Source organism: Lampetra fluviatilis, chromosome 65, assembly GCF_964198595.1.
Source record: "Lampetra fluviatilis chromosome 65, kcLamFluv1.1, whole genome shotgun sequence".
Classification (NCBI taxonomy): domain Eukaryota; kingdom Metazoa; phylum Chordata; class Hyperoartia; order Petromyzontiformes; family Petromyzontidae; genus Lampetra; species Lampetra fluviatilis.
Genome location: NC_136339.1, coordinates 5772198 through 5844286, shown reverse-complemented (window position 1 = coordinate 5844286; position 72089 = coordinate 5772198). Strand labels below are relative to the sequence as shown.

The following is a 72089-nucleotide window of genomic DNA, read 5'->3' as shown; positions in this document are numbered from 1 at the left end:
GCGTCACGGTCGGGATCGAACCCATGACCTCATGTATACCAGGCGATGGAGTTAACATCTCATATCCACCATGGCACCCCATGTATAAACCATAAGGTCTTTCAGTGCGATGCTTGCCAGCAGCCTTTTAAAGAGGCGAGCGTTGGGACCGGTGTTCCGACTTTTTTAGTCTCCATCAGCTTCGTTGCCACGTGATCTTGGCACTATCCCTTTTCTGAATATTTATTTATTTATTATTGCTGCAATGTGCGGGCCCCAGGCATCGCGTTGTGATGCACGTACACACACACACCGTCAACCAGAAGCCAAACCGGTTGTGAAAAGCAGGTGGGGGTGGGTAGAAAGATGGGGAACGGGCTTGCTGCCCCAAACCATACAAGGGGGTCTCACCGAAGGGGTTAAGGGTAACTTTTTTAATAAGGGGGAAGCGATGATGAGGGGAGAGAGGGATATAACCAAAACAACAGCTGATATAAAGAAAAACATTAAGAGGCGACCTGAACGAGTATTGTTTCTTTCCACCTCTCCGAGTCCAGCTCCCGTTTAATCTGCAGTGGTTTGTGCCCCTTATCCTTGGTCCCTGTCTCCGGACCCCCTTCCAGCCTGCTGACTTATTCCAGGTGTTGTATAAGGGAGGAGTACTATCTCTTCTTTAAAATTTCTGGTGCCTTGTGCAAACTGTAATTCGCCACACGAGTGTGCCATGTGGCTGATGAGGAAGCACATGTTGCCTGGAGAGCCAACGGGTGCTGGAGGCAAGAACAGTGTAAAACAATTACAAATGGGTTGGCAATTTACTTGCTGTACTGCCACGTATTAGTTATCCAGGTTTGTGGCCGCACGTGCAAGATCATCTCTTTGACACTCTTGATAATGGAGGCTACTCTTCGGCAAAAGTCCGCCTCTCTGTGAACGGTGAGCCACTACATTTTATGTTTATACAATCAGAAGGTTGCAAGGTCAAATACTAGTAACGCCCACACGCTAATGCGCGCTCACTAACAGGCGCTCGGGATTGGGCACTCGCTGACGCTTGCTTGGTAAGGAATTCATATATCTTCTTGGTTCTTTCGGTAAAGTCACGTAGAAGGGAAGTAATAAAATAATAAAAATAAAACATAATAAAATAATTCTCACGACGCTTCTGCCACAACGCAAGCAGCCGTCCTCAGGTGGAGAACAGGTCAGTCAAGTAGACAGAATCTGACTCTGTCCATCAAGTAGGACGGACCTGTTCTCCACCTGAGGACGGCTGCTTGCGTTGTGGCCGAAACGTCGTGAGAATTATTTTATTATGTTTATTTTTATTATTTTATTACTTCCCTTCTACGTGACTTTACCGAAAGAACCAAGAAGATGAATCCCTGCAGTCACGAAAGCAGCTTTAAATCGACATTTAATCTCCTCTGTTCCTTCTGCGTGGGATCGAGCGTTGCCTGGCCCCTTGCACGCATCGCGGGGTTTTCTCCGGATTGCAGAGCGTGGGAAAATTGTCGGCGGCGCTGGCCAACCACCACTTGATACAGCAGTCGTGCTGTGACTGTTCCACCTGAAGACGGAAGCTTGTGTTGCCTCCGAAACGTCGTGATTTTTATTTTATTTTTCATTTTACTTTTATTAATTTTAATTTTTTTACCTACGTGACTTTACCGAAAAAACCTAAGAATATGAATCCTTGCAGTCACGAAAGCTTTAAATCGGAATTCATATATATTACCAGAGAGTGAAACTGCATCAACCCTCCTAATACCCACTCTTCCTATTATCCAGCCACAATCTGACCTGCTGATATTCCTATTTTCTACGTGACCATTCTTAAACCCCGAGTTAAATAATCAAAATAAAACAATACAATTATCACGACGTTTCGATTGCAAAATAAGCAATCATCGTCAGGTGTGAAAACCACAGCAAGAAAAAAATCGCCACTTTTTTCAAAAAAATTCTTGCCGTGGTTTTCACTCCTGATGATGATTGCTTGTGTTGCAATCGAAACGTCGTGAGAATTTTGTTTAATTTTTTTATTATTTCCCTTCCACGTGACTTTTCCGAAAGAACCAATAATATGAATCCCTGCCGTTACGAAAGCTTTAAATCGAAATTTAAATCCCCGAGTGGTTTCCGATTCATCCTATTCTCGTTTACCCACGCTTCTTCGCTCAAAAAAGAGGGAAATGTAAGAATAAATTCAATTTAATGGTATATTCTCAAAGCACCCCTGTGTCAGTGTGGATAAGGGTGTCATATAACAAACAAACAAACAAAAAATCAGTCTTCATACCCAGTGACCATTAAATCATGATCACATTTGCGAGTTCAAACCAAGCGTGGAAATTCCACGTGACTATAACGGTTACCAATCGTCCATCCTCAACAAGACCAAATCACGGTCGACTTGCCACATGTCAATCCAGTCACACATTCGCCAACCCATAACAACAACACCACCACTAGGCTCTGTCACGCGACCTTGCTCCCAGTAAACCCTCCCCCACGCCACGTGACGGGCCTCAAAGTGCACATTTCGGCCGCCGTGGTGAAGTCGCTGGCCACTTTTGCGATGAATGGTGGCCGTTGTTGTTCCATGCTTACCCCTTGGGAGTTGGGGGGGGTGCAGAAGGGAGCATCAAGAACAACAAGAGTACTGCAGAGACCCAGAGGCTTCAGTTGGCGTGTACAACGATTGCAATACAAAGAACCAAACCAAACCTAACTAAATTGGTTGTCGGGTGGTGTCGGAATTTATATTTATGCAATCCAACCCAAAAAAACTCTTATGGATAAGATTGGTTGCAAAAGCCTACTACGTGCTAAACTAACCAAACCAACTTTCAGGCAACAGGCAGTCACAAACAACACAAATACATGATCAGGTCTTCTTTATGTTGTTTGGAAATAGCAACATTGGGGAAACCAAACGACATGTCTCGGACCGCATCCGTGAACATAAAGCTGACCTGAAACACGGTAGGACAAACACCTCAGCCGTGGCAGAACACTGTTACAACTCAGTGGGCTCACATGACATTGACTTCTCCAAGACAGAGGTTCTCTGCAAGCCATCTGGCTATCATGAGAGATTCGTTCATGAGGCGATCCACATATACAAACACAGAGACAATTTTAACCGAGAAGATGGATTCTGGCTTAGCAATCACTGGAATGACGTAATAAACCATTTCGATACACATTAGGGTGGGTAGAATAATACATAGTGTTATATTAAAATGTATAAGGTATAGGGTGGTTTATAGCAATACAGTATGTAATTTAATGTTGGGTTTGTCTATGGAAGTATATAGTACGGTATAGACGCGTGTGATGTAAGAGAATAAAGTTTAGATGGAAGCATATTATATAATTTTTACAACGTAGAATTTTTTATGTATTACTTACTGTTAGTAACTCAGCTTATTGTAGAGTATAGTAAGTATACTGATGATGCTATGTAGTTTAGTTTGTTATGCAGTTTTTAATTTAGTTTTTTACGTGGTTGTTTAGTAACTGCAGCTACATACTATTAACATTCCTTTCCTTTGTTAATGCTACCCTCCCCCCCTTTGATGCTGCTAATCCTGCATAATGCACGGGCATAGTATTGATTTGGAACCCCCCCCCGCCCACCTCCTACGCATTTTCCATATGCTGAATTCCTCTTGATATGCAAATTATTTTGTCTAGGCGCTCTTCTTCCCACCTCCCCCCCTCTAACCCAGCTTAAATATACGCTCCAAGCTTGGTGGTGTTTCATTCTTCGCCTGAGGACGACTACTTGCGTTGTGGCCGAAACATCGTGAGAATTGTTTTATTATGTTTTATTTTTATTATTTTATTACTTCCCTTCTACGTGACTTTACCGAAAGAACCAAGAAGATGAATCCCTGCAGTCACGAAAGCTTTAAATCGAAATTGTTTCAAGGGTTGATGGGATTTTTTTTAAAATATATATGAACTCAAGAACGACATTTTTACGTATTAAAACTTTAGTCTATCCAGCCCGAAAGTGAATATTAAGGAGACCGTCTGTCCAATGGTATATGTTGTTGTCCATTTATTTGAAGTTCGCCACAGTCGTGGGGCAGGTCGCCATTAAATCGCCACTTGCGCTGTAACAGGACATAACGAATACCTGCATGTGTCGGATCGAGCAGTAGTCAATCAAGCTGTGGTGGAGAGTTTGGAATGGTGGAGAGTTTGGAATCTAATTGATCTGATTGATTAATTGCTTCTGAGAACAGGTGTCTTTTATACAGGTAACAAGCTGAGATTAGGAGCACTCCCTTTAAGAGTGTGTTCCTAATCTCAGCTCGTTACCTGTTGAAAAGACACCTGGGAGCCAGAAATCTTTCTGATTGAGAGGGGGTCAAGTACTTATTTCCCTCATTAAAATGCAAATCAATTGATAACATTTTTGACATGCGTTTTTCTGGATTTTTTTTTTGTTATTCTGTCTCTCACTGTTCAAATAAACCTACCATTAAAATTATAGACTGATCATTTCTTTGTCAGTGGGTAAACGTACAAAATCAGCAGGGGATCAAATACTTTTTTCCCTCACTGTATGTTTTCGAGCATGGATCGAGCTATGACATTTTGAATACTTGCATCGATGGGATTGAGCAGTAAGCAATCGAGCTGTGACATTTTGAATACATGCATCTGTAGCCGGTGTAGGCTCGCCTGTGATTAATCGCACGTATAATTGTGCACTTTGTAGCATATGGGAACCTACGAAGCTATTTTGCATAGCTACGGGTAGCCAGGTGCGGTATATTATTATTATTTTTTATAAATGCAGTGGTGATGAAGGATGTGGACCCTGAGCCACACGTGAACAGCAGAGTACGGGACATGTCCCCAATTTATATTTTAGTGGAATTAGTGCCTTGTAAGCTGCATGTTACATTAGCGACAATAATATATAGTTGTTAAATTGATAGTACTTGAATGTCAATCGACTGACAGGAACGCGGTGATGTTAATTGACTCTTGATTGAGTTGTTGGTGGTATTGAATATATGCACAATTAAGACTTGGATATTAAAGTTGATTTCAAAAACGGCGGATAATAACTAAATTATTATTTAAAATAGCTTATTTTTCACATTATTGCATTAAATTATGTTTTAAGGTGTTGTGTCCATGTTTTTTTTTCATGTGTTTACTATGTGAAATTGGTATAAATTAACCTACAAATAGACAAAAATAAATATCCTACTTTTAAAAGTTACGGTATTTACTGTACCCTACTTACCACTCCAATCTCGAAGACTCTGCATGCTGTGATGTACATGCAGCATTTTCATTGTTTAACTTGTTTGTATGCAGTGTATAATATACTGTATATAGTATTTGACACTGAAATCAAACGTAGATACTTTTTTTTTCATCACTCACATGGTACCGTTCGCCGGACTGGGTTACAGCCTTTGGAGCGGTTTTGCCGGATCGGCCAGGGATTGCCGGATAATTTTGAAAGCCGGATAATGTTGGAAGCCAGGTAAGGGGCCGTCCATAAATGACGTCACGCACCTAGGGTGGGGGGAGGGGGGTCAGAAATTAGTGACAATGTGTGACGAGAGGGGGGGGGGGGGTTTGAGAAATGTGACGTCATGTAAAAATGGGCAACTTTAAATTAATATTAATTGAATAGAACTGTTATAACAACACTAATTGATACATTTTCATTATTAACTCTTTGATTATTTAAATTTACTAAGGTCACCTTTCATTTTGCTTCTCCATGGGAGAATGGAGAAGCATACATTTTGTAAAAATGTTTAATGATTGTTAGTAAACATTTTGATTCTAATGATTCTACCAGGGCTTTTTCATTCTGTGAAATAAATGTGATTGTTATAATTGTACTCTCCATTTTGCTTCGTTCTACTACAAAGTTTAAAGTATTTTTTATAGTTATAATTATTTTTTATATTTTAGAATTATAAAATAATTTCTATATAATATTCTGAACATATACAGTTTTAGTTAGACGTTGAATATTTTCAAGTAAATTTATGCTAAATTTCAGCTTTACAACGCCTTTTTAATAAATGTTTTCTCCTACAACATCAGAATGCAGCGCCACATTAAATACGCACTACAATGACAATAGTTTAAAGTGATTTGAAGCATGTTTTATTTTCAAAATGGAAATATGGTTTAGGGGGGGGGCAGAGCTTTGTGACGTCATATTTGAGGGGGGGTCTGACTTTTTGTGACGCCGTGTGACGACGGGGGGGATCAAACATCGTCCAATATCGCGTGATGTCATTTATGGACGGCCCCTTAATCGCGCGTCGGATAATATAATCGGTGTTTAGCTGTATTTAAGTTAGTGCGTATCAGACATCTACATCGCCCTTGAAGAAAGTACAGGCGGACGCCGCTTAGCGCGTAAAACACCGAAAAACACCGAAAAACACCTGAATGTTTATAGCGGCTCTTTGTCCGTTTACGAGTGAGACCACGCAGGGCAGCAGTCCCGGCCGAGGCAACGTCACAAGGCCCCCCCCCGCCTGCCTCATCATTGGCTTAGCCAATGAGAGCGATGCACGCCATTCGGACCCCACTGCCCCGCAACTCCCCGCGATTCTGTTATCAAGATATTTGGTCACGATTATATATATTTTTTTCATTCAACGTTACCACGATGTTGCGGCAATCACTGTGGCAGCCTGTGAACACAGTCCTTCATAATAATGACGTTTATAATGGGGCAAGTCAACAAACGCATGTTGTTTCTAAATGTGGAGGAAAATTAACAGAGGGCCGAAGAAAAATCCACATGACCACGGGGAGAACATGCAAACTCCAAATATACAGGGTCGGGATCGAATCCAAGACCTCCTATACACCAGGCGAGTTTGTTAACATCTCATCACATTTAACCGTTGGAACCAAATGTTTACCTATATGCAACTCCTTTAAAACATCACCGAGTGTGGGGGAAAACTTTCGAACTTTGAGTCTGGCCTCATACAAGGAAGCAGCGGCTCTCTGTATCTTTCATTCCACTGCCCCAAATGACCCCAGGTATCTCACTTTGGGCCAATCCACGGCACGTACTTTCCAGGCTATTTATTCCACCTGGCCATTATCTACCTTAAAAGAGTGTTTACAACAAGTCGTGAATCGTCCACTGCAAATGCGTTTCGTGTGGCTTCGTACTGCAACGATTCACAACAGCGCTTTTCCGAGACTTGTAGATTGTTTAAGCTGAGGTTTAACAAAGGGAGCGAAAGTGTTTAAATACGAGTATGCAAACAGCCTAAATGCTCCCGAGTTGTTAGCCATGAAAGCCAGCTTATAATAAATTGCTTCAGTCTAATGTTTTTAATATAAGTAAAGTCAAGTCCAATTATAATTGCCTCGTTTCGAAAGGAATACGACTCTCAGAAGAAATGGGTGTTCGGAACCTTGAAATGTTCACGTTACTCTGTGGTAAGTTTCGTTTGCATTATTATCACACACACAAGCGCAAATCCGACACTTTTAGTTTACGGAGGTTTGTGGGAGGGAAAATAAAAAAAACTGAACAACGTAGTTGGTTTTTCACAGCCAGTGTTATGAATCATAACTGAATTTTCAATCACGAACCGTGGCGTGCAATTATTTTTAAGGGCAAAAACACAAAAAAGGCATAAGGCCGGAGTTCGGGTCAAACACCGAAGGCAAAGACCCCCCAGGTAGCCTTCAAAAGACTAGTGGGGCACGTGCTATTAGCGAGCAGCACCTATGAAGGCTGGCACAGCACACGAGGGGGTTTGATGGCCAGCATCACGCCCGGCCGCCTTTATCTCCCTTTTAGCGACGTTTAAACACCACACCAGAGGCTGTACTCATTTGATGCCGAGTCAACCGAGGGGAGGCCCACGAACGGTTCAGATAAAATCGTCACTGGTGCTGGCCGAGAGCAGGAATCGAACTTGGTTCGCCGGGTTTGCAGCGCAGCACGCTAACCGCTACTCTACAGCTTACCTAGCCACCATTGTCTCACTAAAAGCCAGTGTTTTATGATTATGACCTACACCACAAACACCACGGACCACCATCACAGACAGCAGGCTGTATCGTATTGTTTGTGTAAGCATTCTTACCCCGTGCCCCTACTGAACATTTGTGAAAAAGAGCATTATAGCTCATCGGATTCCTCCTGCAGTATAAATAAATATTCTGATTCTGAACCGGGGTTGCCGGGTTTGCAGCGAGTCAACCACTGCACCACCGCTCACCACACGCACACAGACCTAACCACCTTTGTCTCACCAAAATCCAGTGTTTTATGATTATGACCCACAACAACACCACCACCACACAGCAGACAATATCGATGCGTGCACCACTGCCTGGTGTACCCTAGCGTAATGTAGGATGCAGATTTCTGGGAGCTATAGGGAGGACGAGGGGTCAAGGTGGCGAGGGAGAGAGACTCGCTGGAGTTTGTACCAAGGAACCACATTGTTTGGGTAATTTGTTTACCCCTCTTGTACGTTGCACTGCTGTCGTGTTTTTGTATTGTTTGTTGGTGTAACTTTCTTACCCTGTACCCCGAATGGATATCGTCTAAAAAAAGAGCTTCATAGCTCATCGGATTCCTCCTGAAGTATAAATACAGATTCTGATTCTGAAAAGTATTCTGATACGGTGATCTTTGACGTCAAACCTCACAACCCTGTCAGGAGGATGAACCCTTTACTTCCACACCGATCTACTGCTTTCTCACAATGTGCTTAAGCGTGAGGACTGAAATGACCAGTAGCTAGGTTAGCAGTGAGTGTGTTTGTGCGCGTGTGTTGTGACTAGCAGAGGTCGTAGTATGGTGGGGAGCGGTAGGGTAGCGGTTAGCGCTACGCTGCACTACGAACCCGGCGTCCTGAGTTCGCAATCGCGCTCACGGCCAACATTGGTGACGAACATCTGAACCAGTCCTAGGCCTCCCCTAGGTCGACTCAGCCTCAAATGAGTAGCTGGCGCGGTGTGTAAAACACCGCCACTGCGGAGACAAAGGCGGTCGGGCGTGGTGCTGGCCACCCACCCCCTCGTGTACCGTTCCGGCCTTCATAGGTGCTGCTACTCACTAACAGCAATTGCCCCTACAGTCTGTGAAGGCTATACGGGGGATCTTTGTCTTTGTTGTAACGAGTGTGTGGCCTTCTTGTGTTGACACCAATGAACTAAATACTCAAGCACGTTCGGTGTAAATAAGACAAATACCAAAGAGGCTGCCTTTCCGACAGACCTGTTCTTCACCTGAGGACGGCTGCTTGCGTTGTGGCCGAAACGTCGTGAGAATTGTATTTTATTATGTTTTATTTTTATTATTTTATTATTTCCCTTCTACGTGACTTTACCGAAAGAACCAAGAAGATGAATCCCTGCAGTCACGAAAGCTTTAAATGGAAATAAGACAAATACCCTTACCATAGTCACGACAAAACCAGTGAGCAGCTCTGTGCTACCGTGGCTGCTCTGTGTTGCACAATGTTAGATGAACACGTGACACTTAGCACATGTATCAGCAATAGAAAAGAGCAGTCATCGTTTTAAATGTGCAATCCAAACTTTACGTGATTTTACAAGTACTGTTCGTGTAGTTGTCAGTAATCGCTCGACGTTTGACGAGGAGGGCACCTGTGAACAGATTGGGATGTGGCCTGCAGTGATGATGGGTTCACTAACAAGTGAGTGCTCATACACGTATTCAACATTGTATTATTAATTTAAAATTGACGCAAAAACTTGAGATGTTCATTCAAGGAAATGTTATAAACTGTTGGCTATGTTTAAACACAATCTCCATTATTGACTAAGCACTTGTGCCAGCGTGGAACAGAGACATGTCATCACGGTAAACGGATTCATAGAATTATACGTGTCCAGAAATTGAAGAGTTTTATCCACCTCCACTTCCACGGTGAACGGGATAGATGGGTTTTGTGAGTTGAGCTTATTTAGACATTTATGAAGTGTATCTTTACCATGTGGCCCCAGACAATCAACGTGTCATCCACATATCGAGTGTTCTTCAAGCTAGTGCTTTTGCTTCTAAGTCTTCGATGTACAGATTTGCAATCGCAGGAGACAAAGGAGAGCCAATTGCTGAACTCACCTTTCCACGAGAAAAAATGTGTTCTTTAGACAGTGCTCAGTTGGTCGTGGGATATCTTTGGGTAAACCTGTGTTCGTTACCATAATAAACAACACCTAGTTCGTGCTTGACTGACTGACTAACAACTCTCAACTAAAAATGTACAATTTAAAAACAAAACTATTATCAACATGACGAACATTGAACTAACCAACGATATGATATCAGTCCTATCTAACTTTAATATTGCCCCACGTACAATCCCTGTCGATTGAGATAATTGCTGAAGTGGAATCGACAGTTAGACATCTCCCACACAATCATGAGAACTTTGAATGTCTTAACGCTCCTCTGTGTTCTACCCCTGCAGGTCTGGTGACCTTGGGAACCTCCCAAGTGGAGGTGGATCGTTTTGTGAGTGGTTGCAGGGGGCAAGGGGTCACCCTGAGCTGCATCTACACGGGGTCACAGACGCCTAGGCATATAACCTGGTGGCAAGTAAACGAAGACTCTTTAATGAGAATCGCCATTGCCCTTCCAAGTGATTACAGAATTGACAATGACACCGACTTCTATGGGCGACTGAACTTCACGAACCTCACCTCTGCACTGACGGACGGATCCATCCGCATTGAAGACCTGCGACTGAAGGACGAGGGAAACTTCACCTGCGGCTTTGACACTCTTGATAACGAAACTCAAGCAACAATCAGCCTGACTGTGAACGGTGAGCCTTTCTTGTGTTCAATGTGATGACAGTAATTTATCGATCTTTTTTCACTATCAGGTCGTGAGTTTAAATACCAGTCGGAGGAGGTAAGTTCAGCCCACCATTATCATCTCTCCAAGATCATTAGAATGAAGTTAGAAATTGTTTCCTCACATCCATTCCAGAGAAATGTGGAATTTCCACCATCGTCTCATTGAAATTAATAGAGATGTTAATTTGGGGTTTGGAGGCTCAAATGAGCCTCGGTGTGTAACAACATACCACCGATGATATTGTTGGTGATTTCTGTTTTAGAATTGCAACTTGAACTTGCGTACTTATTTGTATGTAAGGGGCGCCACGGTGGCTAGGAGATGTTAACTTCCTCGCCTGGTATACAGGAGGTTGTGGGATCAATCCCGACTCTGACGTCTGTTGTATGTTTGCGGGTTTGCGGTGTCTCTCCCCGGAGTCGTGTGGATTATTTCTCTGGGTCCCTTGGTTGTTACCTCCACATTTAGAATAAACATGTGTATTAATCATTTTGCTGCTCTAAATGTCCACATTCGTTGAGCTATCATATGTGATAGTCAGGTCGCTTCTGAAATAAGAACAGCACACTGGACCTCACCTGGTAAAATTAAGAGTTTAGTTTTCGTTGATTTTTGTCGTGTAATTTGCCTATCTTTCCCGTACTTTGTTTTCCTATCATGTTTTTGCATTGTTTTTTGTGTTATAAATTTTTGACCCGATTCTACTGGACATCTGTGAAAAAGAGCTTTGTAGCTCATCAGATTCCTCCAGGATGAATACATATTCTGATTCTGAACTCGGGTCGCTGGGTTCACAGCGCAGCGCTGGCAACCACTACACCGCAATTCACCTAACCACCTTTGTCTCACTAAAAGCCAGTTTCATGATTATGACTCACAACACGCGCACACCAAAAAAGCTTTGATGTAAAACCTCGCACACTTTCAGGATAATGAACCCTTTACTTTCCCACTGATTCACTGCTTTCTCACAATGTGCTTAAGCATGAGGACTGAAATGACCAGTAGCTAGGTTAGCAGTGTGTGTTTGTGTGCGTTGTTACTAATGTGGGGAGCGGTAGTGTGGCGGTTAGTGCGCTGCGCTATAAACCCGCCCCCCCCCCCCGAGTTCGATGCCCGCTCACGGTCAACACCAGTAACGATTATCTGAACCTGTCCTGGGCCTCCCCTAGGTCGACTCAGCCTCAAATAAGTACCTGGTGCGGTGCGTGCACATTGCCACTTGGGAGACAAAGGCGGCCGGGCGTGGTGTTGGCCACCCACCCCTTCGTGCGCCGCGCTGGCCTTCATAGGTGCTTGCTAACAACACTTGCCCCAACAATGTGAAGGCTATACGGGGGGATCTTTGTCCTTGTTGTAACGAGTGTGGCCGTCTTGTGTTGGCCCCAATTGACTAAATACTCAAGCACCGTTCGGTGTAAATAAGACGAATACCCTTACCATAGTCACGACAGAACCAGTGAGCAGCTCTATGCTACCGTGGCTTCTCTGTGCTGCACAATGTACGGTAGTTCTCAATAATAGCTCGATATTTGATGATGAGGGCACCTGTGAACAGATTGGGTTGTAGCCAGCAGTAAGGATGGGCTCATTAATAAGCGAGTGCTAATACACGTATTTAATATTGTATTTTAGTTTTAAACTAACGCAAAACTTCAGATATTCAAACAATCTCCATCATTATCTCAGCATTTTTTCCAGGTTGGAACAAGTAGCGGCGTTCCATCACCGTTAAATTATTAATTCGCATAACGTTGCCATTTGTCTGTAGCCAACCGTGCTGGAATCGTGTCCCCGTACGGAAAGTGATGCCATTGACTAAATGTTGCCCATTGAGGCCATTCTTCAGGGGGTTAAGCAGGTGACGGTGCGAGGTGCCGCATCTGAGATCTACGGTGGATGATGCAGCAGCACATTGCACTGCAAGTGTGCAATGGACTCTTAAGTCCTGAGGCGCGTGTCTGGTCAGCACTGTCATGCTGGAAAGCTTCTGTCATGTGAATGTTTGGACGCTTTTAACAAATACAGACTTTCAGTTTATTTAAAATGTAAAAAACATACTATGGGAACCTCATTTGCCAGTAAAAATATGATAATTGGTTTTTTACCCTTCTATCTGGCAACAAAACTGACTCCTTTTTACAAGGAGTCATGTTTGCATAGACCGCAATACCTGCAGTCATTGCGGTCTATGCAAACATGACTCCTTGTAAAAAGGTGTCAGTTTTGTTGCCAGATAGAAGGGTAAAAAAACAATTATGTAAAAAACATGTTGTAACATTTTCATGAGAAATAAAGTTACTGAGTATAAAGCATTACTTGACGGATATCCCTCATATATCGTAAATGCGTTTGAAAACTTTGAGTATCTTAACGCTCCTCTGTGTTTTATCACTGCATGTCTGGTGACCTTAGAAACCTCCCAAGTGGAGGCGGATCGGTTTGTGACTAGGAACAAGGGGCAAGAGGTCACCCTGAGATGCGTCTACACGGGGTCACAGACGCCCTTGAATATAACCTGGCAGAAAGTAAACGTAGACTCCTCGGTGGAAATCGCCATGGCCTTTCTCAGTGGTTACAACATTTTCAATGACACCGACCTCTATGGGCGACTGAACTTCACGAATCTCGATTCTTCACTGACGGACGGATCGATCCGCATTGAAGACCTGCATTTGAGGGACGAGGGAAACTTCACCTGCAGTTTTTCCACTTTTGATGACGAAGCTCAAGCAACAATCAGCCTGACTGTAAACGGTGAGCCGTTTTCATGTTCAATTTGATGGCAGTAACTTGTCGATCTTTTATTCACTGCCAAGTCGTGAATTTAAATACCAGTTGGAGGTAAATTCAGCCCACCAACTGCGCTCATCCGAGGTGTTGCTGATATTTTTATATGAAGCATTATAGTTATGACGAGTGTATTATTCTTGATTTGAAGCTTTCGTGAATGCAGGAATCCATACTCTTTGGTTCTTTCGGTAAAGTCACGTAGGTAGAAAAATAATATATCACGACGTTTCGATCGCAACACAAGCAATAATCATCAGGTGGGACAACCACAGCAAGTTTTTTTCTTATAATCCCACCTGATGATTATTGCTTTTGTTGCGATCGAAACGTCGTGATCTATTATTTTTCTACCTACATGACTTTACCGAAAGAACCAAGGAGGATGAGTGTATTGTTGTATACACTATTACGAATACTTATTATGTAGGTTGGAGATGAATACAACATTATAACATGACTTCATGTTGTTATAATGGATATGCCCTTAGCAAATAGGAGATAGTGAATATTTGCCTATTCATATTTAAGAATTTACGTCTGAAATAAATGTTTTGGGAAACAACTTTGAATTAATGACATGAACTAATTGAAGAATTCAATAAAGAAGGCTACAGAGTTGGACTTACTTTAAAGACAGTAGACTCTCAATTATCCGTGTGCGTTTTATCCTATTTGCGGATTAACCGCACACCTGACATTTTGACATGAATTGATAACGCATGGAATTTTCCTTAAGCCCAAATTAAAAATAAAAAAAACAGTTATACATTGTTATTCTTGGAAATGTTCATTACAAGTCGCGTTCTTAAACCGAATCAATATGTTGCTCTGGTTAGTTTGAAATCCACGTGATTGTATCTGCAGTACAGTAGTTGCAATATCGATACAACAGTGGGCAGAGTTTGATTGATGCTGATTGGCTGTGTCTCTGCTGTCATCCACTCAATGAGCTGAGTTTGATTGATGCTGATTGGCTGTGGCTCTGCTGTCATCCAATCAGTGGGCTAAGTTTGATTGATGCTGATTGGCTGTGGCTCTGCTGTCATCCAATCAGTGGGCTGAGTTTGATTGATGCTGATTGGCTGTGGCTCTGCTGTCATCCAATCAGTGGGCTGAATTTTAATTGATGCTGATTGGCTGTGGCTCTGCTGTCATCCAATCAGTGGGCTGAGTTTGATTGATGCTGATTGGCTGTGGCTCTGCTGTCATCCACTCAGTGAGCTGAGTTTGATTGATGCTGATTGGCTGTGGCTCTGCTGTCATCCAATCAGTGGGCTAAGTTTGATTGATGCTGATTTGCTGTGAATCTGATATTATCCACTTTTTTTAGTGGACTCCTCGGCGAGGAAGCAATAAAATGTTTATCACTGAGCAAGCGCAGTCAGAAGCAGACGCTAATGAGTTTGCACTAATGATGATGATGCGATGGTCTTATAATAGCAATATGAATTTTGCACCATTATATAATGGCTAATATTTTATTAACGTAAATATAACAGATCATTATGGCGATTGTGCTCACGTGAGTAACCATGAGCCACAAATTCAAATTCTACATTCCTATGACGAAAATAACGAGGCCTCTCGTTATTTTCCCCTTCCCTTCCGTGCCCCAGTTCCCCCGAAGGTCTTCCTGGAGTTGAACCCATTACCGTTGGTCGAGGGCATGGGGCTGGTGACCGTGGCCACGTACATTGCTCTGGGAGGAAAGCCCGCAGCCTCCATCACCTGGAGTGGCCTCGATCAAGGCAGCTACAACGAGACCACAGAGACGGAGCCGGACGGCACGGTGACGGTGAGGAGCCGCTACTGGCTGGAGCCCACGCACGAGAGCCACGGGAGGACACTGACCTGCAGGGTGGAGCACCCGGCCCTGGAGCGTCCTGTGGAGCACTCCAACATGCTCGACGTTCACTGTGAGTGGGACACCGTGAAGGTTCAGGTTTGTTGTTGATCTCTATCCCGAATAAAGTAGCAGTGTGAGCCCCATAGCCTCATCGTGTCAATCGCTCAATTGCAGAAACAGGTTGTCTGTTAGACTTTTGGCGTTGTTCTCTCGTCTACTTACACTGGTGGTGTCTCTGGTGTTGGCCAATTCGTTTTAAAGACAATACATACATTATCAGAGCATGTTTGTTTGTATGTTTTAACACAAGTGTGTGCGGTTAATGCAGACTTGAATCCTCGCAAAAGCTATCTATTTGGTGTTTGAACATCTTAACAAACTCCTGTTCTATTTCAAGAAAGGATAAAGCCTATTCTTATTTTTCATAGGTTGTCATAAGGCTGCGGAGATATGTGGCGGGTAGTGTCTGAAAGTCCATTGTCCTGTACTTCAAATTGTTTTATTGAAACAATAAACGCAGGCCTAATACAGCACGTTGCGTAGCGGCAATAACCAGGTGATATTATCGTCATCTAAAAAGCAACCCCAACACGTCTGATCCATTTAAGAGAAGCCGGGGGGGGGGGGGTAATAAAGGATGGGGATAGGTGGGTTCAAATGGAGGGGGAGGTGGTTGGGATAGGAGAGGGGGGGGGTAAGACCAACTTATGGAGGGAGATTCCGAGCATGTGGGGGAGAGAGGGGGGGGGGATAACCCTAAAATAATAATAAAACATTCATGCACCCATTGTGAGAAAAGCACTTTCCCTCCTCCAATCCAAGCTCCTCTCTCACTAGGTCCTGGAGGGTTTTTATTCAATAAAATAATAGGGGTTTCCCTCCTTTTTTCTGGCAACAAAACTGAAACCTTTTTTACAAGGAATCATGTGTGGATTAACCACAATATACTTGTGGTCAAAATGCAAACAAAAAACACACTCTGATAACATATCGGTTTCAAGGACAAGAGTGTGTTTTTTTTGTTTGCACTTTGACCACAAGTATTGTGGTTAATGCACACATGATTCCTTGTAAAAAGGTTTCAGTTTTGTTGCCAGAAAAAAGGGGGAAAACCCTATTATTATATTTTGGTACTGGCAAAGGAGGTCTAATGATGGTTTCTATTCACCCCTCATTTTTTGGTCCATGTCTCCTGGCCCCCCTCATCATCTGGCTCGCTCACTTCAGGCTCTGTAACAAGGGGGGGGGGCATCTGGCTTAAAATTCGATCCTCATTTCCCTTGAGCTTGTGACTCGGCTCTGTGTTCCACGCTCGCATGCGCGAGGAGAGTATTACACCACTTTAGGGGCCGTCCATAAATGACGTCACGCAATTTTTGACCCCCCCCCCCTCGTCACAAAAGGTCAGACCGCCCCTCAAATATGACGTCAAAAACTCTGCCCCCCCCCCCCCCCATAAACCATATTTCCATTTTGAAAAAAAACATGCTTCAAATCGCTTTAAACTATTGTCATTGTAGTGCGTATTTAATGTGGCGCTGCACTCTGATGTTGTAGGAGTGTTGTTATAACAATTCTATATTTATTTAAAGTTGCGCATTTTGATGTGACGTCACATTTCTCAAACCCCCCCTCCCCTCGTCACACATTGTCATAAATGTCTGACCCCCCCCCCCCTCCCCCAGGTGCGTGAGGTCATTTATGGACGGCCCCTTAACACGTAGTAGTAGTAGGGCTTTCGCGACAAATATTATCCATGAGAGAGATGTTTGGGTTAGATCACGCTAGTATTAATGCATCATTAACCCCGCCACCACCCGACACAGCCAATTAGTAAGGTTTGTCACGTAAATAAAACGTGCCTATTCGTTACTAGTTCAGCATACTGGTGCGTTGGAGAGTGAACCCACAACATTTATAATTCGAGTACGACGTTTCGACGGTAAGGCCATGCTACTCCTATATGCTGTCCGCAATTAAGGTGTTATTTGACACATAGAGAGACCGTGAGCATTTAGCAGCACTTAAAGGAGCCCTCGACTGCACCTGTTGCCTCCCCCATTCGCAGACAAACCCAGAGTGAGCATCGCCGGCTACCATGGCGATTGGTACGTGGGGAAGGAAGGAGCCTCGTTGAGTTGCGAAGCGGACACGAACCCCAGCATCACGCACTACCTGTGGCGCAGGTAAGTGACCGCAATAAGAGTGTGACGAAGATGAGTTCCATAACAATTGCTCCGTAGATGGTTTGCACCAGTAACGGAGCCCGCACTGGGTTCCGCATTTGTATCGGGGTGTCTACCAAGCCTCCCGATTGAATATGGCTACATCAGATGCAGAGTCAGTACACCGCTGAGATCCTCAATCGAGATTTCAGATGCCCACGTTTCATTTTACTTTGGGTTGCTTACGAGTGGACACAAACACACATTTTTGTTCAAGCAAAGTACACCAGTAACTGGTCATAAACTAACACCAGCCGTCGGCTCAAGCGTCACAGTTGACGGAAGAGGGTTGTGTACGGGCGACTCATACGACGCACCGTGAATGCACTCCCGCGTGAGGCGAATGATACGTTAAGGCGAAAAACAATTTCACCGTAAATAATGTCGTCACGATAAAGTCTGGCGAGCTACGATATACTACGACTACTCGGCACACCGCGCAGTGAGGTGGCGGGGACAAATACACCCAGAGTACGTCGCCGCTTTGCTGCACAGTTCCGTGGATTGTATCGCTCAAAAAATTCATTAATTGTCGACCGCTCAGACACCGCGTTATAATGGGGCACGTTCCGCATTGTGCCAAAAGCGTTCCCTAATGGCAGAGCCGCGTTATAGTGTGAACACCGCCACGCGTCAAGCAAGGGCTTGTCCATATTAGTACGTGTTTAGCTATTAAGGGTAATAGAAAGTTAATCGTTACGCTAACCGTGCCCTCGGAGTAAAACCAATGTCGAACTTTAGACTCTGGGATCTATGGTGAAGGCTCCTGCCCCTCCGAGACCGCCCTGAGACTCTCGTTGCTGCTCTGGCTGCCTCGGTGGTACTTTGCCCCGTGGTTGGTTCTGGTCTCGAATTGTTTCCATCTCAGGCTCTGCCAGCCATGGAGTTGGCTCTCCCGCTCTCTCTCTCTCTCTCCCAAATCTCCAATGCTTCCTTTCCGTGTCCACCATCGCTTCTTCCGTAATCTACGAACGAATCTGCGTCAGTGACCTTAAAATGCAGTTGTTATTGTCGAGTAAAAGCAATCAACCTCGAGGCAAAAAATTGCTGCATCTAGGTTTAACAATATAGCTACTGATTTTTGGACTGTATCCAGTCATAAGCATCTACTCCATTATTTCTGCTAAATTCCCAGCCGTGATATAACATCATTAGAATGTACCTAATTCACTCTGTCAGTCACGATGAGATTCACTCTGCTTCTGAACAGACAATTGAGTGGATAACAAATAAAAAATTACATTTAATCTGCTGCTATTAATGCATACGAAAGAAGTCTTGCAGTCACACTTGTCTACATATATTAGCCCTTTCCCATTCTGATTCCATTCTGATGTATGTAATCGGAACGGTACGTCATCATACATGTACGTCATTGGAACGGAATCGGATGTACGATCATGTACATGTACGATTGCGTGCTTCTGATTTCGTTCCGATGACGTACATGTAGGTCATCGGAATGGAATTGGAAGTAAAAAGCCATGCGATCGTGTCGCTACAGTTTTCTGCGGAGAGTACCAATGTCTTTAAAAATAGCAGAAAAACTACTACGCCTCTCTAAATAAAATTAACGCTGAACCCGCTCGCGCATTCCGAGATTCAGCGATGAATGGGACACCCCACCCTGCAGCTTACAGATATCTGGGAATGGGGAAAAGGGTTCACAGCTCATTCGAATTTCTCTTTGCAGTTTCTGCAGCAATTGTAATCGCACGATGCTCACCGCGTGTCGTGCCCCCTGTGTTGTGGTGTGGTTGCTCTTAGGCAAGACGGCTCCCTGCCCAACGGGATAGTTGTGAGCGGCAACTCACTGTCCTTTGAGCGGCCGCTAGTGGAGTCGGACTCTGGGTCGTTCTCCTGCTGGGCCAATAACTCGGTGGGCTGGGGCGAGGCGGTGGTTATCATTACCATTCAGCCAGGTACAACCACCGCTGCTATAACAACAACTACAGCCACTACGCCTGTGGCAACCCCAACAATACCAGGTATTCGCACGAAACTGACTTTCCTTATGTAGAAATCTCTCACTGGCACCAAAAGGTATAATAGATGGTTCCTGTTTCAGCACCAAAGCAGTTAACTACGGTGATGTCCATAGTGCTGGAATGTTCTCACCCTGTACGTGTGGGGTTTATTCAGACATTTATTCGCTCTAATTAATAATACTAAAGCTATATAGTATTTACAGGGTCAACTTTTGACGTGAAATAATGGCTCACCTACTCAAGTTGATGACCTCCTAGTTTCAAACACTTTCTCACAATATGCTCAAACGTGAGGATTGCAAATGACCAGATAACGGTGCACGTGTGTGGTTCCTATGTTTTTTTCCAATTAGTTGGGACAATTATTCGCGCACCATTTGATGTGAACAAGACAACTGTGTATTTTATACACCGCAGCACTAGGCATAGACGATCAGTATTTGGACAGAAAATATAATGGGTAGGATTTTCTCCTGGCATGATCGTTCCGTTATCAGCTGCAAGAATTTTGCAGCCTGTTAGACAGTCCTTTGTAGAGGGCGCTGATCTATATCACCAAGAAACCCAGCAACATTGAATGGGTCACATCCTGCTGATAAAAGGGTTGCTGGAAAACGTTGATGAAAAAACTAAACTATTTAAGAACTATTTTTTATTTTACCAGATAAGGCCCACTGAGCTATATAGCTGTTTTTCAGAAGCGACCTAGCAATGACAAACGATAGCTCAGCGATGTGGCTTATTATCATGTGGGAATTATTAGCAGCAAAATACTCCAAACGCGTGATACTAAATGCGGAGGAAAAAACTGGAGGGCCCAAATCCACACGACCACGCAGAGAGAGAGACATGCGAATTCCAAATATACAGCAGGCGTTAGTGTCGGGATCGAACCTACAACCTCCTATACACCAGGAGATGTAGTTAACATCTCACCACATTTACCCGAAAGGACCTAAATGTTTTCTAATTATGCACAACTCACCATTGGAACCTCATTTGCTAGTAAAAATATGATAATTGGTTTTTTACCCTTCTATCTGGCAACAAAACTGACACTAGGCTCTAAGGAAAGCTGTCTCGGGTGTGGACCAATCAACTTCAAGGACAGTGCACATTATCAGAGTTATGTTTTTTGTTTGCATTATGACTGCAGGTATTATGGTCTATGCAAACATGACTCCTTGTAAAAAGGTGTCAGTTTTGTTGCCAGATAGAAGGGTAAAAAAACAATTATATGCCCAACTCCTTTAAAATATTACCGAGTGTGGGAGAAACTTACGGATGTTGAACTTTGAGTCTAGCCTTACACAAGGAAGCAAAGGGACCTCTCTGTATCATTCATTCCACTGTCCCAACTGACCCCAGTATCTCACTTTGGGAAAATCCACGACAGGTACTTTCCCAGGCTATATATTACACTTGGCCATTATCTACCTGAATCGTCCCACTGCGAGTGAAATCATGCCACTTCATACTTCAGCGATTCACAACAGCGCTGGCCTAGACTTGAGATATTTGTTTGAGGTTTATTAAGAGAGCCCAACCAGTGAAAGTTTTTTGTATTCATATTATTTATATATATACACGAGTAAACAGAGGCCAAATGTGTGGGTTTAACTTTTTTTTGTGGGCGTCTATACCAAATGCATTTATTCATCATGAAGGTGCACATTGGAGGTAGTGTAGACGGTTCACAAATGGTTATAATTCACAATCTCATCAGATCTGGTGAGTTAAGAAGAATTGACCGTGGTTAATACCAATAAAGGCTTTTTGTTTAGAGCAGTGGTTCTTAACCTGGGGTGCATCACGCACCCCCTGCGAGTGCTTGATGGCCTTTCTGGGGCTGCGAGACATAGCCAGATTTTTTTCAAAGGTAAATTATGGAAACACAAAGGAAGCACGGGCACTTAAGTACAACTGCTCTGTTTCATCAAACCCTATGTATTGATTAACATTGTAAAAAAAAATGTGATTGAGAACCAAAGAGGGCCAGGCTGCAGTAAAGGTTACGAACCACTGGTTTAGAGTATCTGGCTCGACGGCACCAGACCATTCACAGCTCCCAACTGGAAGTACATAGGTTGTAATCATGCTTGTCAGTCGACTTATACCTTGGGTGCTCTTCTGGGGGGAACGATCCTGTCATAGGAATGTGGAATTTGACACTGCCGTCTCACAACGACTGACATGTGAAATAAGAGCTGCACGTGGAAAAAAATAACGGGACTCTCTGTGAGAGTATACGTTTTATAATGCATCGTTATTACTGTAAAGGGATCTGTGGGGTTTCACACCAGCCATGTTGCTGTCTTACAGGTGGTGGTGGTGGTGATGGTGGCGTTGAGCCCTGGGTCATAGCTGTTGCCACCGTAGTGCCACTGATAGCATTGGTGGCAGCGGTGGGGGCCATTTACTACTTCTGCTTCCACAAGAACAGGAAACCTCTTAAGTGAGTTTCTGACAAGAAAACGCGTATACAGTAGTCCCTCGATATACAGTGGTCCTCGTTTAATGGGTTTTGCGGTTGAAGATTCGCCTCCCATAGGAGACCCCATGCTGATTAATGGTGCGTTTACGTTGTTGCACGTGGGGTGCCAATTTCGGCCAATCAGAGCGCTTGTAAGTGGGGGCTGAGCTGTGCCCTCAGCCAATCAGTGACACCGATATGAGCGTTTCAACCTCGACTGGCTATGTTTAAGATTTCTGTTTCGGCAGAAATGTAATTCCTATATTCGATTAACAATTATTTCAGTTAACAGTAATTTTCGTGGAATGGATTATAAACGTTACCATAGTAGATAAATACATATTTAATTAGAAATGTCACGGCAATTGGATTCAGTCCCGTCCGTCAAATCCGAACAAATCATTGGCGAAATCGTCTGAGAGAGCGACTCGAGTTACCTTAGTGGAATCTTGCTGAAGTTGGGTTCCCCATTAATTTATATTTGAACCCATTTCACATAACGACATTATCATACCTTGGTCCACGCCTATGGCTTCAGCCCCTATAGGGTGACATCACCCAATAGAGGCTTAGTGACGCCATGAAACTAATACGGCATATATATACAGGGCGCTTCAAACATTTTTGTTTTAAATTTGCAATAATGCCACAAGAAATGTGCCTCCGGGCTCTGGAAACCACCTGGAGAAGATTCCAGGCATGTGTTGACAATGATGGCGAACAAGTGGGAGACTCTTTGACTTTTTGAAGCTAATGGCATACATTTGTTAACATGTTACAGTGTATTATCCGTTCTTTTTCCATTGAAAACGATAGTCCCATATAAGTGTTAAAAAATGTAAGCACCCTGTATATATTCACATAACATTGCGATATTACGTGTTTCACAATCTCTGCAGGCGAAAGGATGATGGTGAAAATGATCAGCAAAGAGCTCCAGTTGAAATGGTAAGTGTTCTTATTTTTCATACACTGGTACTGCCAAAAAAGGTCCCATGATATAGCTGTTCACCCGAGCTATAAATGATGTGATAGTGGCTTGTCTTTGTACTGTTTGCCTTTTGGCGTTCTCTGGTCTGACACTGGTAAGACTAGGCCATAACGAAGGCTGTCTCTGGTATAGGCCAATCAGTTTCAAAGACAATGCTTGTATTATTATCAGAGCATATGTGTTTACATGTAGACCACAAGTACGTGTGGTTAATGATGACTTGATTCCTTGCAAAAGGTTTCGATTTGGTGTTTGAACATCTAAACGCAACTCCTGTTTCATTGCCAGAATGGGTAACACCTATTATTATTTTTTATACCACGTTCATCAACACTGCCTGTAAGTTTGCGGAATGCCCCTGAAATAAAAAAGAGCTTCTTAGCTCTACAGGCTTTACTTGATGGGAAATGAAATGGAAATTCTGATGAAAAGGCCTACAGGAGGCGCCACGGTGACTAGGAGATGTTAACTACCTCGCCTGGTTTACAGGAAGTTGTGGGTTCGATCTCGACCCTGACGCCTGTATATTTGGAGTTTTAATGTCTCTTCCTCCCCATGGTTGCGCGAATCTTTCCGTCCACATTAAGCATGACCATGCGTTTAGAGCATTTGGCTGCTATAAATTTCCACGTGATAAGCCACTTCATTGAGCTATCATTTGTGAGAGCCAGGTTGCTTCTGAAAAAGATCGATACAGCTCAGTGGGCCTTACCTGGTAAAATACAAAATAGTTTAGTTTCATAGTTTATAATTCAGAGCTGTCGAGTACAACTGCGAAAAGCTGCACTTGTTGTCATGCCAAGACATTTCTGGCGACAATCAAAATGATTCACCCAGTTGAAATGGGTGGCTTCTACTCTCCAGGTCAACTTTGCTGCTCATCCTCTGCTTTGAAGAACCACTTTTTATTCCACGGCCCTTCAACACCACACACACAACAACCGTCATTCTCCACTAAGTGGCGGTGTAATCACCACGGTGCTTGTGCCAGGCTATGTGCACTTTGAGGTCACGTGAAGTGTCGAATGCCCGCTAGCAGGTCATTGGATAGACCCAGGTGCCATGGGTTGACTGACTGAGATGACTGGCCGATGCATTACCTGTGCCCCCTACTGTGCCAACACACACAGTACAACCGACAAATACATTGAAAAACATTGAACGACAACAGTGGTGCTACATCACTTCCTGCCATATGATTTCTGTGACCCGATATTCCTGGAATGTCACTTCCTGGTGGAATTAGTGCAATTCCATGGGGTGCTAGATCGGTTATGGAATTGCAGTTATTGCCAATTGACTATCGGCAACACCAACACCTCCATCCCACTGTAGTTGAGCGAATTATTAGCCTACACGTAGGCTTTCACGACCGAATATTATTTGTAAGTAAATACAATTTTGGGTTACATCAGGAGACTTTAGTAAGAGCTGATAATGCAGGATGTATTCTCCAGAAGAAAAACCTCGTATACAATTGTCACAATGTTGCTTGAGGTTTTTCAAAGTTGCGGTTTGCTGCTAAACCAATATTTGCCAACGTGACGACTCGATTTGATTGGCGACCCGAGTTCTAGTCCCACTCACGACCAACACCGGTGACGATTATCTGAATGGGTCCTGGGCCTCCCCTAGGTCGACTCAGCCTCATTAGTACTTGGTGCGGTGTGCTAACATCACCACTGAAGAGTCAAAGGCGGCCTGGCCTGGTGCTGGCCATCCACCCCCTCTTGTGCCGTGCCGGCCTTCACAAGCACTGCTCACTAACATCACTTGCCTCCCCAGCTTGCGAAAGCTAAATAGGGGATCGTTGACGTTTTATGTGTGTGTGCGTGCGCATGTGCTCCCGTGTGTGTGCGCAATTGTGGGGACTCATTGCACCGCTTCCGACAATCAAGCCAGCATCAGGATTCAAGGTAAGTGAAAATAAAACGTTATTATTTTCCTATTCATGTTGCTGTGTTTTGTTTGAATTACTATAGAATATTTATGACAGAATTGCATGCAAATGGACAATATTTCTTATTCATGAGTTTAACAATGCTTCATTTTTTTGTGTTGAACCGAACACACATCTTTTAACACTAATCGTATGTGCATTAAAATGCAGTACCATTATTGTGCCCGACTTACGAACGGGCCGAAGGAGGAATGGAACCCTGTTCGTAAGTAGAGGACTGCATCGTACCTCTTAATTTTTCCCTCCCCCCTCTCAGCAGCAACACAAAGAGCATGCGTACGAATACATCGACAAGCTGCCACCCGGCAGTGCGGTGTTAGAACGGCCACCCCTTGGCAGTGCCACAGCAATGCCTGAATATGACGCTGTGCCTGAACAACTCTCTTCTTGGTATGTCCGAGCATTCAAGCTGGGTTTTCTTTATATGGCCGTCCATAAATGACGTCACGCACCTGGGGGGTGGGGTCAGACATTTGTGACGATGTGTGACGAGGGGGGGGGGGGGGGTTGAAAAATGTGATGTCACATCAAAATGCATAATTTAAAATAAATACAGAATTGTTATAACAACACTAATTGTTATAACAACACTCCTACAACATCAAAGTGCAGTGCCACATTAAATACGCACCACAATGACAATAAATTTCGATTTAAAGCTTTCGTGACTGCAGGGAATCATCTTCTTGGTTCTTTCGGTAAAGTCACGTAGAAGGGAAGTAATAAAATAATAAAAATAAAACATAATAAAACAATTCTCACGACGTTTCGGCCACAACGCAAGCAGCCATCCTCAGGCGAAGAATGAAACACCCCAAGCTTGGAGCGTATATTTAAGCTGGGTTAGAGGGGGGGAGGTGGGAAGAAGAGCGCCTAAACAAAATAATTTGCATATCAAGAGGAATTCAGCATATGGAAAATGCGTAGGAGGTGGGCGGGGGGGGGTTCCAAATCAATACTATGCCCGTGCATTATGCAGGATTAGCAGCATCAAAGGGGGGGGGGGGAGGGGGGGAGCATTAACAAAGGAAAGGAATGTTAATAGTATGTAGCTGTAGTTACTAAACAACCAAGTAAAAAACTACAGTATAAACTGCATAACAAACTAAAGTATAAACTACATAGCATCATCAGTGAACTTACTATACTCTACAATAAGCTGAGTTACTAACAGTAAGTAATACATAAAAAATTCTACGTTGTAAAAAATTATATAATATGCTTCCATCTAAACTTTATTCTCTTACATCACACGCGTCTATACCGTACTATATACTTCCATAGGCAAAACCAACATTAAATTACATACTGTATTGCTATAAACCACCCTATACCTTATACATTTTTAATATAACACTATGTATTATTCTACCCACCCTAATGTGTATCAAAATGGTTTATTACGTCCTTCCAGTGATTGCTAAGCCAGAATCCATCTTCTCGGTTAAAATTATCTCTGTGTTTGTAAATGTGGATCGCCTCATGAACGAATCTCTCATGATAGCCAGATGGCTTGCAGAGAACCTCTGTCTTGGAGAAGTCAATGTCATGTGAGCCCACTGAGTTGTAACAGTGATCTGCCACGGCTGAGGTGCTTGTCCTACCGTGTTTCAGGTCAGCTTTATGTTCACGGATGCGGTCCGAGACATGTCGTTTGGTTTCCCCAATGTAACTGCTACCACAGAGGCAACTTAGTTTGTAGACACCAGGGTACTGTATGTCTGGAACCACATCTTTTACAGACGGTACCAGATCACGGATTTTATGTACTGTGTTGAATCGGACCTGGATCTTGTGTTTAATCAGGATTTTGGAGATCTTTTTTGTGACCCCAGCAATGTAGGGTAAGGTGATGGTCTTGAAAGGCTCCTCAACAGGATCCTTCTTGATGGTTGGAGTGATGGCTTTGCGGATTGTGTAGTCGGAGTAACCATTAGCCTTAAGAGCTTGGCGTACGTGTTTGAGTTCACTGGAAATGTGTTCATGGTCGGAGATGCATTTGGCTCTATGATATAGAGTCTTGATGAGGGAATTCTTCTGGGATGGATGGTGGTGGGAATCCGGTTTTAGATAAGCATCCGTGTGGGTGGCTTTCCTGTAGACAGAGTGGCTCATTGAACCATCAGGTCTCCTTTTGATTAGGACATCCAAAAAGGGTAGCTTGCCATCATTTTCGACTTCCATGGTGAATCTGATGGCTGGGTGTATGGAATTGATATGGTCGAGAAATTGGTCTAGAGAGATTCACCATGGAAGTCGAAAATGATGGCAAGCTACCCTTTTTGGATGTCCTAATCAAAAGGAGACCTGATGGTTCAATGAGCCACTCTGTCTACAGGAAAGCCACCCACACGGATGCTTATCTAAAACCGGATTCCCACCACCATCCATCCCAGAAGAATTCCCTCATCAAGACTCTATATCATAGAGCCAAATGCATCTCCGACCATGAACACATTTCCAGTGAACTCAAACACGTACGCCAAGCTCTTAAGGCTAATGGTTACTCCGACTACACAATCCGCAAAGCCATCACTCCAACCATCAAGAAGGATCCTGTTGAGGAGCCTTTCAAGACCATCACCTTACCCTACATTGCTGGGGTCACAAAAAAGATCTCCAAAATCCTGATTAAACACAAGATCCAGGTCCGATTCAACACAGTACATAAAATCCGTGATCTGGTACCGTCTGTAAAAGATGTGGTTCCAGACATACAGTACCCTGGTGTCTACAAACTAAGTTGCCTCTGTGGTAGCAGTTACATTGGGGAAACCAAACGACATGTCTCGGACCGCATCCGTGAACATAAAGCTGACCTGAAACACGGTAGGACAAGCACCTCAGCCGTGGCAGATCACTGTTACAACTCAGTGGGCTCACATGACATTGACTTCTCCAAGACAGAGGTTCTCTGCAAGCCATCTGGCTATCATGAGAGATTCGTTCATGAGGCGATCCACATTTACAAACACAGAGATAATTTTAACCGAGAAGATGGATTCTGGCTTAGCAATCACTGGAAGGACGTAATAAACCATTTTGATACACATTAGGGTGGGTAGAATAATACATAGTGTTATATTAAAAATGTATAAGGTATAGGGTGGTTTATAGCAATACAGTATGTAATTTAATGTTGGTTTTGCCTATGGAAGTATATAGTACGGTATAGACGCGTGTGATGTAAGAGAATAAAGTTTAGATGGAAGCATATTATATAATTTTTTACAACGTAGAATTTTTTATGTATTACTTACTGTTAGTAACTCAGCTTATTGTAGAGTATAGTAAGTTCACTGATGATGCTATGTAGTTTATACTTTAGTTTGTTATGCAGTTTATACTGTAGTTTTTTACTTGGTTGTTTAGTAACTACAGCTACATACTATTAACATTCCTTTCCTTTGTTAATGCTCCCCCCCTCCCCCCCCCCTTTGATGCTGCTAATCCTGCATAATGCACGGGCATAGTATTGATTTGGAACCCCCCCCCGCCCACCTCCTACGCATTTTCCATATGCTGAATTCCTCTTGATATGCAAATTATTTTGTTTAGGCGCTCTTCTTCCCACCTCCCCCCCTCTAACCCAGCTTAAATATACGCTCCAAGCTTGGGGTGTTTCATTCTTCGCCTGAGGATGGCTGCTTGCGTTGTGGCCGAAACGTCGTGAGAATTGTTTTATTATGTTTTATTTTTATTATTTTATTACTTCCCTTCTACGTGACTTTACCGAAAGAACCAAGAACACAATGACAATAGTTTAAAGCGATTTGAAGCATGTTTTATTTTCAAAATGGAAATATGGTTGGGGGGGGGCAGAGCTTTGTGACGTCATATTTGAAGGGGGGTCTGATTTTTTGTGACGCCGTGTGACGAGGGGGGGTCAAAAATCGTCAAAAATCGCGTGACGTCATTTATGGACGGCCCCTATGGACTTTAATAGCAGCCTTTCTTCTGTTTGTTTCGATGGTGAGAGCTCACCAAATGTGTGATTTGACGACTCACGGATGTATCATTTACAGTTAGGTTTTGTAAATAATTTGGTATGCAAGGTATTTAATTGGCACTCCATTGGCACTTAAGCTACTATTGTTTATTCTTCACAAGAACTGTAGATTATGCATACATACAATGTAGTCTCTAGCAATATGCCTGTGGGTTGTTGCCACGCTTAGGAAGCTCAACTCATCACTGGAAGTTTGTCAATTCAAATACTTTTTTTAAAGAGCTTTAGAGTTCATAGTTCATCCTCCAAGATAAATATACTGATTCTGAGTGGATAAAATAAGTATCACTTTGCGAGATTCAGAATGATGGTGATTTATATCCGTGAAATATTGCTCGTGTTATAAATTGCGTTCTCTATTTACAAGTCCAAACAAACTGGCTACCATTTTCACGCCGAATGGCGATTACCTGAAACTAGCGTATGTCACTTTTGCTGTAATTTTCTTGACTTAATTGCAAAAAATAGAATATATCAATGGTTTGAAGTATTTACTGTGCTTCATTACATTTTTACTAATGTCGGATATATACGTTGGCAATTGAAAGTGATACAATTTGACAACACAAATTGAGGGTAGTAGTTGACGTGGTTACTTCTCCAAAGAAAATTATAGCGGAAGACAACACACAATCACGAGCCACTCATACTCTTTGTGTTGTTATGCAACTATTAAAATATTTTAATTCATTACCTTTTTAAAAAAACTTCACTCTTTCAGGAACCCCACGCAACATCTGGATGAAAGAATAATGAATTCTACTGAAACGGTGGGTGAATTTATTTTGCTGCCTGCCTCTACAGTGAATATAATTAGAAATGTCGAATGTCGTTGAGATCCTACCTGTTTACACATTGAACGCAGCTACATTGCATCCAATGTCTCATACTAAATACCTCGTGAATCCTACAATGCGTATGCTCTCTCCTGTATTCACCGTGACAAAAGTGTTCAGGCTTTTGAGTTTGGGTCCGTGCATAAGATGCTAAGAATTTCACGTGAGTAAGTTAGCCGGATGGAGGTTCGGGAGACAGGGACCCAGGATGAGGGGCATTACCCCTACAGACTAGACAGGAGCTGGACTCGGAGGGGTGGAACGAAAATACGCTCCGTTCAGATTGCCTCTTGTGTTTTCCTTTTCTTTATTTCAGGCGCCCTTCAGTTATATCCCTCCCTTCCCTTGTCATCCCCTCCCCCCCAATACTAAAAAAGAAAACTACCTTTACCCCTATCTGTGGGACCCCGTCTGGTTTGGGGCAGTGGGGTGTCCACTCCCCATCTTTCTATCCCATGTTTGTCTATAACCGCTTTAGTTTATGTTGACGGTTTGTGTGTACGCGATGCAACGCCCCCCCCCCCCCCCCGCGCATTGCCTCAAATACAAAATAATATTGAATCTTGTAAACGATATAAAGTTTACAAACAATTACAATTTCATTGTCAGGATCGGATATGCAAGTTATACGTTTCTATTGAATTGAAAACATTCGTGCAGAATGGAGGCGGTCAGGTTATTGAGACAGGCATTGGAATGGCACCCAGAGTCCAGAAACCACGAGAAAGATTGGAAAGCAGGATAGATGGCAGGGCACAGTAAGTGCAGAACTTGCAGGTTATGTGTTCACTGCGCAACAGCTGATGTATTTGGTAGCGAGAGAGAAGCGATGCCAAATAATGCTGACATTAATATAAAATTATCTTCCTCAATACTCTTTGGTTCTTTCGGTAAAGTCACATAGGTATAAAATAAAATAAATCACGTTTCGGGCGCAACATGACGTTTCGGGCGCAACACATCATCAGGATGATGGACATTTGTGTTGCGCCCGAAACGTCGTGATTTATTTTATTTTCTACCTACGTGACTTTACGGAAAGAACCAAGAGTATGGATTCCTGCAGTCACGAAAGCTTCAAATCTCTTCCTCAATGTTTTGGCGATTGTGGCTTCTTAACTTTGATATGCCTACCAACTCTCTTACAAACTAAGTAGACTAATTTCCCCTTGAAGCTGGGTGTAACCAGCAGTCACTTTTGAGTCGTCGCTTCCTTGCTCTCTTGCCGGCCAAGGTTTAGTCTGTTCTATAATGCGGTAGTAGTTGCGTTCCTGAAGAATACCGCGTTATGTAAAGATCACGTTAAAATAAATAATACATAATATAGGAGTAAAGCGCAGTCCTGCGATAACACGTGTGATGCGTACGCATTCCGAAGAAAGACCAAGGCGCGTGGGTAGCATCTAGAAGAATCCAGCAGCATCCCGCCTTGTGCTCGCGCGATGCAGTTCCATTCATTCGATCGCGTTTATATCCATTTAACGTTATATCCAATTCGCGTTACGAAAACAACACGTGGCGTTATATAGAACAGACTAAAAGCCTGACATGCCAGATTTGTTTAAAAGATAAATAATCGAAACACAAATTAAGGGCGGGCACATAAGTACAACTTACTTTGGTTTCATCAACCTATGTATTTATAAATATTATAAAACATTATAATGAGTGCGAACTAAAGGGGTGCAAGGCTGCAGTAAAGGTGAAGAACCACTTGGTCTAGAGGATGGAGTGGTCACGACAGATTCCTTAATTTCCCGACGTGTTTCATCAGGACCTCACTTTTGAGTCTGACTTGACCTAGAGGAAGCTCGGGATGAGTTCAGATGCCGCTGACTACTGATATTTTTCCATAGATAGGGATTTAACTTAGGCGAATATGATTGTAGTGCGGTTTGTGGACTATCACACCACTGCATGGACACTCATAAATAATGCTGACTATGTGGATAACATTTGATTTTAAAACAACTTCTATTCCAAAGTATATTGTGTCTTAATGCAAATGCCTAATCGTGTCCTTTCCACGAAATCTCCCATTGCAGAGGCCACGAAACGAAGAGGCCAGTAGTTACTACGACGTAAGAACTTCACACACAATGAGAAATGTGTTCACTAAGGATGACTTGGAACAATGTAATCGAACTATATGTCGATGGACTGTTTAAAATAAGCAATGCCAAAGCCAAATGTTAAAGTGTCTCTGCTCAGACAAGTTCATCGGTGAGAAGCTTCATTGCTGGCCCCGAGTCAAGTGGTCCCAATTCCACATTGCTTCGTGTGTATGTTGAGCTTATTTCGCACCGTACGTAGCCAACCGTACTGATCGGATGTGCAGGGGAAGGACAACAAATTAACACGTGAAAAAATGTTCTAAACAAACGAATTTTCATTCTAGATGATGTAAAAGTGCATAGCGTCCAGGGGCTTCCGAATAACACCTACGACACTGGTATAGACCGGGAACGCAAGTGATGATCATGTAAAGGTCGCGAGCAGTGGTTCTTAACTTGGGGTGCACGGGCCCCCTGGGGGTGCAATATGACCTTTCTGGGGGTGCGAGACATTCCAGATTTGTTTAAAAGGTAAATAATCAAAACACAAATTAAGCACGGGCACATGAGTACAACTTACTTTGGTTTCATCAAACCTATGTATTTATTAACATTATAAAACATTTTAACGAGTGTGAACCAAAGGGGTGCAAGGCTGCAGTAAAGGTTAAGAACCACTGGTATATAGGATGGAGTGGCCACGACAGATTCCTTAATCTCTCGACGTGTTTAATCAGGACCTCACTTATGAGTCTGACTTGACCTAGGGGAGGCTCGGGATAAGTTCAGATGCCGCTTACTACTCATATTTTTCCATAGATAGGGATTTAATCAATGCGAATATGATTCCAGTGCGGTGTGTGGACTATCGCATCACTACATGGACACGCATAAATAATCCTGATTATGTGGATAACATTTGATCTTTAAACAACTTCTATTCCAAAGTATATAGTATCTTAATGCAATGCCTAATCATGTCCTTTCCACGAAATCTCCCATTGCAGAGGCCACGAAGTGAAGAGGCCAGCAGTTACTACGACGTAAGAACTTCACACACAATGAGAAATGTGTTCACTAAGGATGACTTGGATCAATGTAATAGAACTATATGTCGATGGACTGTTGAAAATAAGCAATGCCAAAGCCAAATGTTAAAGTGTCTCTGCTCAGACAAGTGCATCGGTGATGAACTTCATTGCTGGCCCCGAGAAAAGTGGTGCCAATTCCACATTGCTTCGTGTGTATGTTGAGCTTATTTCGCACCGTACGTAGCCAACCGTACTGATCGGATGTGCAGGGGAAGGACAACAAATTAACACTTGAAAAAATGTTCTAAAGAAACGAGTTTTCATTCTAGATTATGTAAAAGTGCATAGCTTCCAGGGGCTTCCGAATAACACCTGCGACACTGGTATAGATCGGGAGCGCAAGTGATGAACCTGTAAAGGTCTAGAGCAGTGGTTCTTAACATGGGGTGCATGCACCCCCTGGGGGGTACGAGATGCCTTTTCTGTGGGTGCAAGACATGGCCAGATTTGCTTAGAAGGTAAATAAAATACAAATTAAGCACGGGCACATAAGTACAACTTACTTTGGTATCATCAAACCTATGTATTTGTAGTGGATTCAACTGAGTCGCAGACATACTCCTTGGAGGCACCACCTTTACCAGATAACAACCTATGGTGGTGGACCAGCAGGCTAACTACACTAATTCACTAATTACACTGGGAGTGGCTACAACGGACAGGACCCCGGCTTGGGTCCAGCTCCACGTGTCGGTGACTCTTCTCGGACACGTAGAGCGTAGATCTTCAGGATAACAACAGCAACACTGAATCCCGGTCCCTCTGGGAACCCGGTTTATATGCTCCCTGGTCGTGGCTGGCTCGCCCTTGGCCACGGCCACCTCGAATCCTCTAGCAGGATCTCGCCCCGACACGTGACCACCCCTAGCCCCCACTTGGGGCACCTGTGTAGACTTTACCCATCACGTGCCTTCTAGGGTCAACCAGAGTGCCATGGCCTACATTAAACCCGTTCATGGCCGGCACTCTCACACCCTCTTCCTATAGGGGACAGCACTGCACTGGTGCCACTCAGCGCTCTCTATCAGCGCTCACCGAGCCCCTCTAGGGCTGGTACTACACCCACATATACGGGGTGTCCGCGATGTAATTACATTGCACGCCGTGCCTCGCTAGAGCCGGAATTACCCAGTGACATCCATGATGAGATCTCTTTTACCAGTGGCAAAATATAATAGTAGGTTTTTACCCTTTTAACTGGTACAAAACTGACACCTTTATTCAAGGCATCATGTTTGCAATGACCACAACACAAGTAGTCAAAAAAGCAAACAAAAAGAAGCAACTCTGATAAAGATGATAATATGCACTGTCCTTGAAGTTGATTGGCCCACACCCGAGACGGCTTTCTTTAGAGCCTAGTCCCCATTGGTGTAGGGCCAGATGACACCAGAAGGCGTACTTGTGTTGTGGTCATTGCAAACATGATGCCTTGAATAAAGGTGTCAGTTTTGTACCAGTTAAAAGGGTAAAAACCTACTATTATATTTTGCCACTGGTAAAAGAGATCTCATAGTGTAAATGCTTACCCCGAGCTCTCAATACTCTGATATTGCACTGTGTTTGAGTTGTACGCCTTCTGGTGTCATCTGGCCCTACACCAATGGGGACTAGGCTCTAAAGAAAGCCGTCTCGGGTGTGGGCCAATCAACTTCAAGGACAGTGCATATTATCATCTTTATCAGAGTTGCTTCTTTTTGTTTGCTTTTTTGACTACTTGTGTTGTGGTCATTGCAAACATGATGCCTTGAATAAAGGTGTCAGTTTTGTACCAGTTAAAAGGGTAAAAACCTACTATTATATTTTGCCACTGGTAAAAGAGATCTCATAGTGTAAATGCTTACCCCGAGCTCTCAATACTCTGATATTGCACTGTGTTTGAGTTGTACGCCTTCTGGTGTCATCTGGCCCTACACCAATGGGGACTAGGCTCTAAAGAAAGCCGTCTCGGGTGTGGGCCAATCAACTTCAAGGACAGTGCATATTATCATCTTTATCAGAGTTGCTTCTTTTTGTTTGCTTTTTTGACTACTTGTGTTGTGGTCATTGCAAACATGATGCCTTGAATAAAGGTGTCAGTTTTGTACCAGTTAAAAGGGTAAAAACCTACTATTATATTTTGCCACTGGTAAAAGAGATCTCATAGTGTAAATGCTTACCCCGAGCTCTCAATACTCTGATATTGCACTGTGTTTGAGTTGTACGCCTTCTGGTGTCATCTGGCCCTACACCAATGGGGACTAGGCTCTAAAGAAAGCCGTCTCGGGTGTGGGCCAATCAACTTCAAGGACAGTGCATATTATCATCTTTATCAGAGTTGCTTCTTTTTGTTTGCTTTTTTGACTACTTGTGTTGTGGTCATTGCAAACATGATGCCTTGAATAAAGGTGTCAGTTTTGTACCAGTTAAAAGGGTAAAAACCTACTATGACATCCATGATGTCGCTACATCCGTGACGTCCGCAATGTCACAACATATTTATTAACATAAAACATTTTAAGGAGTGCAATCCAAACGAGTGCAAGGCTGCAGTAAAGGTTAAGAACCACTGGTCTATAGGATGGAGTGGCCACGACAGATTCCTTAATCTCCCGACGTGTTTAATCAAGACCTCACTTTTGAGTCTGACTTGACCTAGGGGAGGCTCGGGATAAGTTCAGATGCCACTTACTACTGATACTTTTCCATAGATAGTGACTTAACCTAGGCGAATATTATTGCAGTGCGGTGTGTGGACTAGCGCACCACTGCATGGACACGCAAAAATAATGCTCACTGCATTGATAGCATTTGATTTGAAAACAACTTCTGTTGCAAAGTCCATTGGCTCTGAATTCAACACCTAATTGTGTCTTTTCCGTAAAATCTCCCATTGCAGGTGCCACGAAATGACGGGGCCAGTAGTCTCTACGAGGTAAGAGCTTCACACACAAAGAGAAATGTGTTCACTGAGGACTGTTGAAAATAAGCACTGCCAAATGTTAAAGTGTCTCTGCTCAGACAAGACCATTGGCTCGGTGATGATCTCCCTTGGTGGCCCTGAGTCAAGTGGTGCCAATTGTACGTTGCTTTGTAGGTATGTTGAACTTCTTTCGCGTACCGTACGAAGCCAACCGTACTAATCGGAGGTGCGGGGGTAAGGACAACAAACTGAACACAACAACAAGCATTCTTAATTAAATGAGTTTCCAATCTAGATGATGATTTAAAACTGACATAGCTCCCAGTAGCTTCCTAACAACACGTTCCAGACCGGTGCAGAAGCAGACATATTTTTAGGTGTTCTGTATATCTGTTTTTTTGTGTTTTAAATGTATTTACTTCATGAAATTGGCATAAGTAACCATACAAATAGACAATAATTTTATCCTACAGTATAACGTATACATCACCCCATGCAGATTCTGCATGGGGTGATGTATATACGTGCAGTATTTGAATTGTTTAAGTTGTTGTATTTAGTGTATAATGTACTGTATATAATATTTGACACTGAAATCAAACGTAGCTACTTTTTTTGTTACACACATGGTTCCGATCGCCAGACTGGTGCATGGCCTTTGGAGCGGTTTCACCAGATCGGCCCGGGACCGCCAGATAATGTTGCATATTGGAAGCCGGATAATGGATGATTTACTGTATTTTATCGATGTCCCACTAAATGAGAATGCATGTGCGTTTTTTTATCATTATTTTGCAGCTTCTGAAGCTGCCTGCGGAGAACGCCTATGACAAATTAAGCCACCCCACGCACACGAACGCCTGAAACTGACCACCTCGGAACCACACGCGCGCGCTTACAATGACGGCACGCAGCACTCGTATGGAATTAAAAACTCAATAGCACGGGGTTCAATCAGAGGTTACTGTGAGGGTTGCTCATGTTTTATTTGGGAGAGAGAAGGGTTCGGATCCATTTATCTCCCATGCAATTCCTCAATATTTTGTATAGGGCACCAATGCGGATTTTTTTTTAAAACGTTCTTTAACGGTAACAGAAAGAGGTACAATAACTGGATCCAGAATACAATGAATCTTTACAAGATTTGGAATGTATTAATGATGCCTTGATTCGTTATTGACACACTATGCACGAGGACGTGACCCAAGTGTGGCGGATAACAATTTCTTGACAACCAAGCACAGCCAACTCTTGAAAACTCTCGGCAACAGTGACAGCAGCACACATTTGTGTAACCTCGTAGTTCACCAGCTTAACACAGTGGCCAGACGTGTCGACAATTACAAAATGCCGCGGCGACAAAACAGATGAAGGACACCGCAACAACTGTTCACATCAACCACGACACACAGTCCACTCGAGGCAATGCAGCACAAGCCCAGGGTACGTAACGGCAATCTCAGGGCTTGGTCAGCGCTATCAACAACGCTCTGAGCAACTCAACGCAATGACATTCCTGGGAATTGGTTGGCGCTCTCAACAACGCTCTGAGCAACTCAACGCTACGGCATTCCCGGGAATTGGTCGGTGCTCTCAACAACGCTCTGAGCAACTCAACGCAGCGGCATTCCCGATAATTGGTCGGCGCTCTCAACAACGCTCTGACCAACTCAACGCAGCGGCATTCCCAGGAATTGGTCGGCGCTCTCAACAACGCTCTGAGCAACTCAACGCAATGGAATTCCCGGGAATTGGTCGGCGCTCCCAACAACGCTCTGAGCAACTCAACGCAATGGAATTCCCGGGAATTGGTCGGCGCTCTCAACAACGCTCTGAGCAACTCAACGCAATGGAATTCCCGGGAATTGGTCGGCGCTCCCAACAACGCTCTGAGCAACTCAACGCAATGGAATTCCCGGGAATTGGTCAGCGCTATCAACAACGCTCTGAGCAACTCAACGCAATGACATTCCTGGGAATTGGTCGGCGCTCCCAACAACGCTCTGAGCAACTCAACGCAATGGAATTCCCGGGAATTGGTCAGCGATATCAACAACGCTCTGAGCAACTCAACGCAATGACATTCCTGGGAATTGGTCGGCGCTCCCAACAACGCTCTGAGCAACTCAACGCAATGGAATTCCCGGGAATTGGTCAGCGATATCAACAACGCTCTGAGCAACTCAACGCAATGACATTCCCAGGAATTGGTCGGCGCTCTCAACAACGCTCTGAGCAACTCAACGCAACGACATTCCCGGGAATTGGTCGGTGCTCTCAACACCGCCTTGAGCAACTCAATGCTGCGGCATTCCCGGAAATTGGTTGGCGCTTTCAACAACGCTCTGAGCAACTCAACGCAGCGGCATTCCCGGAAATTGGTCGACGCTCTCAACAACGCTCTGAGCAACTCAACGCAACGGAATTCCCGGGAATTGGTTGGCGCTCTCAACAACGCTCTGAGCAACTTAACGACGGGCGCCCGAAACATCGTGATTTATTTTATTTTATACCTACGTGACTTTCCCGAAAGAACCAAAGAATACACACGAGTAGTCCTTACTGCAAAAACTTTAATATAAAAGATAGAAAAAAAGCTATTATTTCATTTGATGACGATTGCTTGTGTTGCGATCGAAACGTCGTGATATTGTTATTATTATTTTCTATCGACGTGGCTTTACCGAAAGACCCAATGAATATGAATTACTGCAGTCACGAAAGCTTAAAATCAAGATTTAATATAAAAACCGACAGTTTAAGATAACATTGGACATTGTTAAAGACAGTACTTACCACGTAAACTTTCATACAGTGTACTATTAATTCGGACACACTCTAATATATAAAGGGGCACAATAATGCAGTCACTTTCCGTGAAGTTTACCTTTTAAACATACGTAAGAATAAAATGTACATCATATAAACCTTAAAGCAAATATTTAAACTTAAAAAAACCCTGTCTAAGAGCAAGAGCGGGCAGCGGCATGAGGCAGCGTTGTGTGGGAGACTGCTGGAACTTGGACATTTGTAATTAATAATATTCAATACATTTTCAAATGTTCCAGTTACATTTTTCTAATTTCGCGGGCAAATCGTTCAGCAGAATCAATAACCACCAAGTATAACCAATGCCAACGACCCATTCGTGGGTCGAGATGGTCACGTGATGGCCACGTGCACCTGTTGTCTATTTTTTTAAATCTTTGGCGCTTAATAATCTACGGCTTTACGAAGCCTTAACGAGCTGAATTTTCAACACAGACTCGCCGCCTCGCGTGAAAATTCAAGATTAAATTCTTTAAAAAAACCGTCCCAGGTCAAAGGAGCATAGAGACCGTTTCTCAATCCACTGCTGGATGAGGGCTTTCCAACGCCGTGCTGGTTGTGGAGGCCGTTTGACCATACTTCACCCCGGCTGGTCAGTGGGGATTGGTAAAGGCGGGCAGCATAGACGTACAGTACAACTGGATATAGACACAACGTGGCCACGCAGCCCATTGACAACCTATTTGTGCATGTAGGACACCTATCATGGGACTATACAAGCTCGCACCTGCTTGGCTTTGGAGGTCCGAGCACATCGGGTGCAATCCAAGTCCGGGTGATTTGTTCATAGGCGTTGAGGGTTATAGTGATGCTGTTCCTAACAGTTATCTCCCGGTGGCGAGATGTTAGCTACCTCGCCTGGTATACAGGAGGTCGTGGGTTCGATCCTGATCCTGACTCTGACGCCAGTATATTTGTAGTTTGCATGTTCTCCCTGTGGTTGCACGGATTTTTCCGTTCACTTTTAAAAACGTGCTTCCAGTATTTGGCTGCTATAAATGTCCACATGGCAAGCCACTCAATTGAGCTTTCATTTGTGGCCAGGTCGCTTCTCAAAAAGAACTAAATAGCTCTAGTGGGGCTTACGTGTTAATATAAAATAGTTTAATAATTTAAATAGTTTTACGATAAAACATAGGTGGTTTCCTCTCGATATGTTTAATTTGCTTAATGCAAGCCGCCCAGTGTTATTTAAAACATAAAATTTTATTAATTCTGTGGTCAAAATAATGTTTTTCTACTTTTGAGTGCAAATAATAGTGTGAATTAAATTTGTTTTCCTTTGGCAAAGCACTGTTTATATTTCAGTCCGCTTCCATCATAATTATTACAGCACATTGGTATCCGAAATATGAGGGGGGTTGAGGTATTTTACTCCCATTAACTGCTCACCCACCCCCTTACCTCGTAACCTCGACGACCTCGGCTCAACCCCTGGGCGTCAGCATTAGTCCACACCATGACAGTCACATTTATCCGGCCATGGCGACACACAAAGATCCCCCGTAAAGCCAGACTGTAGGGGCAAGTGCTGTTAGCGAGTAGCAGCTATGAAGGTCGTCACGGCACACGAGTGGGTGGGTGGCCAGCACCACCCCAGGCCGCCTAGTGGCGATGTTTACACATCGCACCAGGTACTCATTTGAGGCCGAGTCGCCCTAGGGGAGACCCATGACCGTTTCAGATAATTCGTCACTTGTGTTGGCCATGAGCGAGAATCGAACTCTGGAAGCTGGGTTCTTAACGCAGCACACGAACTTGCTACACTACCGCTCCCCACTCCCACACACACAGACACGCACACCTGTAATTAATCAGCACTTGAATTATCTTTGGATCCCAATGGGATCATGTTCTGTGAACCTTTTAAGTCTTGGGAGGGATTACTAAGTTGTCGGCATTTACAACAGTACAGCGAATAGGTTGTTGACATATCCGTGTAAAGTTCATTTTTTTAATGCGCCGCTCTTACAACCCGTCGGAAAATACCGTGTCACATTGTTCACTTGCGTGTGCTTTCGGATTGTATGCACACACAAAATTCAAGTACCATCATCCACCTTCAAGAGACAGCTCACGGCTCTCAGCCGTTCAAGCACTCACCCGTCTAGGCCTTCAATCGTCCAGGCACTCGCCCGTTCAGTGCCTCGTCCGTTCAGGCACTTAGGGGCCGTCCATAAATGACGTCACACACCTGGGGGGGGGGGGGGGCAGAGCTTTGTGACATCATGTTTGAGGGGGGCTCTGACTTTTTGTGACGCCGTGTGACGAGGGAGGGGGGGGTCAAAATTCGTCCAAAATCGCGAGACATCATTTATGGACGGCCCCTTATCTGTGGAGGTCAGGGGTCGGCAACCAAAATAACTATAGCATTTTTTTCTAATTCGATGTAAAAGCAGCTCAATGCACTGTGTGGTGAATAGGAGACGTTGGTGGTCCTCCATAAATAACGTCATGAAGCTGCAGGTCCTTATAGCGTTGCAGGCACATCAGGAGCCGCTTGTTGTCGACCCGTTCAGGCATTCACCAGTTCAGGCACTCACTAGTTCAGGCCGATGTACCAGGGACTTTCCTTCACCCGTTCAGGCACTCACTAGTTCAGGTCCTCACCGGTTCAGGTTATGTGTACCAGGGACTTTCCTTCACCCATTCAGTTGCTCACCAGTTCAGGTCCTCACCAGTTCAGATTAATGTCCTTGGAACTTTGAGCTGTGGCTCACCACCTGCCGAGTTCTCGATTGAACAAAGAGTCCGATTTAGCAGACATAAGTGCACGTTTGTGAATATTTTGTTTATATCTTTTTTTTTATTTGTTAGAATATCCCGAAGTTTCACTCCTCTTGCGGGAAGTTTATTTCAGGAACCAAATCAGTTCTTTGAGAGGCTCCGAGCACGTGGACAGAGCGCCGACCAAACATCAGTAGCGACACAATCCCAAAACAAATCGTATATAGCTATAGAGCAGATATTAATAAAGCCCTTATAATAATTCTAACGTAAAGAAATAAAACAATCTTAAGAAAAAGATTCCACAAACATATTTCCCAGAATTGAATTCCCCCGCCCTCCCCCCCAAAAAATACATAACACTTAAAAAACTGTGAAAAATGTTAGTTTAATTTTTTTCTTTATATATAAAAATGCTCTGCTTGAAGTTAGAAATTCAATTTTGTATAAGCATAACCTGGGGGGAAACTGCTGCACCCCTAAAATATTAAAAAGCAACTTTCAAAATGTGAAACAACTTGTTTTGTGCGTCACCGGTGATAAAATGCAACGGTCAACGTCAAAAATATACAGCATTAGAAACGCACTTCGCAATACAACATTTACATCTCTTTAAGACCCAACAATCCAGCGTAGAATACTGCAAAAAATATGCAAAACGATGACAACATTTGACGTAATCACTCGGGAACGTGCCTGACCACCTCGGAAGCTCATGACGATTTGAGATGCGTGAGCCACAGTGCTGTTAGCCAGCACCACACATCCCTAGCTACCTATGCTCATGTTATCTTATCTTATTCTATACTAGCTTTACTACCCGGCTTCGCCCGGGACTTGGATTCACCACGCCCGGCCGCCTTTGTCTCCCCAGTGGCGATGTTGACGTCAGCAGGCACACTGCGTTACGCTTCCGCATGCGCGGGTGACATGACAGATGTGACGTCAAAGCTCACTTGCCGTGCAAAATATATGCATTATTGCGCCCCCCCCCCGCCCCCCAAAAATACAAAAGTCTATTTTTATAATTGTTGCATGGTGTACAGTCTGGAAAGTACCCACATGGCAAATTTCAAGTTTGTTGCATGTCGGAAAGTATGCTAAACATTTCGAACAGTCACACATATTCACAAATTTCCCTATAATATATATGGATTGATGATTGATGATGATTTATAGCGCGCAACTTCGCTCAAGGCGCAGTGCAAGGGCAGAGCAGTGAGCGACCGTAACAGAGGCGGCACACGTGGTGGCTCACGAAAGGTGCGATATGGGAGAAACGGGACGGAGTGGATGGGGAGAGGAAGGGGATTGGGCACTGGAGGAAGAGTTGAGGTTTGGAGAGAGGCACGGAAGGTAGGTTAAGGAGAGCGATTGCTTAATGTACAGAGGAAGTCGATTCCAGTGGTCGGGTGTACACAATGTACCAGATACTCGTCGTACAGGGTCGTGGCGATATAGGGGAGGGCCAGAACCCAATGTTGCAATGTCACTGATGTGCATCACAGCACCGTTATCTATTCACCATGCCACCACTCCACGCACTACACAGTGTTGTACACACAAAGACCCTTAATTTCACCGGATAGATAACAGTAGCAAGTTCTGTGCAGTGATAGCCTGCACCTCCGATTTGCACGGCTGCCTGCGTACGATGAAAAAAATAAGTTCAATATACATGCATACGTCCCATGTAGCATGCACAGGCTGTCGGAGAAAGTGCTATCAGCTACTACACAAAGACATAGATCCCCCTAAAGCCTTAACATTTGTTCGAGGCAAGTGCAGTTACTGAGTGCCACCGATGAAGGCTGGCACAGCACACGGTGGGGGAGTGGGAGGTAGGTGGCCAGTACCACCATGCCCTGCCGCCTTTATCTCCCAGTGCGGATGTTTACTACACACTGCACAGGGTACTCATTTAAGGATGAGTTGACCTATGGGAGGCCCCAGAGCAGTTGAAATATTCACCACTGTTATTGATCATGATGCAGTGCGCTAAGCGCCACCGCTTCCCATAAGCACACAGAGACATATACAGTATATACCCACAGACAGAATACAAAGATCTCCCTGTGTAGAAAACTCAGGCTGTTGGGACAAGTGCTTTCAGCCAGCACACAAACACATACACAGTAGACTCTCGATTATCCGCATGCGGTGTATCCGATTTGCGGATTAACCGTGCATCCGAGATTTTGACGTAAATTAATAACTCATGGACTTTCCCTTCAACCCACATTAATAATCTAAAAACAGTTATACATTGTTATTCTTGGACATGTGTACTGTAAGTCACGTGCTTAAACTGAACAAATACAGACGACCCCTGCACCTACGGACCTAATCGGTTCACGGACGACCGGTCGCAAGTCGAGAGCCGTCGTAAGTCGAATCCTCATCTCGTCGTAAGTTGACTACTCATCTCGCACAAAACGCAATGTTATACATTGGGGTTCCGTTCCTGGAAACCCATTATATGCCGTAACAATACCCAAAATTGACCGCGAAAATAACCATAAAAAACATTGTAACAACATCACTTTTACCAACATTTAAGTAAAAACAAACACATTTCAAACTTCGTAAGTACTTTTCTGCATGTGCACCAAATTTCCTCTTCTCAAACGTAGTAGCCAAAGGTTAAAATATTTCGAAATTTGAAGAAAATTTAAAAAGAGACGCCGCTGTGGTCACTCTAGGCCAGGGGTGGGGAACGTCCAGCCCGCGGGCCGTATATTGGTCTGCCTGCCCTGCCAAGGCAACCGCATGGGGGACTCGAAATTCAATAAATCTAGGAGCAATCCTGGAAAAGCAGCTGCGAGTAGCAACATCATCAATACCAGCTAACATCAGACGCCTCACCAAAGAGAAGCAGTTCCAACCCATCGCATTAGGGGTGAGTTAATTAAATGTTTGACCAAATATAACAGGCTAATTTTTAAGTTGATAATTTTGTATTGCCTGCGAATGATGGTATAAATATCCAAATGGCCCTTGGCAGAAAAAAGCTTCCCCACCCCTGCTCTAGGCGCAGCTGCAGACTTACGGGCTATACTGTGCATACACATACGACGGAAGAGCAAAGCAGCGTCATCAGGCGACGAGTCTGCACATGACATGCGCGCTATACACTACACTACCAGTGGCGGCTCCTGCAAAATCTCTCAGGGGGGGCAAATGTCTGGATGATTGATAAGGATAAGGTCCACCCATGCAATGGATAAATTAACAGCTTAAGCATGTAAAGGCAACTTCACTTCTTTAATATTAATGAAAAATAAAGTGACTCTTACAATACATCTTGTTTGTTTCTATACTCACTATTAAAACAAACCACTCAAGTTTCTTTTATTAAAGATTCCACTAGGTGGCGACAAATTATATTGTTGGATGAAACGTGCTTACGTATGATGACGTAAGCACGTATGATGACGTAAGCACGTTAGGGCGAGCCCTCCCGGAAGCCATAGAGAATGCATTGCAGCGCCCCCGTTCGAAAAAAAACATCTTTGAATGTAAGTCTATGGGACCACTCGGGGCGATTCTCAGCTGGAGGTAAATCGCCCAAAAAGATGTGGTACTCCACAGAACGTAGCATGACGCTGATTGGACTATATCCAGAGGCACAGTGACGGCTAGCGTGACTCTGTGGTTGAATGACATTGGTGGTGCGTCGCCCAATCGCCCTAATGAAGAAACCGCCCCTGTACACTACTATACACGACACTAGGAGTCCACGCATAACATGCACAGGCTCGTTGCCAATCGACTCGTCGTCGTCGCAGTCGTTAGCCGGGCGTAGATACGAGTTTTGGTCGTTACTGTGGGGGTCTCACTGACTATAACAAAGGCTGGATGGGGTGCGGGGTCGCAAGTCGAGCCGTCGTAAGTTGGGGGTCACCTGTAGGCAGAGGTCACAACCGGGTACCTGATACCCGTACCCTACCCGATACCCGGCTACCCGTACCTGGCCGGGTATGGGTACGGGTACCCGTTTGCGACCCTGGTGCGGCCGGGTACGGGTAAGGAATCAAAACCCGTTTGCGACCTCTGCCTGTAGGCGCTCCGGTTAACCCGAAATCCACGCGATCGCCTCTACGGTACCGTCGTTGTATATGTCTACTACAGCGGGCAGGGTTTGATTGATGTTGATTGGCTGTGGCTCTGCTGCCCACTCAGTGGGCCGAGTATTCTGCTTTGCGGGAGCAGGAAAGTGTTTTCGCTTGAGCACGTGCATCGATCGGTCGATTCTTTACTACAAATTTTAGTTTGTTCGTAAAAAAACTACATTTTATTAGCTTAAACATAATTTATACCACTATATTAGTGGGTTTTGGCATAGAGATCCGCGGAAAACAGTTATATTGTTGGATTATCCGCGATTTTGAATTCTCGTGGCCGTCCTCCCCGTCATTAGCACGGATAATCGAGAGTCTGCTGTACATACAAAGACAAAGACCCTCCACGCACGCGCACGCACACGCGCACGCACACACGCACGCACACGCACGCGCTTGGTCAGCGTCCGTGCACGATGTGAGCATAGATGGTGCTGTCCTGCTGGACTTGAGGCTGATGCTGGGCCGGTCTCTGACCGCGATGCAGGGCTGTCCGGTCCAACTCTGCGTAAGTGATTTCTGTCTCCACGATCTGCGCACTCACGCACACACAAAGACAAAGTTACCCCGTGTAGCCTGAATAGACTTTTGTGGCAAGTGATTTTAACCAGCAAACACAAAGCCAAAGTTAACCCGTATAGCCTTAACAGACGTTTGGAGAAAATGCTGGTAACCAGCAAACACAAAGACGAAGCTACCCTGTATAGGCTTAATAGACTTTTGGGGCAGGTGCTGTTAACCAGCAAACTAAAAGTTACCATGCATAGCCTTAACTGCAGTACCGGGAGATGGAATCGAACTGGCGACTTCTGGGGTGAGTTCAGCGTTACGCTGCGACGCAATATCGCATGGGCTCTATCTTTAGTTATCGCCACATAATCTAAATATTACTGGTAGGAACCTCCTGGTTACACCAGCCCACAGGAGATTATTGTGTCTGTCATGCAGGGAGAGGCTGGGTGGGGAGGGAGGGGCTGGGTGGGGAGGGGAAGGTGGGGAGGGGCTGGGTGGGGAGGGGCTGGGTGGGGAGGGTGGGGTGGGGCTGGGTGGGGAGGGGCTGGCCACCCCGTGGTGCCCTTATAAAACTCAACGTTTAAACTACTCACGCCGGCTTGTGCCGGCCCTCACAGTCGGCCATATTTGTGGAATACACCACGCTGCCGTTGACCCTGGCCATTGACCGAGCAACCCTACGTTCCTACCAGCTCCCTCCGCAGGAATGTGTTTATTAAAGCTCTTTTTTCACAGATGTCAAGTAGGGACACGGGGTCAGAAAGTTACAACAAAACAAAAAAAACACGATAGGAGTGCAGAGTAAAAATACACTTTTTATTTTACCAGGTAAGGCCCACTGAGCTATTCACTTCTTTTTCAGAAGCGACCTGGCCACAAATGATAGCTCAACGAAGTGACTCATCATCATCACGTGGAAATGTATCGCATCAGCCAAATACAACTAAACCCGTGACGTTGATTCTAAATGTGGAGGGAAAAACCGGAGGGCCCGGAGAAAAATCCACGCGACTACGGGGACAAAGAGACACGCCAACTCCCAATATAATAAAGCAGGAGTCATGGTCGCAATCCAACCCACGACCTCCTGCATACCAGGCGAGGTAGTCAACATCTCCTAGCCACCGCTGCGGAGTTGGCAAATGTGCTCACATGGTGATGAAAGGCGTCGCTACGAATCTATCGTTACTTATTTGTTTGTGAGCGGCTCGCTCACCTTTTCTCTAATGTGCACTCCTGTTGCTTTATTCGTATAGTTCGTTAAAACCTGCCGACCCCCCCCCCCCATCCTTACTGGACACCTGTGAACGACATAAAAAGCTTCGTAGTTCATCGGATTTCCTCTCCTTGCGGTCTAAACCATGTAAAGGATTCTCGCTTCCGATGCTCTGCAGTTGCGTGCCGAGCAGTGTGCGCGACTGGACCCGTAGCTTCGGGGTGAGAGGCTCTTCTCTGCCACGACCCACCAGCTTCTTGGGGCAAGAGGCCGCGGGCGTCACGACGTCAAAACAGTGAGCGCTAAGCGATGCCGCTGCCAGCGGCTTGTTCTGAAAGACAAGACGGCAGCGGGGGGGGGGGGGGGGGTGGAAAGCACGTGGGGGGGAAGCACGTGGGGGGAAGCACGTGGAGGGGGGGAGCACGTGGCGGGGGAGCACGTGGAGGGGGAAGCACGGGGGGGGGGTAAGCACGTGGTGGGGGGAAGCACACGGGAGGGGGGGGTAGCACACGGGGGGGGGGGGGGGTGAGGCGGGGGGGGCAAGGAGAAAAGCAACAGATAAAGCATTTGGCAGAAGCAGGGACGTTTCAAAGCAACGTTTCTACTTTGTGCGAAGGGTTAATAGGCTCGGTAAGGGCGCAGCCCTGAAGTCGCTTGCTCACGCCACCGGCCGGCAGATGGGGCTTTCGCTAGGCAGCAGCGGTGAGTTGTAGGGAGCCCTCTCCGAGGGAAATTTTGGCCTACTCTTCCACTCCTTGGCCAGACCGTCTTGGAAGAAGTGCCGGGTTACACCACACGCATGCTGTGCCCCCACCCCACACGACCTGCCGATCGGCCGACCGCGGTGAGGTCACTCATCATGTTGGGTGGGCAAACGCTGATTTGAGAAAGTTCCACCCCCTCCCTCCCCTTGTTTTGTCAGCTGCTGCGCCGGGAGGTCAAATCGAACCGGCGACCTCTGGATTGCAAGTCGAGTGCATTTGTGCATGCGATTCGTTGTGGGAGGCGGTGGTGGAGCGGTTAGCGCTACGCTGCGCTACGACCACGGTGACCCAAGTTCGATTTCTGCTCACGGCCAACACCGGTGACGATTATCTGTAGCAGTCCTGGGCCTCCCCTAGATCTATTCAGCCTCAAATTAGTACCTGGTGTGATGTGTAAACATCGCCACTGGGGAGACAAAGGCAGCTGGGTGGTGGTGCTGGCCACCCATCTCCTTGTGTGTCATGCCAGCCTTCATAGGTGCTCACTAACAACACTTGCCCCTACAGTCTGTTCGGGCTAAATGGGGGATCTTTGTCTTTGTAATTCATATGGAGGAGGCTCGTGAAGGACGCTACTGGGCAGTTGGAGGCAGTCTTCCTCCAACAACAACGGAGGGCGGAGGAGCGACGCTCACAACAACGAGTGGAGCACCGTGCGGCTAAAATGCAGCGATTTGGTTCCGTAAGAGGGGTACAGCTGCTGCATCTACCAGTCATCACGGTCAGCTAACCCATGGCATCTGGGTCGGTCTCATGACCTTCTGCCAGCAGCGAGCCTTCGCAATTCACGTGGCCTCAAAGTGCACCTAGCCTGGCACAAACATTGTGGTGACGTCACTGTCATTTAGTGGCGAATGGTGGTTATTAGTATTGATTTATATTTTCGAATCAAAACAATTATTAGAAGCACTTTGTCAATCCACTTCTGGATTGAAGGCCACCTTCTCCCTCGCTGTTTTGGGCACGCTTGGCTGTTTGACTCGACTTCACCTCGCTGGTCTAAACTTAAACCGTTTTTTTTTATTTTACCCACTGAGCTATTAGCTTCTTTATCAAAGCGACTTGGCTATCGCAAATAATAGCTCAACTAAGTGGCGTATCATCGTGTGGAAATTTATAGTAGCAGCCAAATACTCTCAATGCGTGACGTCGATTCTAAATGAGGAGGGGAAAAAACGGAGGACCCGGAGAAAAAAATCCACGCGACCACGGGGAGAGAGAGAGACACGCAAACTCCAAATATACAGCAGGCGTCAGGGTTGGGACCGAACCCACGACCTCCTGTATACCAGGCGAGGTAGTTAACATCTCCTAGCCACCGTGAGATCTAGCCCACGACCTCCTGTGTACCAGGCGAGGTAGTTAACATCTCCTAGCCAACGTTGGATCGAGCCCACGACCTCCTGCATACCAGGCGAGGTAGTTAACATCTTGCCCCCCCCATGGCGCTTCGGTGAAGGGGTTAGGAAACGCGGAGGACCGGTTTGGATACCAGTCGCCACGACAACATTAGCCGTGCTCTGGAATCGACCTGACGCTTCCATGCTCCCCACCTTCACCAACCGCACACTGTTCAACGTGGCGAAGTAAGGACAAACAGACCTCACCCCACCCCCTCAATGAACCACACAGCACAGGGCGGGGAGGGGGCCCCCTCATCCAGCAGTGGATTGGCAACAGAGGCGTCAAGCGTGCCTGCGCAAGACCGTGTCCATACGCTGGGTTGCGTTCGGCTCGAGCGGAATCTCTCGCGATGGCTCTGCGAGAAAAACTCACCTCCGTGTTTCGCGATAATTGGACGTCGCCCAACCTGCAGGCGAAAACAAAGAGGGGGTGGGCACACAATATGCAGGAAAGAAGCGTGCATGTTAGCGTCCAGTCGAGTGAAGGCCCTCAAATGTATTTGAACGAGTTAGGCGGTACATCGGCAATGCACGGTATATAAAATAATCATTAATAAAAAAGATAAGAATACATTGGAAATAATATATAATCTAATAAATACAACGAGATTTCGTGCAATATTAATTTCTTTTCCCATGCCTCGCAACCCCCGGTCACAGAATCTTGCGGGGTTGTTGGTGGTGCGCGCCGAAATCGGTTCCCGCGACGCCGTAGCCGGTCGGAAGACGGAATCGTTCATAACGAGCGGCTCCAACACGCGAAACTTTGCACACGGCCTGTTGCTACATAGCAACCCCCGCCACGATGGCCATTGGCTGGCTCAGTGTTCCCAAGGGGGGGAAATTTGTTCTCGTGCCCTACACTTGGTCGGGACTGTTGCTCGATTCAACGGGACCCCAAATAAACGGTCAATGTTGACCTCGATTCAACAGGACCCCAAATAAACAGTCAATGTTGACCTCTCTTCTTTTTTTTTACACGCTTTCATTTAACTCACTCTGTCTGTTGTTGTCGTTGTTGTTGTCGTTGTTGTTGTCGTTCTTGTATCCTCAAATCTTGTAACTCAATTTTAACCCACTTCCCAATGTGGTATCGACTGCAAACTTGGTATACTTATGTCATACTGATGACAATGCTATATTCTATCATAAAAATATATATATTTTTAAACATTCGTTTTCATGTTATGTTTCGGCTTGGGTCTAATTGTCCACGGTCAACTGACGTTGGCTGTAATTGACCACGGTCCCTTACGTTGTGGCAAGCTTCGGGGCCACTTCCTGGAGTCGTGGAGTTCTTCCATTACTAGTAGATTTCATAAAAGTGTGTTAAAAAAATTTTTAATATTACTTATTTTAGCTAGTCTCAGTAGACCGAATTGCGTCAAACTTGGCGACAGGAGTCAAAAGACCGATTTTAAATTTGTTTTTACTGTTTTACGAGGAGCGGGTGTACAATGCTGCACAACGTGTGCCACTTCTATTGACATCACGGTTTGCTCAACCCAGGCCCCCAAGAGAGGCCAAGCACTCGTGCTCACCCATTCGCGCTCTTCCTCATCCTCTTCTTCATGATGACACAGACCCCGACGGCGATGCCCATGACGATGATCAGCACTCCAAGTCCGACCCCTATCCAAACGAGAGATCCTGGTCCACCGTTTACTCTGGAACCTGTGCCTGCAGTGGGGAAAGGAGGCACCATGGTTGGCTAGGTAGACGTCAACTAACCTCGCCTGGAATACAGGAGGTTGTGGGCTCGATCCCGGCCCTGACGCCTGTTGTTATATTTGGAGTTTGCGTGTCTCTCTCTCTCCGTGGTAGCGTGGATTTTTTCTCCGGGTCCTCTGGTTTTTCCCTCCACATTGAGAATCAGCATCAAGCGTTGATATGATTTGGCTGCTATAAATTTCAACATGACGATGATGAGCTACTTCGTTGAGCTATTATTCGTGGCCAGGACGCTTCTGACATAGAGCTGTGTAGTTAAGTGGGGCCTTACACGTGGTTAAATAAAAATAGTACATTTGTAATAGTGAGTTACCTACATAATGGTAAGTATCAGACTTCATCGCAACTCCGCCTGAAGAGACCGGGCTTGAGGATGTGAGTCTTGATTGCGATTCCGGTGCCGAAGCGCACTCAGAACCAAGCAGGAGATTGACAAAGTGGAGTTCCCAATTAAATCGAATCCAAATTTGAATCATTCAATCGCTGGATGTCCGCGACTCGCCAAGTGAACGAGTCGCCAGTTACATCATGGGACCTCCTTTGCCAGTACCAAAATATGAGAATAGGTTTTCCCCTTATTTTTGGCAACAAAACAGGTGTTAAGATGTTAAAACGCCAAACTGAAACCTTTTTACAAGGAATCATGTCTTTATTAACCACAATGGTTGTGGTCAGAATGCAAAAAAAAACATACTCTGATAATATATGCATTGTCATTTAAACTGATTGGTCCACACCAGAGACAGCTTTCTTTCGAGCCTAGTCTCAAACAGTGTTAGACCAGACCTGTTCTTCACCTGAGGATGGCTGCTTGCATTGTGGCCGAAACGTCGTGAGAATTGTATTATTTTATTATGTTTTATTTTATTATTTTATTATCTCCCTTCTACGTGACTTTACCGAAAGAACCAAGAAGAGTGTTAGACCAGTTACCTGGCATGGTGGTTGGCATGGTGGTGGGCTGAGCGGGCGCATAGGTGATGTTGACTTCGATCTCGCTAGTGTTCGAGCCCACGTAGTTCACAGCAATGCACTGGTACATCCCGGAGTTACTCACAGCACGATCTAGAGTCAGCGTGCTGTGGTCAGAGCCATTCATATGTGTACCATTCCTGCAAAACACAACAGAAGCGATAACATCAAAAACACCTTTTTTGTAAAAATTCTGCCCAATCCCCCCCCCTCCTCCACGCCCACACAGGTTCACCCCGTATGAATGTTTTAACGTATTTTATATATGTTACGTATGTTATGTATGTAGTTGTATGTTACGTATGTTATGTATGCATTATGTTGTACGTATGTTATGTATGTTGTTACGTATGTTAGTATGTATGTTACATGTTACGTATGTTGTTATGTATGTTCTTCTTGGTTCTTTCGGTAAAGTCATGTAGAAGGGAAATAATAAAAATAAAAATAAAACATAACTAAAATACATTTCTCACGACGTTCCGGTCACAACGCAAGCAGCCATCCTCAGGTGAAGAACAGGGCTGTCGGACGCTGTCTTTCCGACAGCCCTGTTCTTCACCTGAGGACGGCTGCTTGCGTTGTGGCCGAAACGTCGTGAGAATTGTATTTTATTATGTTAAATTTTTATTATTTTATTATTTCCCTTCCACGTGACTTTACCGAAAAAACCAAGAAGATGAATCCCTGCAGTCACGAAAGCTTTAAATCGAAAGTTATGTATGTTGTCACGTATGTTATGTAAACATGTTTAACTTCTCTCCCACCGTACGTAGCCAATCGGAGGTGCGAAGAAGGTCAACAAACTCCGGCGTCGTGGCGTGAGATGAAGAAGCCGTTCGCAAATCTCACGGAGCAGTTTCAGCACCCCCCCCCCCCCGCCCCCATCGCGTGAGAGAACGATCCGCGGAAGCGGACGTCGGAGAGCTACCTCCAAGATTCCCTTCGAGCGACCTCTGGGCGCTCACGCAGTCAGGGGCGCAGCACTTCCCCCAGCCGCCGTGCCACTTGGGATGCAACGTTCACAGCGTGTGACGGTGGAACAGACACATTATTTTGATTCTCAGGAGCTGGAATTTATCCAAATTAAATTGCACAAGCAATATCATTTTAATAATAACATTTTTGGGTTTCATTGCATAGGTGTGAATGTGTCGTTAAACGCGCCACCACCACCTGACACAGCCAATTTAGTAAGGGTTTGTCACGTGACCAAAACGTGGCAATTAATTAAGAAAATTAAAACTTTTCATTTTACCAGGTAAGGCCCCACTGAGCTTATGTCACTCTTTCTCACGAGCGACCCGGCTATCACAAATGATAGCCTGACGAAGTGGCTCATCATCATCATCATCACCACGTGGAAATTTATAGCAGCCAAATAACTTTAACACGTGATGTCGATTCTAAATGTGGAAGTAAAAACCGGAGGACTCGGAGAGAAATCCACGCGACCACGGGGAACGAGAGAACACACAAACTCCAAATCAAACCCAGACCTTCTGTATACCAGGTGAGGTAGTTAACATCTCCTAGCCACTGTATCAAATCGCATCGTGAGAAACGACATGGTGGCAACCTTACCGACACACCAGAACCCTCACCTCATCCACGAGTATTTGGCGCTGGGATTGGCGTCGGCAAGACAGGTGAGAGTGACCTTGGTGCTTCCCTCTTGCATGGGGCCAGTGACTCCACTGATCGTCACCTCCGGCTTGTCTGCGAATGGTAGAATACGCAAAACTTCCCTCGTCACCTCCGCCACCGCTACTACTCCTGTCGTGTTTCCGTGTTGTGTTTGTTGTTTTTTTTTTGGTGTAAACGTTCATAAAGTTACAGTACATGCTAATTTCTCACATTAACATTACTAGCCCCGGCCACTTCTTTATGACCCTTGAGCTACACCCATTTCAAAACTTTTAAAACAGTCTGCCTCAGCAGCAGACCATGCTTTCCCACCTGATGATGGACGCTTGTGTTGCGCCCGAAACGTCGTGATTTATTTTTATTTTATACCTACGTGACTTTACCGAAAGAACCAAAGAGATTCCTGCAGTCACGAAATCTTCAAATCAAGCTCATATCGTATTTTATACATTAATACCACAGGTGCTTTCACCGCACAAAACTTTTCGCCTGTCTGCTTCTGAAACAAAAGTCAATACCTCAGTGGGCTTCGCCTGGTAGGATGCGGATGGTTCAGTTGTACTTGTATGTGTTTGTGTTTGGATGAATTGTTTACCTTGCTTGTACTTTGAAATACTCTACTGTTTTTGTACTGTTTGTTGTTGTAACGTTCTAACCCCATGCCCTTAACTGGACATCTGTGAAAAGTAGCTTTATAGCGCATCGGATTCCTCCAGGGTAAATAAATACTCTGATTTGGCGAGGTGGTCCAAATTAGAACAAACATGTTACATTCGTCTATGGGACCCTTTAACATTAAGTCTATGGGACCCTTTAACATTAAGTCTATGGGACCCTTTAACATTACGTTTATGGGACCCTTTAACATTAAGTATATGGGACCCTTTAACTAGAAGTCTATGAGAAACACACAGCAACATCGCCCCCGCCATTGTGAAACTACCGCAGACTATGTCCTTGAAACATCGCGCCGTCCTACGTGATTGCCCTGAACATCATAAACGGTGTGAACACCAACGACTTGCTACATTCCTTTTGTTATTATAATTTACTGCATGTCCGTCCAGTGCTCACGGAGCTGCATTGGCAACCGGTTGTTGACAACGAATACATGATTTAAAGGTCGCACTCATTGCACACACAAAGTGTTCGCCACAAATGAACCACAATACCTCGCTGATCTCGTAAAGGAGCATAAACCATCATCACGTGAACTCCAGTGGTCATCTTCGCAGCAGCAGCGGCTTTCGGCTAAGCCATCGAACAAAGACGGTGGTCACCACATCGTGCGCTTTCAGATGCGCTTCTGCGACCGTCTGGAACGCTCTTCCTTCCTATACTAGGAAGCCACTGTAAGCTGTGTACTTTTAAATCTAGATTTAAAACTAATTTCTTTATAAACAGCTATTTTGTGTTCAGTTTGTTGTCCTGCCCCCCCCCCCCCCCCCGCACCTTTGATTAGCATGGTTGGCTTCGTACGGCGCACGAAAAAAGTTCAATATACATAGATTTAAGTGGAGCTTTAAAAACGGACCAATTGTCGGGGCTGGTAAAGCACTTGGCACATCTTAGACGTGAAACGATATCATCGCCCAGTATTGGCAGACTAACTTCTCATTTGTAGGCCAGCACTGCATACACCTTGTGCCACATAGGGACAGCTGCCACTGGGGGTCCCCAGCAGTGTTCAAACGCAGGGATTAAGTTTGGGTACCCACACCTCTTCCAAGTCATCTGGTTTGTGTGGAAGAGTAGGCCAAGTTTCTCTCGAGTGGGTGGGAGGTCCTTCTGTCAGCAGTGGTGTGCGCAAGCAATTGCAGGGCTGTGCCTTCACCCCTTATTATCCGTATGCAGTGGTACATTGTCTTGTGCTTACCAATACTCTGTAAAAACTATAAACGAAACTATTTTTCATTTTACCAGGTAAGGCCCACTGAGCTAACATCACTCTTCTTCAGAATCAACCTAGCTATCACAAATTATAGCTCAACGAAATTGCTTATCATCGCATGGAAATGTATAGCAGCCAAATAACTTAAACGCGTGGTGATGGTGATTCTAAATATGGAGGGAACAAGTCGGAGGACCCGGAGAAAAATCCACGCGACCATGGGAGGAGAGAGAGAAACGTGCAAACTCCAAATTTACAGCAGGCATCAGGGGTCGGGATCGAACCCAAGAACCTCCTGTATACCAGACGAGGTAGTTAACATCTCCTAGGCACCACGGAATGGTGGGAAACACAACTCACAGTGCACATTGAGAGCGACGATCTTCTCGATCTGATTGACGTTCCCAGGCTGCGTCACGACGCACGCGAGCGACGCTTTGTGCATCTCCTTCGTCGGCTCCAACCGCAGCTCCCGCGTCACGCTGATGGAGCCATTTTTGTGATCGATGATGGTGCCCGCGTCATCCTTCAGGGCGTCCAAGAAAAAGTGGCTTCCCGAGACGTTCTTCAGAGTCCAGGCTATCTTCGCCGCGGGGTTCCCGTTGGCCGCTACGCACGTCGCCGCCAGCTGAGACGCCACGCGACCAGACACCAGGGGAGCCGGGCCCAACGCCAACGTCACCTCTGGCGTCACTGAAACAATGGCGACGCAAGGCGGCGGAGGTCGTGAGCACAGTGTCTGGGTTTGTTGTCGTCGTCGTCATCATCGTCATCGTTGTCAGAGACCCAATGCCTCTGTGTCGAGGCCATAAATGCAGAGGGGGGGGGGGGGGGCAGAGAGAGAGAGGTGGGTCTGCTGGGGCCGCTGCTGGAGCAGAGAAATTAGCATGTCAATGAATCCACCCCGACGCGACCGTGGGAACGAAGATCGAATGTCCCTATGAGAGCCTGGCAAATTAATAATATAAAAATGTAATAATATTAACGTGTTTAAGCAAACAGATTGTCCACCGCCGGCTGCATTAAATAATTAAGTTGCGTACTGAAGCCAGTCGAACAGGTTAGGGGCCGTCCATAAATGACGTCACGCGATTTTGGACGATTTTTGACCCCCCCCCCCTTCGTCACACGGCGTCACAAAAAGTCACACCCCCTCCCCCTCAAATATGACGTCACAAAGCTCTGCCCCCCCCCCCCAAAATAAACATACTTCAAATCGCTTTAAACTATTGTCATTGTAGTGCGTATTTAATGTGTCGCTGCACTCTGATGTTGTAGGAGAAAACATTTATTAAAAAGTATATTTAATTAAGTAGAACGTGTTGTCCATATTTATTTAAAGTTGCGCATTTTGATGTGACGTCACATTTCTCAAACAACCCCCCCCCCCTCGTCACAAATGTCTGACCCCCCCCCCCTCGGTGCGTGACGTCATTTATGGCCGGCACCGTACGTACTAAATGTATGGCCCCTTACCCTAGTTTCAGGAGGGTGTTGCCACGGTGGCGAGATGTTAACGACCTCACCTGCTATACAGGGGGTGGTCTGGCCCACCTCTACTGGACGGTGGTGAAGGAAGAGCTTCATAGCTCATCGGATTCCTCCTCCTGTGGCCTCAGTAAAAGATTCTGAACAACGACATGAACCACTTTATTTTCTCGTTAACCTCGTCAATGAAACGATCCACATCGTTACCGATTGAACTCACCGACCACGATGAGGTTGATCTTCGCCTGGCTAGTCCCTTTTGTTATCGTGAATTTGCAGATGTAGGTGCCGCTGTCCGAGGCGCGCAGCGCGCGGATTGAGATGGTGGCATTCTTGTTTCCGTGGCTAAGGAAAGTCAGGCGCCCTTTTAACTTATCATTTATTTCAATTTGATCATTCAGGCGACCTGCTATGTACACACACACTTGATTTGTTTCCTTCGCCCATCCTATCTGGGTGACGGTCCCGCTTCCCTTGTAGACGCAGCGCAGCGTCACGTCTCCTCCGCTCCCACCGGACGCTTCACTGTCGTGGTCGATCTCCGATGTAATACTCTGGGCACCTGCACACGCAAAGAGACAGAGACATACACTCATATACACATACAAAGACATACACATACAGACACACAAAGACAAAGATCCCCCGTATAGCCTTAACAGACTGTTGGGGCAAGTGCTGTTAGCGAGTAGCACCTATGAAGGCCGGAACGGCACACGAGGGGGTGGGTGGCCAACACCACGCCGGGCCGCCTTTGTCTCCCCAGTGGTGATGTATACACACTGCACAAGGTACACAATTGAGGCTGAGTCGACCTAGAGGAGGCCCAGGACCGCTTCAGATAATCGTCACTGGTATTGGCCGTGAGCGGAAATCGAACTCTGGTCGCCGGGTTCGTAGCGCAGCATAGCGCTAACCGCTACAAAACATAAACACATCCACACACAAAGACAAAGATCCCCCGTGTAGCCTACACAGGGTATTGGGACAAATGCTTTCAGCCAGCATACAATAACCACCATTCACTACGGCGCCTGTGCCAGGCCAGGTGCAACGTTGAGGCCATCACGTGAAGTGTCAAAAGCTCGCAGCTAGCAGGAGGTCAAGGGACAGACCCAGCAGGTGCCTCGGGTTGTCTGACTGAGATGACTACTGGAAACGTCTCCAGACTCTTTATCAATTGGGATCACACACACACAGCAACATCAGCATCATCGTCGTCATCCTCTATAGCAAAAAGCTCTGGTAGCACCCTCCTGAAAAAGAGTATTAAGACTCGGCAAGACTTTGCTGGTAAACAAGCGGAATTGTAATTTAAGAAAAATACTGTTAATGGAGAGCAAGGCCGTAGCCATGGAGTCAACATTGGGGGGGACCAAATCTTCCAGGGTGTCTGGGGGTCCCAACCCAGAAAAATATCTAAATTTGAAAACTCATTTCCTGCCTAAAATATTTTTAAAAAATCACTAACACATGGGATGGACTTTTTATTTATTTTTGACAATGTCTAATAGTGTATTGTATTACATTGCTCTGTTTTTACTTTTTTACCATTTCTTGTTTCATTGTATGTAATGGCAGAGATTAGGGATTAATAAAGTACAACCATAAACACAATCATATGAACAGAAATCTATGCATTGCTTTATATGAAGACAAGTCCAGATATTGTGGCCAAGGTTTAGCAAATTGTTGTTTTTTATTTACATAGCCAGCAATTATTTTGTATAGCAATATATTGGGGGGACATTTTGAGCATATTTTAATATTGGGCGGGATGTGTTCCCCCAAATATATATTATATTTACAGCCTTGATGGAGAGATAGCCAGAGATTGAATCCCAGCGCTTGGCCTAAGAGTTTCCGACACAGCCCTTTATGAGCCCCCAAACAGTAATTGGAACTCTTCACGTTCTGCAGATGTAGATGCCACTGGTTATTAACGTTCTGCAGACGTAGATGCCATTGGTTCTTCACGTTCTGCAGACGTAGATGCCATTGGTTATTCACGTTCTGCAGACGTAGATGCCATTGGTTATTCACGTTCTGCAGATGTAGATGCCATTGGTTATTCACGTTCTGCAGATGTAGATGCCACTGGTTCTTCACGTTCTGCAGATGTAGATGCCATTGGTTATTCACGTTCTGCAGACGTAGATGCCATTGGTTCTTCACGTTCTGCAGACGTATATGCCATTGGTTATTCACGTTCTGCAGATGTAGATGCCATTGGTTATTCACGTTCTGCAGATGTAGATGCCATTGGTTATTCACGTTCTGCAGATGTAGATGCCATTGGTTATTCACGTTCTGCAGATGTAGATGCCACTGGTTCTTCACGTTCTGCAGATGTAGATGCCATTGGTTATTCACGTTCTGCAGATGTAGATGCCACTGGTTCTTCACGTTCTGCAGATGTAGATGTCACTGGTTCTTCACGTTCTGCAGATGTAGATGTCACTGGTTCTTCACGTTCTGCAGATGTAGATGCCATTGGTTATTCACGTTCTGCAGACGTAGATGCCATTGGTTATTCACGTTCTGCAGATGTAGATGCCATTGGTTATTCACGTTCTGCAGATGTAGATGCCATTGGTTATTCACGTTCTGCAGATGTAGATGCCACTGGTTCTTCACGTTCTGCAGATGTAGATGCCATTGGTTATTCACGTTCTGCAGATGTAGATGCCACTGGTTCTTCACGTTCTGCAGATGTAGATGTCACTGGTTCTTCACGTTCTGCAGATGTAGATGTCACTGGTTCTTCACGTTCTGCAGACGTAGATGCCACTGGTTCTTCACGTTCTGCAGATGTAGATGTCACTGGTTCTTCACGTTCTGCAGATGTAGATGTCACTGGTTCTTCACGTTCTGCAGATGTAGATGCCACTGGTTCTTCACGTTCTGCAGATGTAGATGCCACTGGTTCTTCACGTTCTGTAGATGTAGATGTCACTGGTTCTTCACGTTCTGCAGATGTAGATGTCACTGGTTCTTCACGTTCTGTAGATGTAGATGTCACTGGTTCTTCACGTTCTGCAGATGTAGATGTCACTGGTTCTTCACGTTCTGCAGATGTAGATGTCACTGGTTCTTCACGTTCTGCAGATGTAGATGCCACTGGTTCTTCATGTTCTGCAGATGTAGATGCCACTGGTTCTTCACGTTCTGCAGATGTAGATGTCACTGGTTCTTCACGTTCTGCAGATGTAGATGTCACTGGTTCTTCACGTTCTGCAGATGTAGATGCCACTGGTTCTTCACGTTCTGCAGATGTAGATACCACTGGTTCTTCACGTTCTGCAGATGTAGATGCCACTGGTTCTTCACGTTCTGCAGATGTAGATGCCACTGGTTCTTCACGTTCTGCAGATGTAGATGCCACTGGTTCTTCACGTTCTGCAGATGTAGATGCCACTGGTTCTTCACGTTCTGCAGATGTAGATGCCACTGGTTCTTCACGTTCTGCAGATGTAGATGCCACTGGTTCTTCACGTTCTGCAGATGTAGATGCCACTGGTTCTTCACGTTCTGCAGATGTAGATGCCACTGGTTCTTCACGTTCTGCAGATGTAGATGCCACCACCGCCATCTATTGCACGTATGCTGAACTTACGACTCTCGGTCCGGACGGGCAACTGGACATACGGAGAGGTTTGTTTGTATCTCTAAAAGTTCGTTAGTCGATTGTTCCTAAGTAGAGAAGTCCCTGTAACAGGCAACGTTTCAGGCATTGGGCTTCCTCCATAGCGCATACATGTGTGTTTTAGCTGCTCTTGTGAAACGCGGCAGCAGCACGCGACGAACCTTGCTCTCACATGGCAGAGCGGCTGGGAAAACGCTGCCCTCTACTCATTTTGCGTGGCCCAGAGGTCACTTGAAGAACACGAGACGTCAGGAGGTAGCTCTATGATCTCCTCTCCCGTGCAACGTTCTTCTAACGACACAGCGCAGGCATCGTGGGCTGACCGTGTTCGGTGAGAAGATTTTTCTTCTCGTGGATTCTTTATCTTCTTCGTGTGAAGACGCGAAAAATAACATAAACCTGGGTGGTGGTGGTGGTGGTGGGGGGTAAAAATCGGCGGCGTTGGAAACGGCAGCAAACATTTTTAAATTAACCACCGCCCCACCCTCCTTCAACCCACCATCATCAAGAGCGACCTGAGATGGCAAACAACTGGTGAACAGTTTCCATGGCATGTGCTAAAGGCTGTATTTGACCAGTGTGAGAAGAAATCTGTGTGAATGAGAGCGTGCAAAGCCACTGTGTGTGTGATGGGCGAGTGTGGGAAGCGGTAGTGTAGCAGGTTAGCGCGCTGCGCTACGAACCTGGCGACCAGAGTTCGATTCCCGCTCACGGCCAACACAGGTGAAAATTATCTTAAATTGGTCCTGAGACTCCCCTAGGTCGACTCAGCCTCAAATGAGTACCTGGTGAGGTGTGTAAACATGGCAACTAGGGAGACAAAGGTGGCCGGGCGTGATGTTGGCCACCCACGCCTATGCGTGCAGTGGCGGCTTTCGTAGGTGCTAATCGCTAACAGCACTTGCCCCAACAGTCTGTTCAGGCTATACAGGGGATCTTTGTCTTTGTGGTCATTATTGGAGCATCCTTCACAGTGCTGGTCATTCCAGGTTTTTGTGAAGGCAGGGAAGCGTAGACGCGGGAGCAAATGCCCACTGAGATGTATGGATCTTTTTCAGAAGAGATTTAGCTATCACAATTTATATCTCAACGAAGCGGTGTATCATCATCACCATCACCACGTGGAAATGTATAGCGGCAGCAAAATACACCTAAATATGTGATCATTCTAAATGTGGAGGGGGGGAAAGGCGGAGGAGCCGGAGAAAAATCCACGCAACCACGGGGAGAGAAAGAGAGACACACAAACTCCAAATATACAGCAGGCGTCAGGGTCGGGCTCAAACAGACGAACTTCTGCATACCAGGCGAGGTAGTTAACATCTCCTAGCCACCGTGGCGCCCCCCGACCAATGAGCTTGGTTTTTTTTGTCTGCACAGCAAATTTCGTAGCTGTGCAGTAGCCTATAACACGTGGCAATCTTGGTCAACACCCATTCAGACACGATTCAATCCCAAGCGCAGCGATTCTATTCACCGTAATACATTCTCAGTGGAATCGGCCTCAAGGGGGTATCTGGTGCATTGTGTAAATCGTCGCCACGAGGGAGACAAAGGCGGCCGGGCGTGGTGCTGGCCACCCACCCCCTCGTAAGCCCCACTGCCGAACTTCTTAGGTGCTGCTCGCTAACAGCACTTGCCCCAACAGTCTGTTCAGGCTATATGGAAGATCTTTATATTTTGGGTGTATACACACCGTGTGTGTATGTGTGACAAAGGCGGTCAGGCGTGGTCTTGGCTACCCAAACCCTCGTGTGTTTTAGGAGCCCTAATAGGTGCTCGCTAACAGCATTTGCCTCAACAGTCTATTCAAGGATATACGGAGGATCTTTGTACATACAGGAGGAAGTCGTGGCGCAGCGGTTAGCACACTCACTACGGACCCAGCGACCCGAGTTTGATTCCTCTTAATTGCCAACATTGGTGATGGGTGTCATGGTGGCTAGGATATGTTAACTACCTCGCCTGGTATACAGGAGGTCGTGGGTTCGATCCCGACCCTGACGCCTGCTGTATATTTGGAGTTTGCGTGTCTCTCTCTCTCTCATCATCATCACGGTGGCTAGGATATGTTATCTACCTCACCTGGTATACAAGAGTTCGTGGGTTCCATCCCGACCCTGACGTCTGCTGTATATTTGGAATTTGCGTGTCTCTCTTCCCGTGATCCTGTGGATTTTTCTCCGGTTTTTCTCTTCACATTTAGAATCGTTTAAAGTATGTGGCTGCTACCATACATTTACACGCGATGATGATAAGCCACTTCGTTGAGCTATCATTTGTGGCCTGGTCACTTTAAAAAAAAAAGAGCTATATAGCTCAGTGGGCCTTAGCTGGTAAAATAAAATATATCTGAACTGTTCCTGGGCCTCCCCTTGGCTGAATCGGCCTTCAATAAGTACCTGGTCTGTAAACATCGCCACTGGGGAGACAAAGGCGGCCAGGCGTGGTGCTGGCCACCCACCCCCTCGTGTGCCGTGCCAGCCTTCATAGGTACTCGTGAATAGCACTTGCCCCAAGAGTATGTTAAGGCTATACGGGGGATCTTTGTCTTTATGTGCGTGTACATAGTGGATGTGTTTGGAGATGTGTGTGTCTGTGTATACGAGTGCACTACTAAGTGGTGGGGTCCTTACCATCAGCCCCATCAAAACTGGGTTTATTTTGTGCCACCAAACACTCCACCCCCTCAACTCCCCATTGGTGATGGTGCAGCTGTGGAGAGAGTGGGAAGAGGTCTCCATATCTGGCTCAGTGTGCTTATGGACCAGCTCCGTTTTGACGGCGGAGGTCTCACTCCGAATCAATCGAGCGGCATTATCTCTCCATCGACCGCTTAGCGCTGTGTGGAAGCAACCTGGTCTGTCGCTCCACACAAAGCTTCGGGCCTTCTCAGTCAGTCATGCCCCTCCCTTCTCTACGCTTGCGAAATGTGGGGCCCTCTAATGGAACATCTGCACTGACCTGCCTACCTACGATCCATCCTTGGTTTAACTAGACTGGATTGTGTGAGGAGCTCAAAGATCCTGGTATAGATATGGACACAGCCCAATCAGTGAGCTCCTCCAGCAGGCAAGGCTGCGTTGGCTGTGTCATGTAGCCCGCATGCCCGGCCACTGCATGGCCAAGCAGCTTCTGTTTGGCCAGATAAGATGGGGGCTAAACGGACACGGCACGGGCTAGAGAAGAGATGGATTGATGCGGTACCGAAGGATTTGGAGCTGAGTGGACTTGCAAATGATTGGTTCCAGCGGTGTCAAGAGGTTCGTGAAGGACGCTGCTGGGCAGTTGGAGGCAGTCGCCCTCCAGCAACAACGGAGGGCAGAGGAGCGACGCTCACAACAACGAGCGGAGCGCCGGGCGGGATAAAATGCAGCGAGTTGGCACAGTGGGCAGCACAGGTGGTGCATCTGCCAGTCATCTCAGTCAGTCAACCCATGGCACCTGCAGGGTCTGTCCCGTGACCTCTTTTCAGCAGCGAGGCTTTTGACAACTTCACGTGGCCTCAAGGTGCACCTGGCCTGGCACCAATAGAACCGTGGTGACATAACAGCCAACTTTAGTGGCGAATGGCAGCCGCAGCTGTACGCGCGGGTCCGAATATTGGTGGAACATTTGTAAAGCTGTGAAGGATGCGTAAGTGTACGCTTCTGCATTGTATTTTTAAAACTTGGCTCAAACCGAGGGCAAAACGGTCAACGTGCGGAATTTTACACCGACAAAAAAGGACGCAAACTCGCATTTTCCCGTCGAAAATGTGGAAGTGATTTTTTTTCGTCTCGCAGTAGCGGGCACTCCACATTGCCCTCTCTGGCCACGATGTCGGTCATCATCAGCTGCTGTCGACAGCAGCAGAAGTTGATGATCCACCACGATCCGTCCCTCGGACCGTGGCGTCTGGGCCACCACCTGACCGCCGCGCCTACGATTAGCACGGTGGGCTACGTATGGCGCGAAAGAAGTTCAACAAATATACGTACAAACCAAAAGACAAAGATCCCCCCGTATAGCCTTAACAGACTGTAGGGGCAAGTGCTGTTAGCGAGCACCTATGAAGGCCGGCACGGCACGCGAGGGGATGGGTGGCCAGTACCACGCCCGACCGCCTTTGTCTCCCCCAGTGGCGATGTTTACTACACACCGCACCAGGTACTCATTTCAGGCTGAGTCGACCTAGAGGAGGCCAGGACCGGTTCAGATAATCGTCACTGGTGTTGACCGTGAGTGGGAATCGAACCCGGGTGGCCGGGTTCGTAGCGCAGCGTAGCTGGCCGCTGACCGCTAAACCACCGCTTCCCACTTACGGACAGAGACACAAAGATGAAAAAGACAAAGATCCCCCCTATAGCCCTAATAGGCTGTAGGGACAAGTGCTGTTAGCGAGCAGCACCTATGAATGCCGGAACGGCACACGAGAGGGTGGGTGACCAGCACCACGCCCGACCGCCTTTGTCTCCCCAGTGGCGATGTTTACCACACACCGCACCAGATACTCATTTGAGGCTCAGTCGACCTAGGAGAGGCCCAGGGACCGGTTCAGATAATCGTCACCGGTGTTCGCCGTGAGCGGGAATGGAACCCGAGTGGCCGGGTTCGTAGCGCAGCATAGCGCTAACCGCTGCACCACCGCTCCCCACAACCGGCTCAATCACTCACTCCCTCAACCACCTTACTCGGTCGACTCAGCCTCAGTCGAGCGCCTGATGCGACGTGCAAAACACCGCCACTCGGGGGAGACAAAGGCGGCCGGGCGTGGTGGTTCTGGCCACCACCCACACCCCTCGCTACGAACAACGCGGCTCGGCCCCAAACGGTCCGCTGACGGCTATTGAACCGGGCAAGGTGGGGGAGTGGACATTGTATCGTTGTGGATATTGCCTCGCAATCTGTGTGTGGGCGGGCGTGTGAAACGCGACTCAGATGTTGCGCTTCCCCTCCCCCGCTCCGCCGATGACACACAGGACACACATGTGGGGCCGTTCACTTCCTCAAACGAAGGACGAGATTGTGAAAAACACAAGAGGGAAAAAATCCTCCTGCAAACCTCCTCTTCCTCCTGGATACCGTACTGCACTGTACGCCGCACTTTTGTCTTGTCCCAGGGTTTGTCACAATGCGAGTTACATCAATGCCGGTGGCTAGGAGATGTTAACTACCTCGCCTGGTCTACAGGAGGTCGTGGGTTCGATCCCGACCCTGACGCCTGCTGTACATTTGTAGTTTGGATGTTATCTCTCTTGCTCTCTACCCTGTGGTCACGTGTTTTTTTTTCGGCAGGTCCTTCCGGTTTTCCGTCCAGATTTAGAATCAACATCACGCGCATTGAGCATTTGTCTCCTACACATTGTCACGTGATTGATAAGCCACTTCGTTGAGCTGTTATCACTCGTGATGGTCAGGTCGCTTCTGAAAAAAAAAGCTATATAGCATTCTAGATTTGAAGCTTTCGTGACTGCAAGGATTCATACTCTTAGCTTTTTTCGGTAAAATTAATAAAAATAAAACAATAATAAATATTTTTATTATTTTATTTGTATTAACTTTAATTAAAAAAAATATTTAAAATTTATTAAAATAAAATAAATCATTTTTATTATTTTATTTCTATTAACTTTAATTTCATTTTTTTACCTACGTGACTTTACCGAAAAAAAGCTAGCTATATAGCAGCTCAGTTGGGCCTTACCTGGTCAAAATTTTTTAAAGTTGTATCGTTTAAATGAAAGTGGAATGTCTCACAACATCACAAGAGGGGAGAGAGCTACGTGTGAAAGTGTTTGTCTTGAGCGGTGGATTGTTAGGCAAGTGACGCACACACACACACAAAATACTGGACTTGAAAGAGCCGGTGGATTTCATGTGGGCGGCTACCTGACTCGCGCGTCAATATGCCAACACCCCCCCTCCCCCCCGGGCTCGAAACAAATCAGGGACAAATTTCGATTTAAAGCTTTCGTGACTGCAGGGATTCATCTTCTTGGTTCTTTCGGTAAAGTCACGTAGAAGGGAAATAATAAAATAATTAAAATAAAACATAATAAAATAATTATCACGACGTTTCGGCCACAACGCAAGCAGCCGTCCTCAGGTGAAGAACAGGTCTGTCGGAAAGACAGCGTCTGAATGGGCACCACCAGGCTTGGCAGCGTATATTTAAGCTGGGTTGGAGGGGGGAAGGGGCGCCTTGACAAAGGAATTTGCATATCAAGATCAATTTAGCATATTTATGGCAAATGCAGATATGGGATTAGTCACTACTTGTGGAATACGTACGAGGTTGGGGGGGGGTTTCAAAGTCATATTATGCCCGTGCATTATGCAGTATGCAGGATCAGGGACAACACAGCAGGTAGCAGACCCCTCAGTTGATGTGCCTCACTGTCCGAAAGTTTGCGAGTTCAATACCCGTTCCCGTTTTCACCGAGCCCACTATTGCCGAGATCATTGATATATCATCGACAGACGCATATTCTGTCACCGAGTAATGCGAGAGACGCGGGTGCATAGGAGGCAGACTTGTCTGAAACCGAGATTGCCCCGGCCATAACTGGCAAGTTTGGTAGCCTTACCTACGACCAAAATAGCCAAAATGAAAGATGTGATAAGAGGAAGACCTTAAGCAACTCGAGGTGGTGGTGGCGAGGCTGGATATTTGGTCAAATGAGGACGATCAACTACGGCAGAAGGCGGAGACCTAAAGCCAAAACTACGAATTATTATTTTTGTTTAACCAAGTAAAGCCCAACCGAGCTATATAGCTCTTTTTCAAAAGCGACCTGGCTATCGCAAATCAAAGTTCAACGAAGTGGCTTATCGTCACGTGCAAATGTATAGCACACCTAATAACTCTAAAACGCACCGTGATTCTAAATGTGGAGGGAATAACCAGAGGACCCGGAGAAAAATCCATGCGACCACGTGGAGAGAGAGAGAGACACCGCAAACTCCAAATATACAGCAGACATCAGGGTCGGGATCGAACCAATGACCTCCTGTAGACCAGGCGAGGTAGTTAACATCTCCTAGCCACCGTGATGATGATGATGAGAGAGAAACCGCAAACTCCAAATATACAGCAGCAGGCGTCAGGATCGGGATCGATCCCACGACCTCCTGTATACCAGGCGAGGGAGTTAACATCTCCTAGCCAGGGTGGCACCCAGATTGTGGTGGTGCGGGGAAAGAATTAAAGCGGAACTTGGAGGTCTGTAATCGACTGCGAAACAGCTGCAAGTCAGAGAAAAGAAACGGTAATTTGGTAACGAAGATAATCAACTGTATGGAGAGTTCATGGGCATCACACGGCAGCGTACACATAAAATGAGTACCACATTGTGGGGAAGCCAAGAGTGTCTGGTCGCGCTACAGATCGATTGGCCCCATACCACAGAGGCATGCAGAATTTCCACCGTCGTATCAGATAAGCACCAGCTCAAATTTGAGAAGGGATGATCATGAACTTGAATTTGTTACGGTGAATAAAATCACTGCACTTGGGATTGAATCGTGTCCGAATGGGTGTTGACCAGGATTACCACGTGTTATTGGCTCCTGCAAGGATATGAAAGTTGGCTGTGCAGCCAAGGAAGTAAGGTAGATATTATCGACATGTTATCTACCTGGCTTGGTATGCAGGAGGCCGTGCGCTCCATCTTGACCCTGACGCTGTATTTTGGAGTTTGTGGGGGCTCTGTTCCCGTGATTGTAGGGATTTTTCTCCGGGTCCTCCGGGGTTTCTCTCCACATTTAGAATCAACATTGCGTATTTTAGAGTATTTTGCTGCTATACATTTCCACGTGATGATGATGATGATGAGCCCACTCCGTTGAGCCATCATTTGTGATTGCCAGGTCGCTTCTGAAAATGAGCTACATAGCTCAGTGGGGCCTTACCTGGTAAAATAAATACATGTGAATAATTTATTGGACTTTACACCGATGCTTTCGTGTCTACGCTTCCCCGCCTTCACAAAAACCTGGACTGACCAGCACGGTGAAGTATGCTCAAATAACCCCCACAAATACAAACGAAGATCCACCAAATTTCGATTTGAAGCTTTCGTGACTGCAGGGATTTATATGCTTGGTTCTTTCGGTAAAGTCACGTAGAAGGGAAATAATAAAATAATAAAAATTAAACAATACAATTCTTACGACGTACCGATTGCAACACACGCAATCATCGTCAGGTGTGAAAACCACGTTTGTGGTGAGAATTTTATTGTTTTATTTTTTATTATTTTATGAGTTCCCTTCTACGTGACTTTACCGAAAGAACAAAGAATATAAAATATCCACCACTTAGCCTGAACGGAATGTTGGGGGCAAGTGCGGTTTGCGAGCACCAATGAAGGCCGGCACGCCACACGAGGGGGTGTGTGGCCAGCACCACGCCTGGCCGCCTTTGTCTCCCCAGTGGCGATGTTCACACACTCATTTGAGGCCGAGTCGACCTAGGGGAGGCCAATAATTGGTTCTGATCATCATCGCTGGTGTTGGTGGTCGTGAGCGGGAATCGAACACGGCTCTATGCTGGGTTTCGTAGCGCTAATCTGCTACACTACCGCTCCCCAATGCACACACACGGGGAGAGGAGAGGCCTTCATCCAGCAGTGGGTAAACAAAAGGGGGATGGATATGTTCAGCGTGGAAATACGTCCACCGCTTTGGGACGGCGATCTTCTTTTGAGATTAAGATGCTCGTTTACATTGAGCCCTGCCCGTAATGTTAACAATTACCAAAGGAAAGGCTGAGTTAAGGATCATAATTGCGCCACTGTTTAAGATCTAACAAATGATTTGGGAGATCATTCAGAGGCCAGAGACTCTAAAATGGCAAAAACCCCAAATAATGGATTTGAAAATCCAGATTTCTGGCACTGCATGCGATTATGTATGTACGTGTGTATATGTATGTATGTCGAACTTGTTCGACATACATACATACAGTCTATGGGCAGTGTTGAGTCTATGGGCAGTGTTTAGTCAATGGGCAGTGTTGAGTCTATGGGCAGTAATCTTGACTTGAAGTTTTCGTGACTTCAGGGATCCATACTCTTTGGTTCTTTCGGTAAAGTCACGTAAGTATAAAATAAAATAAAATGGGCAGTGTTGAGTGTATGGGCAGTGTTGTATGTATGAATGTATGTTGAACTTCTCTCGAACCGTACATAGCCAAGCGTGCTAATCGGAGGTGTGGGGGAAGGGCACCGAACTGAACACAAAAATCAGCTGTAAGTAAATGAGTTTTCAATATAGATTTAACACGTGATGTTGATTCTAAATGAAGTGGGAAAAACCGGAGGACCCGGAGAAAAATCCACGCAACCACGCAACCAGGGTCGGGATCGAACCTTACCGACCTCCTGTACACCAGGCGAGGTAGTTACCATCTCCTACCCACCGTCCCCCCTCCCCAAACCTGGTTTAAGCAGAGTTGTGACAGCTGATACCTCGCTTCGAATTTCGAACTCTGGCTCTGAAGTGGGTGACCCGTTTCAATGTCTCTCACTCAAGAGAGAGTCCCAGGCAAGTGAGTGAGTGTGTTTAGACTCTCTTAGTCACCCGGGCCACCCGGTCTAAGCAGAGTTGTGGCAGCTGATACCTCGCTTCGAATTTTAATCCCAGGCTCGCAAGCGATGCCAGCTGAGTGTCTTCCCGACTCTCTGTGTCACACCCCAGCCACTTCGTCCTTGTGGAGTTTATTTTATTTCTTAACTCGTGACCCCCTGGGGGAAAAAAACCCGTCGGGAACGTCAGGATGTTGCAATGTAACGACGCGAGGGAGTTTGCGGAATAAAACATGAGAAAGACGTGACCTTCCTAAAGCTGCACGAGGCCAGGCGTAGCTGCGATTGTGGAGTCGCAGCCACACATCAACCGAGGACTTTGAAACATTGGCTCCACGCACTGATGCACAACTCATAATTTGACTGGCGTGTCCCAGAGTGGGTTGGGGTTGTTCCCACGTAACAAACATGTAAAAAAAACAAATACACAGGGAAGAAGAGAGGAACAGAAAATACGGGTTAAACGAGTAATTATAAACGTAACTAAACTATTAACTTATTTTTTAATTATAGCACGTAAGGCCCCACAGAGCTCTGGGTCTCTTTTTTTCAGAGGCGACCTGGCGAACACAAATGATAGCCCAACGAAGTGCGCTCATCGTCATCATGTGGAAGTGTACAGCAGCCAAATAACTCTTACGCGTGGTGATGCCGATCCTAAATGTGGAGCGGTAAAAACAAACCCGAAGGACCTTGAGAAAAATCCACGCGACCACGTGGAGAGAGAGAGAGAGACACCGCAAACTCCAAATATACAACAGCAGGCGTCAGGGTCGAGATCGAACCCACGACCTCCTGCATACCAGGCGAGGTAGTTGACATCTCTAGGCAGCCACACAAGCGATTGGGTAGGTAGCTAGATAACTCCGTAAGTAGTTAAGGGCACGCAGTTCTGCGAATAGGCCGTCTGGTGTGGTCGACAAATCCCTGTGCAGCTGCGACCCCCACACAACGCAACGCACCTGAAGCGAGTGTCACGGTGAATATGGCATTTGTCTTTAAAACGACTCTGAAAACTGACAGCGAACTCACCCAGAGTTGCAGGCAGGAGGAGCAGCAGCTGGACGGCTATCATCACGCGCTGCGCAAAGCAGAGTGTTTCCATTCTCGCACGTCCGCCTTTGTCTCTCTCTCCTCTCTCCAACACCAGCACACACAGACACGAGAAGTCACTCGCTCGCTCGCCTCTCTCTTGGCTCTCACTTTGTATGCAAGGAGGAGGGGCAACGAACAATCGAAGCGGGGAAGAGGACACGTGACGCGGAGAAATCGATTCCCCCGGTTGAGTAATCGACGGCTTTCGAATCGCTCCAAAAGTGATGACAGTGATCATGATCAATGTCGATGTCAGTGGTGATTTTTTTCATTTCATTGATTAGGAATAACCCTGTGAGCCATGCGGCTCTTGACTCGGGCGCAACCGCAACAAAAACATGAACAAGAAACATCTTAAAGTGACTACACGCAACATAAAAATCCTGGAAAAAACAGCAAAATCTTCCAGAAAAAAACACCGTACTGATAGTGCTGATGATGATGGTAGTGATGGTGA

General features: G+C 45.7%; 1 protein-coding gene across 1 annotated transcript; it reads right to left on the bottom strand.

Annotated features, from left to right (window-relative positions):
• Positions 1 to 41957: 41957 nt before the first annotated feature.
• Positions 41958 to 71723, bottom strand: LOC144952088 (nectin-1-like). The gene is made up of 9 exons (XM_078882494.1): positions 71570 to 71723; positions 57543 to 57884; positions 56195 to 56527; positions 53901 to 54015; positions 52258 to 52436; positions 51135 to 51273; positions 49967 to 50000; positions 47677 to 47757; positions 41958 to 46229 (listed from the first exon to the last, which is right to left on the bottom strand). The coding sequence occupies exons 1-9, from the start codon at positions 71640 to 71642 to the stop codon at positions 46098 to 46100; spliced, it is 1428 nt and encodes a 475-aa protein (XP_078738620.1). The 5' UTR covers positions 71643 to 71723; the 3' UTR covers positions 41958 to 46097.
• Positions 71724 to 72089: the final 366 nt, after the last annotated feature.

Coding starts and splice junctions, on each gene's coding strand:
- LOC144952088 (XM_078882494.1), bottom strand. CDS start 71,642: ATGGAAACACTCTGCTTTGCGCAGCGCGTGATGATAGCCGTCCAGCTG. Junction 52,437..53,900: donor GCCAAATACTCGTGGATGAG/GTGAGGGTTCTG, acceptor TGTGTTTTGCAG/GAATGGTACACATATGAATG. Junction 46,230..47,676: donor CCTCTTGCCCCAAGAAGCTG/GTGGGTCGTGGC, acceptor GTGAGTGCGCAG/ATCGTGGAGACAGAAATCAC.